The following is a 72,089-nucleotide window of genomic DNA, read 5'->3' on the forward strand; positions in this document are numbered from 1 at the left end:
TTTATTTAGGATTTATTTTGGAATTTTTTAAAATTTAATTAAGATTTGGTTAGGATTTAGAATTTATTTAGGATTTAATTATAATTTGATCTAAGGTTTAATTAGGATTTTATATAAATTTGATCTAAGATTTAGAATTTGGTTAGGATTTTGTTAGCATTATTAAGCATTGTTAAAGTTTCATTTGGATTTGTTTTGAGTTATACTAAGAATTGATTAGGATTTACTTAGGATTTATTTAAATTTTTTTTAAGATTTCTTTTTTCATATTTTTTTTATTATTTTTTATATCTTTAAAATTTTTTATTTTTAATATTTTTAAAAAGATATTATTATTTCTTTAAAGACTTTATTTTTATATTTCTTTTTTATTTTTCTTTGAAATTAATTTATGAATTTTTTATATTTTTTTTGTAATTTCTTTTAATTTCTTTTTAATTGGTTAAAATTAAATTAAATATTGTTAAAAATTACTTAAAATTTATTTAAGATTCTATTAGATTTGATAGAATCTTATTATTGTATTTTCTATTTATTTTCTATAATTAGATATCTAGTATATTTTCAAGTAATAATTTATATTATACAACAATAAATCCATTTACTTGGAATGTAGCTAGTCTTTCATCGACCTAGTAAATTACTATTATAGATTTATTTGTAATTTTGCAACACTATCAGAACTTCTATATCAGCTTATAAAGAAAGGTGTTGCATAAATTTGAGGAGCAACAAAACAAACAACCTTTAATAAACTGAAGGTAAGACTTTGCACAACCTCTCTATTAATCTAATCATATTTTTATCTTTTATTTTTGAAATACATCAACAATAGTAAAGATGCCATTGATGCAATTCTAAGCCTTTGTTAAAGATAAGAACTGAAGAAAGATACGTAAATAAGTGAGATAAGTATAAAAAAGAAAGTATATATATAAAAAAAATTGGAATGGCTATTGCCAAAAGTTAGAAATCTAGAGATTCTTAAAATTAAACTAGAAGTAAGAAAAAAGTTGATAAGTTCATAAGTTGAAGAAGGCTTCAATCTTATCTTTATATATACTAATTAACTAAGAACTACGTGGCAATATTCTATAAGACCTCTGATATGTATTCAATTTACGAGACACATATTTTAGCTTATAGTGCATATTTTTTATGTATGTACCACATAGTTAGCTTGTACCACAAGCTATCAACATGTATGATACATGGCTAATTTGTTGGTTAAGTGTTCAACCTATCAATCACCCATAGACATGTATATATGTGAAACTACATCTATAAAGCTTTTAAGAAGCTTATCTACAAGATATTATTAAATTTATCTATTTTTATTTATTTTTTATTTATTCATACTATCAAGATAATTATAGAAGTAAATATTTGTACCTATAGTATTACCTCCCCCTTGTAGAGACGAATTCTACAAAGAATGATGATCACATATTAGAGAAATCTAAGATGCAACATATTATATTTGCCACATATTTTGATCTTTATTTCTTTTGAAAATACTTGATTGGTCTTTTTAGCCATCAATAATATTTTATTTTAAGATGAAAAGACTATCTTATTATTTAATCACTGTTGAGGACTTTATAACTTTCTTGAAATAAAATATTTATAATACCATGAAAAGTTGTTTCTACCTTCAATAAAATTACCAAACATTAAGATTCTCTTCTAAGTTTTTAATACAAAATACATTGTATCTTGCCATCTATTTGAGAAAGAAAATATTGTTCTTGAAGATCTTCATCTTTATTATATTATCTTGAAGGCTATGATAATTGTAATGTCTTGCTCAATAAGTCAACAAATAATAATTCTTGAATTAAATCTGATGGTTAATGGTTCCAAATCTTATTAGTAATACTAATATAAAAAAAAAGTAAAAAAAAAATAAAAATGGATGCAATCTTTATTGAACATCATTTTTTTTATATCAAAGACTTCTTTGACTCTTTTTTTTGGTTTTGATAGATATTGTTGATAAAAAAATTTAATTTTTTCTAGTATATTTATAAGATTCTTTGCTGACTTCTATATGCATTCATTAATATCATATCCATGCCAATGAATAAGATACTTTAATCTAAATCAATGCCACCTTAAATTCAAGATCACTTCTAATTCAAACTCTTAATAATTAGCTATTTTTATTGGAGGCGATAATATTTGTCTTCTTCTTGAGATATTTATTATCTTATATGGCTCAAAAAGAAAAAAATAAAATATGGGATGGATCTTCATAGACTCCAATAGATGTAATTGATAAGCAATTGAATTGACTTCTTCACAAATAAGAAAAATTCCAAGTCTATGATAATTTAACTTATTACAAGAATAAAAAGTATTGATATTATGACAAAATAACCATATCTTATTACCAATATGGAATTGAGGTTATTCCTTGCAATAAGCATCTACATTGATTTTTTTTATTCTTTAGCTTCTTTTAGCTGTGATAGAAGATTTTACAAGTATCTTCTTACAAATTAGATTCTTCTATCAAATATAATACCTCTTAATAATCCATGATAGCAATAAATGTTTAAAAAAAGTTTAGCTATTTCTTCACTTATGATAAATTTTGTACATGGTACAAAATGTATCATCTGAATAAAATAATCTATCATAAAAATAGACTCATTTAAACTTAATATTGAAATATTGGTAATAAAATCCATAGAAATAGAAGATCATGGTTGTTTGAATAAAAGTAGTAGTTGTAGAAGTCCATAAGATTAATGATGAAGAGTTTTTGATCTTAGATAAATATAATATGATTGTATAAAGCTTTTAACTATTTTTTACATTTGAAGCCACCAAAAATCTCTTGAGATTAATTCCAATGTCTTGTTATATCTAAAATATCTTCTTGTTACAAAGTTTTGACAAGCTTGAAGAAATTATAATTATGCTTTTATTTTTAGAATATATAAATACTTATTATCATACTGTAATTACTTATAGTATGTAAAAATTAATTAGAACATATCATATGCTTATAATTCTTGGTATATGTTAGAATGGTTAATAGATTAATTTAAAGAAGGTGGATTTTTAAAAAATATATTTTGAATTTTATATTTTTTATTATAGTATTTAAAAAAATTATATGACCTAAATATTTAGTATGAAGCCTTGAAAGGAGTTTAGAGCCTAAAGATGAAAATCTTAAATAATAAGAGGCTTATTGGGAGGGATGAAAGTAAGACATAGATAGATGAAGGCAAAGAATGGAGATCTTCATTCCTATTGATCAAAGGCCATACTCAATGGGCTTCAAGGAGGCTGCCCAAGGCCTTATTAGAGACTAAGATTTCTTTCTAAAGATTATTCAAGCTTTGGAGGCTAGGATCATCAAGTTTAGGTTTTTGGATATGGATTAGATGCAAATTTTGTGTGATATGAGGATTTTAATGAAGGAGTTATTGGTGCTCAAAATTAAGGTGTCGATTTCATACCTACTATGACTCTTTGGAGCATAAAATGTATTTATAAAGAGCAAAAAAAGATCGGTGTCGTATGGCATGATTTGCTATCTAGGAATACACTGGGTATCTAGCTATAGAGAGTGTACCTTAAACCTTTATATGATTCTTTTCTTAGCTTCCAATACTCCTTTATTTTTGTTTAAAACTCCAAATATAACGAAATCCCTTCAAAACATATTTTTCCCACAAAGGGTTTTCTCGCCTTGAACTTTAGAAAATCATAACTATTGATCTAACTGTTTATTTTGTTTCAAATTTACAAGATAGGTTTAATTTACCCTTAAATTTTACCACAAAAAAAATCAACTACAAATTCACTTCCGATCTTTTGGCATCTAAGAAACCCTAACAGACACTCCAAATCCTAATTTACAAGCACCCGAAAAAATATTTTCCTTATATCTCAAAAATCCGAACTCCAAATGTCATAAAACATATGCACAAAGTTAACTAACGTGAAATTACACATCCCTTGAAATTTTGAGCCAAAACCTTGTCAAATTGCTCAAGATATAGCTCAAAAGACAAACACTAGTAAATCGGTTTACTTACTACCCTTAGATTGCATGTGCTGACTTCAAAATCCAATAACTTCTTTATCCCGACTTAGAATCCAGTAAGCAGTATGTGAAAAGTATAGCCGCAAAAGTGCTCTCTCCAGTCGCGGTCGCCGAACCTCAATTGCCATCCGTACGCGTGCATTATGCCCAAAAGAGTGACAGTAGGTCCAAAACTAACACCTTAACTTTGAGCGCCTATAACTTCTTCATAAAAACCTCAAATGACACAAAATTTGCACCAAAACCTTAACCAAAAACCTAAACCTTCTGACCCTAGCCTTCAAAGTTCGAATGCCTCGAAAAACTAATCCTAATCCCTAATATGGCCTCAGGCAGCCTCCTCAAAGCTCATTGGTCATGATTTTTGACCAATAGGAATGGAGATTTTTATTTTTCATCTCGATTCATCTATATTGGTGCCCTAATTACTCCCTTTGCTACCAAAATCCTTCTTCAATCCTTTTTCTTATAAGATCTACATAATTTATGCTCTAAACACCAAATAAAAGAATCAAAATAGGTTTTCAAATGTCACCAATGTCTAACAAAGGTGACTCTAAATACTTAGAAGTTACTATCAACCAAAACCAATTTTAAAAGCCACTATCAAAAAGAAATTAAAGTTGTACAAATTCTATAGTAATCTTTTTAAACAACCTCTTCTCAAAGTAATAATCAAATTATATTCTACAACCAACTAAAATCTACTAATATATTAAGTATATAATTACATTCTTTTCATATAGTAGTCGAACCACAACATGACATCGGCGATTACAATTGAAGAGAACACTTCTTCAATTATACTTTTTATATAATATTTGATGAATTTGGAATTTAAATGAAGAAGTTATATAGGATTAAAATCAAAGCATCCAAATCAAAGGCAGTAGCTAAGTGATTTTGTTCATAGTAATAGTTGGAGCCATATCTTGAATTTTTGGATGAATTTTTAGCTAAAACCTTTTGAAGAAGATAGATTATTGTGTTAAAAAGCTATACATATAAGTTTTGTGGCATTTGAGTGTTTAGTTTGTGAGATATGAAGAAATTTGTACGTGGATGTATAAAACCTAGGATTTAAAGCTACTATTAGAATTTTATTGATATCTTGAGATCCGCAATAAATTTATAGTTGAAATTTGTTGTGGTAGTTGTTAGAAGTACATCACTACTTTATATAAAATTTGAGTATGTTTGAATGGTCCAATTAGAAGATATGAGTTTTTGAAATTCATGAATAATATCCTACAATGATATATAAGAATTTAGAGGTTTTATCATATTTTGGATATTTTTGCAAACTTAAGACTTATATATTTGGTATAATAGCACCTAAAAGTATTATATATATATACAAACTTGGTCTTTCTTATCTCAAGTCTTGATTGAACAATTAGTGGCAGCTATGAGGCTAATGCTTTCTTGAGGCAGATTCTTTCTACCTTGACAACGATAAGCTATATATTGGTTTGAATGATAGTTGAGCTCTTTTTTGGAGATCAATTGAACAATCATAAGATTGATGCTCTTAAAAAATATCTACATTCTTCTTTTAATAATCATCTTAAAATTCTTGATATTGGCTAGGAATACTACTTGATATTTTTTTACCATTAAAAATGGACGTAGCATATATAGCAAAAGATGATCTTTCTTTTGCAGCATGCATCAAACCTCTCACACCTACCAATAAAGATTTGGATTGACTAGACTTTTGTACTTCCACTTCATTAACTCAATCTTAGATTATACAACCAAAAAATTAAGGTTTCTTATAACCTTAATATTAATAATATTAGATTTCTTATAACCTTAATTTTTTTGGTTATAAGAAATCTAATCTATTTGAGGGTTATATTTTTTTAGCAATCATAATCCTAAAATATCTAGATTGGAAGAAGATCTTATTGTATTAAATATCACTACGTTGTTATGATCTTTAATTGCTAAATCTAAAAGAATAGTCTTATATGTAATCTTTCCAAAAGACAACGAACAACCATCTATGAGTTCTACATGTATAGGTTTAGTTTTCTTGATTAAAGATATTTTTTGAATTTTGACAAAATCTTTATATGTAAAACAAGCCAAGGCTCTTGAATCTAATAAGACAAAGACTTTGTGATTTTTAGGTCCTAAAAAAAAATCTATTTTAAATTAAGATGAGGGATCTGAAAAGAGAATAGGACCTTTAGTAGGTGTTGCACATGATTCCAACTGCACGATTCCTAGTGTAGCTAGAGAAACTTATTTTTCAACACATTATCTTCTTTGATAATTGTACTCTTCACTTTATAATTGTGTCGCTTCTTTGAGTAATATTGAGCAATGTGCTTAGCTTTTGTACAATATAAACACAAATCCTCTTTACCAAATTGAGCATTTTTCTACTCCATGAGAGGTTTCTGTTGAAGATCAATAATTACTTGCTTAGTTACAACCACATAGAGATTAAGCATAGTATGTTGTTAATAGTAAAAAGGTAGCAAAGAATTAAAGTAAGTTATTGTGGTAGCATCAAGGATTTAGTTGGATGAGGTAGAAATGGCTGTAATATCAAAAAGATGGAAGTTGCCTTGTTGGTGAGTAAACCACTACCTATAAGTAAAGAGTGTTGGAAGTAAGAGTCATCTTTCTCTACACTTTTCTTAGACTACAATCCTTGCTGATGCTAAATGTTTGTAGCTTTTAGACTTCTTTTTTTTAATAGGTTATGGGCCCACTCACATTTGCTTAAGTGTTTTTTTTGAAATTCTTTGAAGGGGTTTTGTAAGTGTAGAGTAGATCAAGTTGTTGTTGCTAATGTTAGGTTTTGGAAGAACCTAACTTTCAGATTCAGATCTAGATCTAGATCATAGTTTACTCTTACTTGTGATTAAGAGCATTTTGGTGTTAGTGTCTTGTTTTTCACCTATACAAAAAGTTTGCATTGTGCTTTTGCTGAGATAGATCCTTGATAATCTTACTTTATGATTTCATGTCTTAAAATTACTGATTGTGCTTAAAAGGCCTCTTATGGTGTATAGAAGTGATTTGTAATCATAAGAAAGATATTAGAGTGGCAAATCAGATTTGAGACACTTAGATAAGTCATCAGACTTGCGACAAGTTTTAGAAATGAAGTTGAGAGAATTTTTGAGAGTTATAATAGTAGTTTGTTCACAAAGAAGGATTCTGTGATTTTAAGGCAACAAAACCTTCTTGCTGATTTTTGAGAGTATTAGGACTTCTTCTTACAATCTTTTTTTGATACAATTCTTCCTTAGACATGGCTTCAAGTAAGAGTGAAGGATTGAGAGTTATTGAGATGTTTAGAGGTGATAATTTCTACCATTGGAAGGTAAAAATGGAGCTTTTGTTGACGTCTTTGGATCTTTGGGATGTTGTAGATGAAAGTGAAGAAGCTCCAAGCAAAGATACTGATATGAAGGAGAAGAAGGAGTTTAAACGTCGTGAAAAGAAGGCTTTTGGATTGATTGCAACCAATGTCAATGAAGCCATTTTTTCCCACATTATCTCTTGCAAAGGACCATCGGAAGCAAGGAAGACTCTTTGCAACATCTATGAGAGCAAGAACTTATCCAACATCATCTATACAAGGAGGAGGTTCTTCACTCTGTAAGATGGAAGAAAGTGAAGACCTCATGGCTCATGTCAATAAGATAAAGGCTCTTGCAAACCAACTAGTAATTGTTGACAAGCATTTAGAAGAAAGTGATATTGTCATGACCTTGCTAATGAGCCTTCCTGAATCCTACAACTACCTTATTATGGCATTGAAGTCTATCAAGCTAAAAGAGCTTATAATGGATTATGTGATGACAAGACTTACTCATGAAGTAACCAAGAAGAAAAAAAAAAGAGCCTCAAAGTGAAGATTCAGTACTCTACTCACGTCAAGGCAAGGGCAACTATTCAAATCAATGAGGTAATATCAAATCTTGCTTCATTTGTGGCAAAGTAGGCCATTTTGCTAGAAATTGCTACAAAGGTAAAAAGATAAAGAAGGAGAATACAAATAATATCCAAGATGAGTTTGGAGGATAAGATTATGCATTCACGGCAACAAATGGGACCTCTATGGCTGCCATGTCAAGATGGATTGTGAATTCAGGTTGTTCCAAGCATATGATACCTTATAAGTGTTTATTTGACACTTATGAGGCTATTCCAGCATCAAATGTGGTGTTGGCAGATAATGGTATATGTGAAGCCATTGGAATTGGCTCTATTATGGTGGAGGTGGTTGTGAATGGACAAACCAATAGAATCAAACTCAAAAATATTCTTCATGTGCCTAAGATGAAGCAAAACCTACTTTCGGTGAATAAACTTGTAATGGAAGGTTTTAAAGTTCAATTTGACATGAATGAATGTTTTGTAAGAACATTGAGTGGAGATAAGGTCTTCAAAGGCTTGAAAGAGGCAAATTTGTACTACCTCATTTGTAAGAAGGTGAATGGAGTGGAGGTAGCTGCATTTGCTGAGTTTACATCAAACCAAGATAAGTTGAATATATGACATCGTTGCCTTGGCCATTTGAATGTGAAGAACATGAGAGAGCTCAAGACCATGGTAACTAGCTTAGATCTTGGCAATACAAGCCATAATACAAAACAACTTATATGTGAAGGATGCATACAAGGCAAACAACAAAGGGCCTCATTTCCAAAGAGTGTAATAACACGTGCTACCAAGTTGCTGGAGATTGTCCATTCGGATGTATGTGGATCTATGAAGAACACAAGTATTGGAGGATCAAGATATTTTCTTACTTTCATTGATGATTATTCAAGAAATATTTAGATCTACATTCTTAAAGTGAAGAGTGAATGCTTTTGGAGGTTTAAGCAGTTTAAAGTACTTGTTGAGAAACAAAGTGAATGCAAGATCAAGATGCTGCATTGTCGTATTACGTGTTGTCTTGTTCGGGAATACATTGCGTATCTGGCTGTGGAAGGTATAGTTGTTTTTGCAAATAACAAAGAAATCCTAATAGATTTTATCCATTTATGAAGAATATAATTGAAATATCAATTTCCAAGTATTTAAAAACACTCCTCATAGTCATTTTAACCATACAATATTCCAATTGCTTTATTTCTTTTATAATTAAGTTGTTTTTGTTTTTCTTAACAAGCCCTAATCCTAGCCAGTGAGCTTTGACAAGCTGTAACTTTTGATCCAACCGTCCACTTAGTGTGAAATTTTGCACCCAAATATCAGTATAAGCCTTCTATATGCTCAAAAAATTTCAGCCCAACCCAACTTACAGATTGCAAGAAAATGCCCAAAAAACTGCACTGATGACACTCGACCGCAACCTTGAAATTTGATGTAGAAACTCCAGAAGTGATTTCTCCTTTGTCAACTGTTAACTCTAGCTCAAAATTGAATAGCTGCTTGATCTCCAAATCTTCTATTATCAAGCCAAAAATTACGTCGATCCAACCAATAGATCTTCAGATATCACAGAAACCCTATCCAACCCTAGACTGCCAACTTCTGACAACCCTTTGTACTAAAACCCAGATATTTCTTGATTGCATCATTAGATTAATACAAATTTTTGTATACACTTAGCACACCCAACTATCCAGACAATACCAAATTTTGATCCATAGATGCTACACGACTTGCATAAACCAATTGAAAATGCAAACCATCAATGTTTTATATAAAATCCGAAACACCAAAATAAACACTGACTTTGAGCAGCGATTGCTCTCCCCTCACAAACCCTAATGAAACCAAACTAGTGACCTTGAAAAGAACTTGAAGCTAGCTCTTCGATCCAAAAAACTCGATCTAAAAAAACCCCCCTCATTTCTTAACCTTCCTCCCCTTTAACCCTAATTCTCCCCTCTTTCAAACCCTAGCCTCTGAATTTCTTCAATCTTCCGTCTTGGATCCGGAATTGACTCCTTCCATCTTGGATTTGGAATTGGCTCCTTCCGTCTTAGATCCAGAATTGGCTCCTTCCATCTTGGATCCAGAATTGGCTCCTTCCGTCTTGAATTTGGAATTGGCTCCGTCATTAGAGCTTTCTCCTCCGTTTTTACCTTTAAAAGATCCTTTTGCCAAAAGGACGTCCTCGGAACAGCACAAAGGATGGAACAACCTGAAACGGAATCGGAGCCCCGTAATCGGGACAACATTGAGTCGCCCGACCAATTCAGGTCTCATATTGGATAAGAGGCCCGTAGTAAGACTTGGATGTTCCCGCAATTGGACCGCATTGGACTGCCCGACCAATTCAGGTCTCATATTGGGTAAGAGGACCTGGATTGCATGTCTTGAAATTGGATCCAATTGGCTCTTTGAACAAGGCTCACCCGTCGTTGAATTGGTCCTTTCTCTTTCTGTTGACTCCCGTTATTGGAATCGAACGGAGCATTTCAGTAAGCCCCGGTTGACTGTAATGGGGTGACTGAACCTAGCCTCTCAGTATTTGCACTGAAATTGGTCGTTGCTCCCAATATTCGAGGTAACTGAACATTAATAAAAGTCCTCTTTCTTTATATTTTCACAGTATACTCGTGTTATAATACGACAGCGTACGGACAATGGAGGTGAATACATGTCTAAGAAATTTTATGTTTATTTGAAGAATGAAAGAATTACTAGACAAACCACAACTTCATACACTCCAAAACAAAATGGTGTTACTGAAAGGGTAAGTCGAACCATTGTAGAGATGGGAAGGAGCATGCTTCATGCTCAAAACCTTGGCTTTGAGTTTTGGACAAAAGCTGTGGTGAATGTAGTGTATACAAAAAATAGGTGTCCAATAAGTGTTCTTGCATCAATGACACCACAAAAAGCTTGAAGTGGGCGACAACCTTGTATTTCCCATATGAGGACCTTTGGTTGCATTGTATATGCAAAATCACGAGATTGTATGAGGTCCAAATTTGATGCAAAAGGTACAAAGTGTGTGTTTCTTGATTATTGTGAAGGTACTAAGGCATATAGGCTAATGTGCTTGGAAACCAAGATAATCATCAAAAGTCATAATGTTGAGATTTTGGAGTACAAGAGTGCTTGTGAGCACTTGGAGATGTATCCAAGTGGGAGTAATGGTGTGTTTGTAGACACATCTTTGAATTTAGCAAAGAAACAAGAAGATGAAGACAATGAAGATGATAAAGATGAAAAGCCAAAGAAAGTTGAAAAGATGAAGGCTACTACAATTGCTAGGACCAACAATGAAAGAAATAAAGATGTTGAAGATTGGGATGATGATAATGATGAAGAATATCAACCATTGAGTGAAAAACGATAAGATTTAAGAGTTGGAAAAGAACAAGGAGTGTAAGAAGGTGAATGTTCTTCTACAAGTGAAAGGAGATATCGTTTGAGAGAAAAAAGACAATGTGGCGAATGATGGAAGGATCACATCTTTCCTCAAGTAAGTAAAGAACATGCAAATGTTGCTCTTCTTGCTGATCCATTATCTTTGTGTTATGCTATGAAGTGTGAAGATACAATCAAGTGGGAGAAGGCTATGGAAGAAGAGTACCAATCTCTTATGGACAATGGTATATGGGAATTGGCACCTCTTCTAACAAATCAATCTAGTATTATTTGTAAGTGGATGTTTAGGACTAAAAAAGATGCAATCGGTGTGGTGGTCAGGCACAAGGTAAGATTAGTTGCAAAAAGATACTCACAAGTTGCTGGAATTGATTTCAATGAGACTTATGCACCTGTTGCCAAATTCACCACCATTAGGACCATCTTAGCAATTGGGACAGTAATGGATTTGAAAATACACCAAATCGATGTGAAGACGGCCTTTTTTGAATATAGAATTACAAGAAGACATCTACATAGACCAACCTCAAGGATTTGTACAACATGGCAAAGAACATCCTGTGTGCAAATTGAAGAAATCTTTGCATGGATTAAAACAATCAGCAAGGATATGGTACCAATGAATTGACACCTTCTTTGTCAATGAAGGATTTGTGAGGAGTGAAGCTAATCATTCATTGTACGTGATGCAATCTAGAGAATTTTTGTTGATTATAATCCTTTATGTTGATGATTTGATCATCTTGGTTAATAATATAGAAAAGATGGATTAAATGAAGGCCAAATTAGAGAAGGAATATGTGATGAGTGATTTGGGAGAGTTGCACTATTGCTTGGGAGTGGAATTTAAAAGAGATCATGGTAACAAGACCATTACAATGAGCCAAACCAAGTACATTGAAGACGTGTTGAAATGATTCATCATGGAGGAATGCAAGCCTATTGGAACACCTTTGGAGGCAAATTTGAAGTTGATGAAGCTCATGGATGAGGAATTTTCACAAGTTGAAGGTGAGATGCAAAGTGTTTCATACAAAGCAGCAGTAAGCTCACTCATGTATGCGATGGTGGCCACAAGAGTGGATCTTGCATATGTGGTGAGTGTTGTAAGCCAACACATGTCTAAGGCTGGACCAATGCATTGGAAAATAGTAAAGAAGATATTGAAGTATTTAAAAGATACAAAAGACTTCAAATTGTGCCTTGGTGGTAAGAACATTGACTTGCAAGGTTATTGTGATGTGGATTGGACTAGAGATGCAAATGATAGAAGATCCACAACAGGATATGTGTTTTTTATTGGAATGGGAGCCATTTCATGGAATTGCAAGAGACAACCTACCATTGCAAGATCAACAATACAAGCAGAGTACATGGTAGCAAATCATTGTACAATGGAGGCGTGTTGGATAAGACAACTCTTAGAAGATATTGATCTAGTGTAATTACAAACAACTCTAATTATGTGTGATAATCAAGGATGACTTGGATTTGCCAAAAATCCAAAACACCACTCAAAGACCAAACACATTGATGTTCAACATCATTTCATATGAGAGAAGATTGAAGATAGAATAATAGATATGAAGTATTGTGCTACAAATGACATGCTTGTTGATGTGCTTATAAAGGTATTAGTGAAGGATAGACATTATAATTTGATTCAAAGATTAGGATTAAAAACCTTTTGAATATTAGCAAAGTGAGAGTATTGAAGATCAGCAAGTACTTTCTTAGTTACAACCACATAGAATTTAAGCATAGTATGTTTCTAATAATAAAAAAGTAGCAAAGAGTTAAAGTAAGTTATTATGGTGGCATCAAGGATTTAGTTGGATGAGGTAGAAATGGATGTAATATCAAAGGATGGAAGTTGCCTCATTCGTCAACAAACCACCACCTATAAGTAAAGATTGTTGGAAGTAAGAATCATCTTTTTCCATACTTCTCTTAGACTACAATCCTTGCTGATGCTAAGTGTTTCTAGCTTTTAGACTTCTTTTTTTTAATAGTTTCAAATGTATCATATCAATTTATATTGGTTTTGATCTTGATGAATACATTTCAAAAAACTTGGAAGCTCTTGTCATTACTTGACTTCTTCCTCTCCAACCAAGTCTTTGTTCTTGATGCCTTTCAAATAATCAATTATCACATGCAATGGCTTGAGCAATAAATTATTCCAAAGATTTTGCTTTCAACATTGTTAATAAAAAATCTTTCATACTATCTTTCAATCCATATCAAAATTGTTTGATAAGTGTTTTGTTATTCCAATCCACATCCCAAGCAAGGTTTTGAAATTCAATAGCATATATGGTCGCTGATTGTGATTTTTGTTGTAAAGATAAGAATTTGGTCTTTGCTACTTGTTCTTGATCACTTTCTCCAAATGTGGCCATAAATATTTTTAGGAATAAATTCAAATCATAAAAGAGTCATGAATTTTTTTCCATTAAAGATGCAAATAATAATAAAAAAAAAAACACTTCCTAATAGAAGTGCACTTATGAATCCAACTTAAGTAAATCCATCATGGTATTAAAAAGGGTGCAACTTTAGATAGAGCTTGATTTGTTGCAAAAATCCTCAAAATTTTGATCTTGTTCCATCAAACTTCTCAGGCATACTAATCCTTGTCCCTGTCATACTTGTAGAAGCAAAACTCCTTAGATTTGGTTGCGAGGTCAATTTGCTTACTTCCTTCAATTGCACAACTTTTTGCCACAAATTCTACACTTCTTCCATAGGTGTAGGCATAGTACCTCCATGATTTACATTAAAAAAATGTGAGATTTCTACTCTAAGAGTATTAACAAACTCATGAAGATCTACAATAGTTACAAATCTATTTTCACTTCTGCTAGGAGTAGCATCCATAATCTTTTTTTTTTTTTTTTATAGAAAACTCAAATAAATCTAAAAAGTTAAATTAGAGGAAGGTAATCCACAACTTCTAATAAAAATTTCTACAAAGAAGGATAATCCACTCTCTTTAAAAAAAGATTAGTGTTAAAAAATAAGATTTTTTTTGTTTAAAAGGTGGGTAGTTTGTAACCTTCAAAACACAACAATAGAAGTGGAGTAATCTACTCACTTCTAAAACAAGACAAAAATAGTATGTTAGTGCTCTTGTCAAATTGTCAGAGACATAAATCTCAAAAAAAAAAAATCCTTGAAATACTCTTATATCACTAAAGAAAACTAAAAAGTCACGCAAAAGCTAATATAATATTAATTAGAATAGCTATTGCCAAAAGTGCTAATAAAGACTTGAAACAAGACTAAAGACTAGAATGGCATTGATAAGAGTGAAGAAGGCTTCATTCTTACCTCCAAATATACTCTCTAACTAAAAGCTATGTTGTCGTAATACGTGAAGTCTTCCTTGAGAATGCTCTGAGCACCTGGCTGTGGAAGGAAGAATGGAAACTGCAACAACAAAATCCTAATTCTAATAGAATACTAACTAAATTCTAATTAGACCATAATAATTCTAAGCAAGCTTTTATCAAATTCAAAGAAACCTCAAAGAAATTTCAAAGAAACAATAAGAAATCTTAAAGAAATATTAGAATGATCACAAATATATCTCAAATATATCTCAATTCAATCTTAATTTAATCCTAATTAAAATCCTATTGCACTTCATTCAAACTTTAGGCCAAAACTAATTAAATTTTAAATCTTCAATAAATCTTAATAAAATCCTAAACCCTAAATCAAATCCTAAATCCTAAATCAAATCCTAATCAAATCCTAAATCCTAAACCAAATCCTAAATAAACCTTAAATCAAATCCCAACCAAATCCTAAATCAAACCCTAAACCCTAAACCAAATCCTAACCAAATCCTAAATCCTAAACCAAATCCTAATCAAATCCTAAACCAAACTCTAAATCCTAAATCAAATCCTAACCAAACTTTAAATCCTAAATCAAATCCTAAACCTAAACCAAATCCTAATCAAACCCTAAATCCTAAATCAAATCCAAACCAAATCCTAAATCCTAAACAAACCTTAAACCAAATCCTAATAAAATCCTAAACCAAATCCTAAATCCTAAATCAAACCCTAACCAAACTTTAATCCTAAATCAAATCCTAATCAAACTCTAAGTCCTAAACCAATCCTTAATCAAACCCTAGTAATTCTTACAACAGATTTAAACCTCAATAACTAATGAATAAACCGTCGATCTTAACTCAAATTTTATACACTTGATTCTTAAAGATTCTTAAAATGAAGATTATAATGGCACAAATACAAGAGAAATTGAAAGAATTAATGTTTGTAATACATCAATTCAATTTACTACCATAAGAAGTAAAAAGATTGATAGGAATTTAAGATATTGAAATGATTGGAGCTACTTCAATATTTGTACCAAATCATACTACTTCTTTTATGGTGGAATATTATTCTAATATTAAAAAACTAAGAGTTGCCCTATTAGAGAAGTTTGATGGTATAAGATCAAAGTTTCAAAACTTTATCTATCAAGTACAAGTAGTGATTGAACTTTAACCTCAAAGCTATCCAACTTCAAGATCAAAAGTCAAGTTCTTTAGAATACCACTTTTAAATCTTGTATTATCATGATTTTATCTTTTTTTAAATAATGAGATTTAATATTAGGTAATTTAGAAGTATTTTAGGTAGAATTTCAATCTATGTATGAAAAACATGATGTAAGTTGTATTGTAATTAATAAGATTTGTATTTTATAACAAAGCAAATGATCAATAATGTTATATAATCTATAATTTTTACAAATTATAATTGATATCAAGAAGAATGATGTTTCACATATTAGCCAATATTTCTATAGATTATAATGTCAAGTAAAAAAATTAATGCTTATCTTACTTCATCCTTATATGTTGAACCAAACAATTGACTTTATTAAAAAGTATAATAATGAGCTTTTTAAATTTTAATTTGAGAGTCGCACAAATAAATCTTAATATTTTTATAATGTAATGGCAATACCAATGTCTTTTTAATACATACATTTGAAAGTGGAAGATATGCAAATTGATATAATATATTTCAAATCACTAATTAAGCAAGATAAGACTTATTGTTGATAAAAAAAGATTATTCTTATATTATAGAGAATCTAAGCATATTTCTTAACATTATTCAAAGAAGCAATATAATTATAAAATAAAAAAGTATGATTATTAAAGAAGATAGTATGTTAGAAAATAAATTTGTCTAGCTACAATAGCAAAAGTAAGGCTAGAAACTTATACAATATTTAGTAAAGGTCATATTCTCTCCTCAAAATCCTTACCTTGTTTTACAATAGATGTTGATTTACAACCTAAATATCACAAAGCCTTTGCCTAATTAGATTCAAGAGCCTTAATACACTCTTATATTACTCAAAAAGATTAAAAATTCACTCAAAGATGGTAATATATTAAATTAGAATAGCTATTACTAAATACAAGAAGACTAGAAAGTCTTGAAATAAGACCAAGAACTAAATAGGCATTGACAACAATAAATAAAACTTCTCTTTTACCTCTATATATACTATCTAACTACGAACTATATAATAACGTTCTATAAGTTCTTTAATATATATTGACTTTGTAAGACATATTTTTAACTTGCAAGATAAATATTTTATATGTATGCCTTATAATTAATTTGTTCCATAAGCTATCAATACCTAAGACATGTGATTAATTTGTTGACAAAGTTTCTAATGTATCAATCTACAAATACATATAAAATCAAAACTACATCTATGAAGCTTTTAAAAAACTTTTCTAGAAGATGTTATGAAATTAATTTATTTTCACTTATTTCTATCTAATCATATAGATAATCATTGAAATAAATACATATGTTAATGGTATAATCTCTTCTTTAGAGACAAGTTCTACAAAGAGCAATCATCATATATTGAGAAAATTAAAGATGTAATAAATTATATTTTCTACATATTCTAATCTTTATTGTCTTTGGAGATGGTTTATAGGTCTTGTTAGCCATTGATAGTGTCTTATATTAAAGCAAAAAGACTACTCTATTATTCAATTATTTTTGAGGCTTTTATAACTTCTTTCAAATAAAACATTTAGGATATTATCAAGAATTGTTTCTACCTCTAATAAAATCATCAAACATCAAGAATCTCTTCTAAAGTCGGGATATCATATATATTGTATCTTATCATCTATTTAAAAAAAAAAATGTCATTTTTATGGATCTTCATCTTGATTATGTCATCTTAAAGATTCTAACAATTGCAATGTCTAGTCTAATAAGTTAGCAAACAATAATTTTTGAATTAAATCTATTGGTTTTTGATTCTCTATTTTTTTTAGAACTACAAATATATAGAAATTATAAAAAAAGATAGAAGGTAGAATGCAATCTTCTTAATATTTTTTTTCTTTTATAGCAAAGATTTATTATTCTTCATTTTGGTTTTGAAAGATGTTATTAATGAAAAGCCTCAACTTTCTTTATTGCATTTATAAGATTATTTGTTGGCTTCTATATGTATTTGTTAATATCATATCCATGCCAATAAATAAGATATTTCAACCTATTTTGGTACTACCTTGAATTTAAGACTTCTTCTACTTGAAATTCTTGATTATTATCTACTTCTATAGGAAGAAGTGATAACTATCTTCTTTTTGAGATATTCACTACCTTATATGGCACAAAAAAATATACATAAAATATGGAATAGATCTTTATAGATTTCAATAGATGTAATGAATAAAAAATAAGATTGATTTATATACAAACAAGAAAAGATTCAAGCCTACAATAATCAAACTTGTTACAAAGACAAGAAGTCTTGATATTGTGATGAAGTAACTATATCTTCTCATCCAAATTGAATTGTGGTTATTTGTTGCAATAGACATTGATATTATTCTTTTGTCATTCTTGAGCTCCTTTTAACTTGACCTTCATTATTGTATATAGTTTTGACAAATGATTTGAAAAATCTTCTATCTTAAGATTATCAATTTTTAAAAGTAAAATTTTTTAAGTCATAGATGATAATCACAATTGGCAAAGAAATGTGTTTGTTGAATAGAAAATTATATTAAATTATTATATGCAAACTCTACCAATGCCAAAATACTTGTTCAATCATTTTGATGATAGTTGATGGTACACCTCAAATACTACTCCAAGACTTCATTCACCTCTTTTTTTTGTCTATTAGTTTGACAATGAAAAGTTGAAGAGAGCTATATGTCCATCTTTAAAATATTAAAAAGGATTTTCCAAAATGTTGATACAAATTGAGTCTCCCTATCCAATATAATATCCTTGAGCAATTTATGATAACCATAGATGTTGTCAAAAAAAAGCTTAATTATTTCTTCACCTCTAATAGATTTTGTATGTTGTATAAAATATGTCATCTTGATAAAATGATCTACTCTCACAAATATAAAATTGTATGAAGTTGAAATTAAAAGATTTTTAATAAAATCCATAGAAAAAAAAAGCCCATAATTATTTTGAAATAAATAATGTTTGAAGAAGTTAAAAAATTCAATGATGAGGAATTTTGGATCTTGAACAAATACCACATGATTGTAAAAACTCTTTAACTACCTTTCACATATGAGATCACCAAAAATCTTTTAGATATTAATTCTAAAGTCTTATTGTATCTAAATTGTTTAATATTTGGAGAATCATGACAAACTTAAAAATACGTAATCATGCTTTGCTTTTCGGAAGAATAGATATATATTTTTAAAAAATATATTAGGAAGAATAGATTTTTTTTTGAATTTGAATCTAAAACAATTATGAGATTTGAAAGAATTATTTTTAATATCATAAATAAGAAGATTAGAAGATATATTCAATTTAACTTGCTTGAGAAATATTAAATTAACAATCAATGTTGATTTTATTGTTCAAAAATAAAAATAATTTTGCTTTAAGATAATTTTTTTTTATTGATTAAAAGATGCATTTTCTTCTTTTGATGTAAGATAAAAATTTCTATAAATAGCATTTGATAAACTTTGTTGTTTTTCAAATTGATAAGTGATCATGAAATCAAATCTTGATATAGACATGTTCTAACAAGCTTGGCAATAATTCAAAATACATATCAATATGAAGTACTTGAGGTTCTTCTAATTTGTATATACAATAACTAAACTCAAGGTACCTTCTAAATACTAATACAATTCTTGAAATAAATCCATGATTTTAAAATTCTCTTTATCATAGATTTCATACTTAATTTTGGTTGCTCAAAATTTCATAGAATGAAAAGATGTTGGATGGAACTTATCATCTGCTTCTATTTATAATAAAATGGCATCTATAGCAAGGTCTAATATATCTATTTCTACAAAGAATACCTTGAAAAAATTAACAAAATATAAAATTGATGTAGAAATAAAAATTATCTTCAAAGCTTTAAAAGATGCTTCAACTTCATTGCTCTACTCAAGTTTGCTTTACATGTCAGATGTATAAGAGGAGCTACAACTTGAAAGAAGTTTTTGATGAATATTTTGTAATAATTAAAAAATCTCTAAAAATAATATACATATCTAATTATTTTTGTAATCTTCCAATCCATGATAGTTTGAACTTTCTTTGGATCTATTATTAGACCATCATTTGAAATGATATGTCTTATGAAGTCAACTTGAATAATATAAAGTACACACTTTTTCATCTTAGCATAAAATCTTGTATCTCTTAGTTTTTGTAATACACTACAAATATGAACTTCATATTTTTTTGAATTCTTTAAATAGATTAAAATATTAAAATAATAAATAATAAATAATAAAATCATCAAAAAAACTCATAAATAATATTAGAAATTAGATGTTAAAAAGCAATAAATACAGTTGTGACTCTAAAAGATATAATATTATATTCAAAATATCCATATCAAATTCAAAATATAGTGTTTCATTCATCTCTTTTTTTAATATGTACAAGATTATATGCTCTTTGAATATCTATTTTTATATAATTCTTAATTTGATTCAATTGATGAAGAAGTTTTAAAATCAAAAGTAGAAGATACTTATCCTTGATGGTGATCTTGTTGAATCCTCAATAGTCTACACACATTTGCAAAGATCCATTTATTTTCTTCATAAATAAGATATAAGCCTCGGTTATAAATTTAGAATAGTATATGAAGTTTTTAGCCAAATTTTTATCAATGTACTTTTTGAGTGTAGTCAATTCATTATGTAATAGACTATAGATTGATTCAAATAGTAGTTGATCACTTTCTTGAAGATCAATAGAATAATCATAAGAATAGTAATCTAAAAGAATATCTATATTTTTTTTCAAAAATGTCTTCATAATCTTAGTACTGGTTTGGAATGCTATTTGAGATCTTTTTTCTATCAATAGTAGATGTGGTATATATAATAAAAATTAATCCTTCTTTTGTAGCATCTATGAAAGCTCTTGCATCTACCAATAATAATTTGGATGTATTGATTTTATGGATTTCTACTTACCTAATAGAATCTTTGGCTAAACTATAGAAAAAATCAAAATTATAAGAAATCTAGTCTATTTGAGGATTATATTTTTTTTTAATCATAATAATCCTACAATAATTGGATTAAAAAAAGATTTAATGATATTAAATATTATTAAATTATTATGATCACTAGTTGCTAAATTTAAAGAGATAATTTTATATATAACATCTCCAAAAGATAATAAAAAATCATCTATTATTTCTACATGAATATGTTTGGTTTTTTTAACTAAGGATATATCTTATTTTTTGACAAAGTCTTTATCTATAAAACAAGTTGAGACTCTTGAATCTAAAAAGACTAAGACTTTGTGATTTTTTGGTTCTAAAAAAAATTCTATTATGAAACAAGGTGAAGGATCTAAAGAGAGAATAAGATATTTATTAAGTATTACATTAGATTTTAGTCACATAGTTCCTATTATAGCTAGAGAAACTTGTTTTTTGACACTTCATTCTTTTTGGCATCCATGCTCGTTATTTTATAATTACATTTTTTCTTTGTGCAATATTGAACAATGTGCTTAGCTCTTCTATAATATATGCATAAATCTTTTTGATAATGATGAATCTTTTCTTATTTAATAAAATGTTTAAAATGTACTATATCAATTTGCATAGACTTTGGCCTAAACAAATAAGCTTCAGACTATGGCATGACTTATACTTCTCCAATAAAAACTTTATTCTTAGCATCTTTCAAAAAGTCAATTATAGCATGCAATGGCTTAAGCAATAAATTACTTCAATGAATTTGCTCTTTGCCTTGTCTAAAATAGATCTTTAATATTATCTTTCAATCCATATTAAAATTGGTTTATAAAGGCTTTGTTAATCTAATCCACATTGTAAGCAAGATTTTGAAATTCAATAGTATATATAATAGGTGAATATAATCTTTGTTGTAAAAATACAAGTTCAATCTTTATTATCATTTTGTAATCATTTTTTCCAAATATTATCATAAATACTTTTAAAAATGAATTCAAATTATAAAATAATTGTGAATCTTTTTTCATCAAAGATATATAAAAAAAATATAGATTTCTAGATAGAAGTGCACCTTTAAACTTAACTTGAATAAATCCATTGTTATATTGGAAAGGATGCAATCTTAACTTCTTGTAAAAATCCTTGATGTTTTGATCTTATACCATCAAACTTCTCAAGCATACTAATTCTTGTCTCTCTTGTGCTTATAAAAGCTAAACTTCTTAAATTTGATTATAAGGCAAATCTACTTACTTTCTTCAACTGCATAATTTTTTAGTATAGATTCTAAACATCTTCTATAGGTGTTGGAATAGTGCTTCTTGAATTGGAATTGATGATGTTTGAAATTTCTATCTTAAGAATGTTACCAAATTCATAAAGATCTATGATAGTTATAAATTTATTCTCATTTTTGTCAAAAGTAGCATCTATAACTTTTTCTTCTATAGACAGTTCAAATAAATTCAAAAGTTAAATTAGAGGAAGGTAATCCGCACCTTCTAATGTCAAATAAAAAAAATTACAAAAAAAAATGATCCATTTTTTTTAAGAAAAAAATAAGTATTAAAAAAATTAAATTATTTATTTGAAGGTGGATAGTTTGTAACCTTCAAAATATAATAATAAAAGTGAAATAATCCACTCATTTCTTTAAAAAGAATAAGAAAAATCGTTTTGCATTCTTTTAAAATACCAAGGATGTGAATTTCAAGGAAAGAAAATTCAATACACTCTTAAATCAATCAAAAAGATTAAAAAATCACTCAAAAATGATAATATATTAAATTTTAGTGGCTATAACTAATGATAAAAAATTTAAAAAATCTTGAAATAAGACTAAAGACTAAGTAGACATTGACAAGAGTGAAAAAAGCTTCTCTCTTGCCTCTCTATATACTATATAACTAAGAGCTATATAATAATATTTAATAGGACCTCTAAGATGTGTTTACTTTGTAGAACATATATCTTAACTTACAAGGTAACTTTTTTATATGTGCACCACATAGTTAACTTGTCGTACAAGCTATCAATACATGTAATACAAGGTTAATTTATTTGTCCAAGTTTTTAACTTATCAATCAACTATAAATACATGTAAAGTCAAAACTACATCTATGAAGCTTCTAAGAAGCTATTCTATAAGATATTATGAAATTAATCTTTTTTTTACTTAATTCTATTTAATCACATAGATAATTATTTGAATAAATATGTATATTCATGATAATTTTTGAGATTTATGAATTATTATTGGATCTTTATTAAGAATATCTCTGAAGTTCCTTCTCTCAAATAGAAATAAATGATGAACTTCAACTGATAGTCTTTTATTTAAGAAAATTTTCAACAACTAAGATCATATATAAAATCCATAATAAAAAATATTTTTGTAATTATAGATTCATTTTAAGAATAGCATCATTATTTAAAAAGAGCTTCTAATCCAGTTACTATATAAATAGATCACAAGAACCTCAAATATTTCATATCAACACATATTTTAAATCATTATCAAGTCTATTAGACCATGTCATTGTTAAGTTTTGAATTAGTTCACTTATTAATTAAAAAAATAATAAGTTTTTTTAAATGTCCTTTTGAAACAATCTTAATTTGTACCAAAAGAATAAGATGTAATTTTTGATCAATAATTAATAATTCTCTTGAAGTCAAAGCAATTTTATCTTCAAGTAATGAAATCAATAATAACTATTAATTCAACTTTTTTTAAACAAGTTCAGTCAACTATGTCTTCTAATTTTCTTGTTTGTAATATAAAAGAAAATTCTTCAAAATTTCATGATACTTTCAAGTTTGAATTCAAAAACAATTTACTTTATTTTGACAATGTCAGGATAGAGAGAGTTTGCTTCAAGAAAGCACTAGGCTCTTGGTTGCTACTAATTGCTCAATCAAGTCTTGAGATAAGAAAGACCAAATTTTTATATACATATAATACTTTTAGGTGCTATTACACCAAATATATAAGTCTTAAGTTTCCAAAAACACCCAAAATATGATAAAACCTCTAAATTCTTATATATCCTTGTGGGGTATTATTCACGAATTTCAAAAACTCATATCTTCTAATTGGACCATCCAAAAATATTCAAATTTTATATAAAGTAGTGATGTACTTCTAACAACTACCACAACAAATTTCAACTATAAATTTATTGCGGATCTCAAGATATCACCAAAATTCTAATAGTAGCTTTAAATCCTAGGTTTTATACATCCATGTGTAAATTTCTTCATATCTCACAAACTAAACACTCAAATGCCACAAAACTTATGTATATAGCTTTTTAACACAATAATCTACCTTTTCTAAAAGGTTTTAGCCAAAAATTCATCCAAAAACTTAAGATATGGCTCCAATCATTACTATGAATAAAATCACTTAGTTACTGCCTTTGATTTGAATGCTTTGACTTTAATCCTATATAACTTCTTCATTTGAATTCCAAATTCATCAAATATTATATAAAAAGTATAGTTGAAGAATTTTTCTCTTCAACCGTAGTTGCCAATCTTTTTTTTCTCTTTATAAATATATTTTATGCTCCAAAGAGTCATAGTAGGTATGAAATTGACACTTTAATTTTGAACACCAATAACTCCTTCATTAAAATCCTCATATCACACAAAATTTACATCCAATCCATATCCAAAAATCTAAACTTGATGATCCTAGCCTCCAAAGCTTGAATAATTTCTAGAAAGAAATCTTAGTCTCTAATAAGGCCTTAGGCTCCCTCCTTGAAGCCCATTGGGCATGGCCTTTGATCAATAGGAATGAAGATTCCCATTCCTTGCCTTCATCTATCTATGTCTTACTTTCATCCCTCCCAATAAGCCTCTTACTATTTAAGATTTTCATCTTTAGGCTCTAAACTCCTTTCAAGGCTTCATACTAAATATTTAGGTCATATAATTTTTTTAAATACTATAATAAAAAAAGATGAAATTCAAAATATTTTTTTAAATCTACCCTCTTTAAATTAATCTATTAACCATTCTAACATATACCAAGAATTATAAACATATGATATGTTCTAAGTAATTTTTACATACTATAAACAATTAAAGTACGACATTGCATAATGAGTTGGCTACATTAAAAGAGTATATTGATGAAAACTTTGCAAAGAACTTCATATGCCATTCTAAATCTCCAGCCAAGGCTCCTACCTTATTTTTAAAGAAGAAAGATGGATCTTTGTAGATGTATGTGAATTATCAAGGACTCAATAAGATCACCATAAAAAATAGGTATCCTTTGCCTTTAATTTTAAGACTTCTTAACAAACTCAATCAAACAAAGATCTATACCAAAATAGATCTATGACAAGCATACAACTTAATTCATATCAAAGAAGGGGATGAATAGAAGATTACTTTTCGAACTAAGTTTGGACATTTTGAATATAATGTCATGCCTTTTGGACTCATGAATGCACCAAGTGCTTTTCAACATCTTATAAATGATATTTTTTGTGAATTTTTGGATAATTTTATTATTTGTTATTTAGATTACATTCTAATATATTCTAAAAATATAGAAAAACATGAACTTTATATTTGTTGCATGTTACAAAAACTTAGAGATACAAGATTATATACTAAGTTGGAAAAGTGTATATTTCACATTATTCAAGTTGATTTTTTAAGATACATCATTTCCAATGAAGATCTTATAATGGATCTCAAGAATATCCAAATTATTATAGATTGGAAGATTACAAAAATAATATGAGATGTGCAATGCTTTTTGAGCTTTGTTAATTATTATTGAATCTTCATTAAGAATTTTTTTGAAGTTGTAGCTCCATTTACATGTTTGACTTGTAAAGACAAACTTGAGTGGAATAAAGAAGTACAAGTATCATTTGATGCTTTAAACAAAGAGTTTATTTTTCCACCAATCTTGTATTACTTCTACTTTTTGAAGATATTTTTTATAAAAAAAAATGCATCAAAATTTGCTATGGATGCTGTATTGTCACAAATAAGAACAGTTGACAAATTCCACCTAATAGCTTTTCATTTCTAGAAATTTTCAACAACCAAGATTAATTATGAGTTCTATAATAAAGAGCTCTTTATAATTATGGATTCATTTCAAGAATAGTGTCATTATCTAGAAGATGCTTGAAGTCTAGTCACTATGTATACAGATCATAAGTACCTCGAGTACTTTATATTAGCCTATGTTTTGAATCATTGTCAAGCCCATTGGAACATGTCTTTATCTAGATTTAATTTCAAGATCACTTATCAATCCAAAAAATAAGAAGGGCTATTAGAGGCCCTTTCTACACATTCTTACCTTGCACCTAAAGAAACAAATGCATCTTTTGATCAATAACGAATGATCTTCTTGAAGCTCGAGTATTTTCATTTTCAAGCAATAAAATCAACATTGACTATTAATTCAACCTTTGTCAAGCAAATTCAATCAAGTATGTCCTCTAATCCTCTTGTTCATAATATCAAGAATACCTCTTTTAAGTCCTATGACACTTCAAAGTTTGAATTTAAGAACAACCTATTATATTTCAAAGATCACCTATATATTCTACAAAGTGAGGCACGATTACGTATCCTTCAAGCTTGTCATGATTTTTTGGCAGTTAAATATTTTGGATACAATAAGACTTTGGAGCTAATATCAAGAGATTTTTTATGGCCTCAAATGTGAAAGGCAATCAAAGACTTTGTACAATGATACGATACTTATACAAGATCTAAAACTCCTCGCCATCAACCTTATGGACTTCTTCAACCGTTACCAATTCCAAAACAACTATGGTCTTCCGTTTCTATAGATTTTATCATGGATCTTCTAGTCTTAAGTTCATATGATTTTATATTTGTAATTGTAGATTGCTTCACCAAAATGGCTCATTTTTTATTATGTAAAAAATCTATTTCAAGTGAAGAAATAACTAAGCTTTTCATTGACAATATCTATCGCTATCATGGATTACCAAAGGATAGTATATCGGATAGGGAGACTTAATTTATATCAAGATTTTAGAAAATCCTATTTAAGATTCAAAAGATGGATATAAAGCTTTCTTTGGCTTTCCATCCTGAAATTGATGAGCAAATAGAATAGATGAAACAAATCTTGGAGCAATATTTGAAGTATACCATCAACTATCATTAAGATGATTGGAAAATTCTTTTGCCATTGGTAGAGTTTGTATATAATAATTTGGTACATTTTTCTATTCAACAAATACCTTTCTTTGCCAATTATGGTTCTCATCTATGACTTGATACTTTTGACTTTTCAAAAGTTAATAATCTTGAGGTAAAAGATTTAGCAAATCGTTTATTAGAGCTACATACAACAATGAAGATATAATTAAAGGAAGCTCAAGAATGACAATAGACCAACGTAGATGCCTATTGCAAGGTACAACCACAATTCAACATAGGTGATAAGGTATGGTTACTTCGTCACAATATCAAGACTACTCGTCTTTGTGATAAGTTGGACTATCATAAGCTGGGACCTTTTTCTATTTATGAATAAATTAATCTTATTGCTTATTAATTATATCTATTAGAATCTATGAAGATCCACCTTGTATTTCACATATCTTTTCTTGAGCCGTATAAGACAATGAATATTTTGAAAAGAAGACAAATGCCACTTCATCCTATAGAAGTCGATAATAATTAAGAATGCAAGATAGAAGTAGTCTTAGACTCAAAGCGACACCAAAATAGGTTGAAATATCTTGTTCATTGGTGCAGATATAATATTAATGAATGCAGATAGGAGCCATCATAGAATCTTGTAAATAAAATAAAGAGAGTTGAAGCTTTTTATCAATGAAATCTATCAAAACTAAAATAAAGAATAAAAAATCTTTGCTATAAAAGAAATAAGATCAAAGAAAGATAATATTCTATCTTTTATCTTATTTTGTAGCTTCTATATATTTATGACACTAAAGAGATGAAAAACCAATAATCAACAGATTCAATTGAAGAGCTTTCATTTGCAGAGTTACTAAATGAGACATTGCAATTATTACAACCTTTAAATTGATGAAATCGAGATGAAGATCTTCAAGAATAACATGTCCTTCTTCAAATAGATGGCAAGATACAACATATTTGATATCACAACCTTAGAAGAGACTCTTGATGTTTGGTGACTTTATTAGAGGTAAGAACAACTCTTGACGGTGTTTCAAATGTTTTATTTGCAAGAAGTTACAAAAGCCTCAACAATGATTAAATAACAAAGTAGTCTTCTTACCTTAGTATAGGACACTATCAATGGTTGACAGGGCCTATCAACCATCTTCAAAGAAAAAAAAGATCAAAGTATGTGGCAAATACAATTTGCCGCATCTTAGACTTCTTCAACATTTGAAGACCGCTTCTCGTAGAACTCATCCCTAGAAAAGACAACAATATCACCGTTATATACATTTACCTCAATAATTACTTATATGATTAGATAGAAGTAGATAAATATAGATTAATTTTATAAAGTCTTCTAGAAAAGCTTCCTAGAAGCTTCATAGATGCGATTTTGACTTTAGATGTATTTGTAGGTTGGAAATTTAGTCAACGATTTAACCATGTATTGGTAGCTTCTAGAACAAGTTAACTTTATATAGTAGCTTGTGGAACAAGCAAACCATGTGGTGTATATATAGATAACTTATCTTACAAGTTAAGACATGTTGTCAACTCTCAATTATACTCTAAAATTTAAATTTTTGTTATTTTCCTATTTTATAATAATTAAACATGTTAGATTAGGATTTATATAAGTAGAATTCAATTTTATAGAATTTTTAGGACTACAACCCCTCATGGTATAAATCATAGCCTAATTCCTTGAATTAGGTTAATTAGGACTAAAGTGACAAGAGTTAGAAAATTAGAATAGGAACTTAGTTAGTTTAATAATTTAGAGGTTGTTAGTCATTACTATAAGGATTGACTAAAAGCCAATGAGTACGTCTATAATCATTCAGATGATTTAGGGGTTGGAATTATAATTGTCTAAAAGATTTAGGGAAGTTAGCAATAGTAATTTTGGATTTTTCTTCCAAATTCGGCAAATTTAAGCGGCATAGTGGTTCTTCTACTTAATGGGAGTCTCTTTAATGCAATGGTGGCACCGGATTTACCTCGTGGAGTGAAGAAAATAAGATCAGCAACCTCTCCTTCAAAATACAAGAGAAGCAATGAAATTCTCATTTTGAAGAATTTCACAAAAAAATTGCCAAGATCCTTGTAAGTAAAAACTTCCATGGAAATTATAATTGAGTATGGATTGGGGCATGTGAGTAGTCGATCTTTGCTTAAAAGGGTATTTTGAACACAATAGTGAAGTTAGATTTACAAAAACATGCCTTCTTGACTACTTACAAGGGCCATCAGCCTTGATAACGAGATTGGCTCTTGGATGAATGAAGGCCATAGATCTAGATTAGGGATCTCAAAAATCAAGAGTGGAGATGTAGCCACCCTTCTACGAGCCTCCACTCAATTGTATGAGAGAGTCTTGGTTTTCCAAGCCCTCTCTCCTCTTTTTGTGAAGGGCGAAGCTATGTTAAAATTTGGCCAAAAATCCTAATTTTAATTTCATTTAGATTTTAAATCTCATTTTGAATTTTGTGGGTGGGTGTGCATGGATTTCGAGTTGTGAATGATAGTCATTGGGCCTTAAAACACGTTTCATTGTGGTGAATAGCTCCCTTGGCCTCTCAATTACTCCAAGGGTTTTAAGAGCCTCAGATTTTCCTCCATCAGTCACTCAATTTTTTTAGTTCCAATGTTATTTTTTTTGTTGTAGATTTTGTTTTTAGCTTTCCAACAAGGTAAGGTTTGCTCCATTTGGAGTTGAACTGAATTTTTGGTGAAATTTTGAGTGTGAGGGGGTCGACTGCCTTTGCAGTTTGGATTAATCGAGTTTGGGAAGGCATTTCTCAGTGCCTGATAACTCGATTCATTTGAAATTTTGGAAGCATCAAGATTTGTAAGCTAAGCTTTGAAGGGAATACGTTTCACTGGATTTGAAGACAATTTGAATTTTTAGCGAATTTCTAAGTGAAGGGGGTTGGTCGCCGCGGCAGTTTGAATCACTCAACTTCAAAGGAGCAATTCTCACGACTGGATCACTAGATTGCAATGAGATTTGTTGGGGCAGGAGCGTCTTTAAGTTAACCTTGCAACAACTTGCGAATCATTAAATTTGGAGCTAATTAAATGTTTTGGCAAATTTTGGAGTAGAAGGGGGTCGCTGCCTTCAATCCTTGGTGTTGTCAAGGTACCTTCGCTTTTATCCCTCTTATTTTATTTTTACTTTTATCTTCACAGTAACTCGTAATCTCCACATTTCAACTTTTGACTAATAAATTTTAACTTTTAACTTTTAATATTCTCACTTAAATTTTTAAACTTTGAACTTTAACTTTTGAATTTAATATTTAACTTTAATTTTTAACTTTTAATTTTAACTTTTAACTTTAACTTTTAAATTTAACTTTTAACTTTAAATTTTAATTTAAAATTAAGTTTTTATTCTTATTGTGAATTAATAAGAAAAACTTAATTAATTACTTTTATATATATATATATATATATTTTTATTTTTTTTTGTATGGTGAATTTCATCTGATGTTTTAATTTAATATCCGTAACCATTGCTTGGAAGGCGTTAATTTTAATTGAATTACAAACACCCACATTTTAATTAATCTAACAATTTCATAATTGGGAGTTCTTCCATTCTACCTCTTGAGCTCGTTGTGGAGTACTAAATCCATAGAGTGGTGGATTTTAGGCTCACACATGTAGCTAGCAAAGTCAACATGTTTTGGAGGTTCTATAAGACATTGTCATGTAGCTCTTAGTTAGAGAGTATATGTAGAGGTAAGAATGAAGCCTTCTTCACTCTTGTCAATACCGTTCTAGTCCTTAGTCTTATTTCAAGTCTTTCTAGTCTTGTTGTTTTTGACAATAGCCATTCTAGTTAATATTACATTACCTTTTGAGTGACTTTCTAGTTTTCTTTAGTGACACAAGAGTGTATCAAGGATTCTCTTTCTTCGAGATTCATATATCCAATAAATTGTTTAATTGATATAAAATAAATTTACACACATTTACAAGAAGCATAATGACAAATTAAAAAAAAAAATATTTGTAAATATAATATAACAATCATAAAATTATCAAATTAGTAAATTTCTTTTAATTTCTTAAAATCCAAATGTACTAAATACACTCCTTTCTTTGAAAAGCCTTCAAAACCTCAATATACCTTCAAATCACATAAAATCAACTCTCAAAAATCTTTTCATAAGTTTTTTCTTAAATCCTACTTTCTAATCAACCAAAGAACTCCAGAGTTGCCATAGGTGCACAATTTTGATTTCAACTTGGTTTACAATTGATCTTCATTGAATATTAATTCTTAGTATTTTAAGGTAATTTTTGCTAAAATATATTTTTTATTTTTTTCCTAAAGATGCATATATCAATTATTTATATCATTTATTTTTATTTGATTCATTCATGCCCCCTACAAAGTAAGTAGAAGTCTCTTTTAAAAGAAGGAAATATTATCACTTATTAATTTTTATTACCTTTTTGTCTATTATCTATATTTCTAAGATAATTTACTAAAATAATTTCATTTAAGCTCTTCTATAATAAAATGGTTTTATTTCTTCTTTTACCTAATGGTTGTATTACTACACAACAATATAATAAAATATTTTTATTTCTTCTTTTACCTAATGGTTGTATTACTACACAACAATATTCAACTTAGTACATTGTAATCTACACTCCGATCTCACTCATATTAACTTGATAGGCCAATATGTTGATTACATACTAAAGAAAACAAGTCATAGTGTGTCAATGGCCTAGATTTCCATATATGAGAGTAGCTCTACACATATAGGGATAAGAAATGGTCATAGTGCTAATCAAGTGTCATCTAATAGCCACATAAGAGAGCCTACAACTTAGGGATTTCCATGTAAGCAGCTCAGCTATTATTTTAGTGTATGTATATATATATATATATATATATCATATAGACTGTTGGAATGGCAGGTATTTGAGGCATATACTTGATTTTGTATACATTATTGGAACCTCATTCTGAAAGATTTTTGTCTTCATATCATTGCACATTCATTGCCTTGTCAAAAGTTCTATTCACACACTGAGCTTCTAGTGACTGCCACTAGTGCAGGCCTTGGTCTATCAGACATCAACTCTTCATGTGGTTGCTCAAAACACATAAGATTAGTGCCATCCCATTTCTTAGCCCCACAAATGCCTGTGTACAATTATTTTTATTCATGCACTTTAATGTCATTTTTCTTTAATGTTGTGTTGTCTTGTGTCTGTTGCATTAGTTTGCTGATTTTTTGTTTGACAGTTGCCCATGTGTGCTATCTAATTTGGACTTTGTTCTAGTAATTGAATTCTAATTTTGTCCAAATGAAGTGAAACCACCCCCAAGCTTGTACTGTTTGTACCACATCTGTTGGACTTGCTCACCTTGTGGTCAATCCATCAAACCTTAGAGTCAGTCTCTTGGAACAGAATGATGTGACATTTGAGGTCATTAATTTGGCAGCATGAAATGCATGCATCCAATAGCATCCTTCACTTAAAATTGTGAAGTCATATATAGTATTATTGATTTTTCAGTTAACTCTTGGACTACTTTTGATATTTAAATTCATTGCTTTGTTTGCTGTGTCACTGCATCAGAAATTGGAGTACAACTTGTGGGTTGTAATGAATTAGTTGATACAGGCCTTGATTTAGCAAACTAATTGCAACTGGTTTGTACACAAAAACTGCAACCTTTGGATTTTCTATGTTGGTGTACTGAGCAATGGACAACCAGAATTCAGTCATGATCTGCAGAAATTAGTTTTGTCTACTCTGCCATCCAAGGCACCCATTGAGTTGGTAGTCTATATTACCAAAAACTCTTCACAATCTCCATGTTAATATGAATGAATTATAAGGTGTGAAACAAATCAACCCAAGGGGATCTTTACATCTAGAAGCCCACTTTACATGGTAATGGTAAAAAAAGACTACAAAAATTTCTTGTTTAATGAAGAAAAAAGTTATTTTTAGAAGTCTTGATATTTGGAGACAATGTAAAGTGAGAAGAAACCAAGATATATATCATATTAGTATTTATTATAAATTTTTACATATATATAATATTTTTCATAACAACTACGACAGAAAATAAAATAAAATAAAATAAAAAAATAATTTTGGAGGTTTCTCAGATTCTTGAAAAAGTCTCTCCTTGAGGTGGGCCGACTACAAATTCCAAAGGACAACAAATTTTATGTGATGTTGGAAAAAAAATACATTCCATATCATCTTATTGTTTCAAAAAAATTAGACTGATTTTTCTAAACATGAAGTCAATTAAGTAACTTGTTTTAAAAAAATCAACCAATCAAGGGAATTAAAAGTTCTCTTCTTCTTATAAACAAAAAGACCCCTTAAAAAAATTAAAAACTTCGATTTTAAAGTTGAGAGCAACATTTTCTTTAATACTCAACCAGTTTATTATTGAAAAAACATCAAACCAACACACACATAAAGACAAAAGTAAAGCTTGTCATCGACCTTCCAGCACAAGCTCAAGCTCATAAAGCTCCTCTTGTGTGTTGGCTTTCCATTTGTTGGAGGTGTGTAACGAAGCAAGGAGGAAGAAAACAAAATGAATGTAAAACATGGATGACAGATTTATGGATGAAAAATATTACACACTTGGACAAAGCGTACGTCGGTTGCTTGTGGTCCATGTGGAGTGGGATCGACAGGTGGCCACGATTGACATCTGACCGTTGGTCGGAATCGAGGTGGTACGTTGGGACTAGAGCTTCAGTGTACGCCGTCCAATAGATGCGAGGGTCTCAGTCCAAGCGACCTTCGGACGGTGAGGGCGTCTTCTTCGTCGAGAGGCCTGCGATATACACTCTTCCCCGGCGGTGCTTCTGCTGATTTCGCAGCGTTCTACTGATTTCCGTGGAGAATTGTGGCCATTGAGGCGGCGATCACTAGACTTTTTTTCTCTTTTTTACCTTTTTGCATTGTGTGTGAGCCTCTGGCAGTGGGTATCGACCAATATTCGATGTTTTGAACGGGATGTTCTGTGGCAGTTCTGGCTGGCGGGCATTTAAATCCTTCTGCACGGCCCTGGTAGGGGAGAATTTCGGAGGGTGAACGATCTTTGAGGCTGGTTCCCACCTTTGTTTTGAATCTTACATAGATTTTCTAAAATCGTTGGGGTATTCTGCACAAATTTTCGCTGGAGTTCCTAAATGTTGTGCTCATGCCTTTGATGTCCTGTTGTTGCGGCTGACAGCCGAAGCTGTGATTGTGATTTTTGTTGCTCTCGTTACATTAGCCCGCTCTTTACCAGCGATGTTTATTTGACGAGCTTGTGGTTTGAGAATTGAATTTATTTTCTCCACGTGATCAGCTCCCAGGTTTTAGAAGCTGGTGAGCCTTGCTTCGATTTGTGGTTGTGTACGCGAGATTTAAGATGAAGAATCAATTTACAATGCGATGTTTCTCTAGATTTATCGACCTTTGTTCTACAAAAAATTAGCCACAGCTTCAGACTGCTTTGTAAGATTAATGATAAGAATTCCAGAGCTTCTCCCTCTATACTTTCATTGAAAAGAATATCTGAAGCAGGGGTCTCTTGAACTTTGGGTGGATTTTCTCTTGTTATGGCCCTCCTTACGTCATTAGAGTATTCCGATCGGAATCAGCGCGGAATTATTAGTCCTTAACTACCGATGTTGCAGGAAGATCAGTGATGGGGCTTTGCGACATAATTCCACGCTAATTACCACGTTATCTCTACAAATCTGCTCTAGTGTAGGAAAACAGATGAGTAAATCTGACCTTGGAGACAATGTGTATAGTTCACACGGACAGTTTGCTGACGCCACTCCTAAGACAATGACATACGGGCATAGTAGGGAGCGGTGCAGACGGCACCCATCCAGTTCAAAGCACTATACCCTGTGGAAATTAATCCTCCTTGGTGGTCTTCTGGTGACGTTGTCATGTGGTACAAGAGCGAATGTCAAAGGTGTGTTCTCGGTTACCAAAACCATTCTCGCATGGAGATGTATTCAATTTTGATGAGAATGCAATTGTACTTCCTGTACCTGCTGCATCGGTGTTATGTTAATGGTTCTTTTTTATAGGTTTTCAGCGAAATTTGGAGACTTTCTTCGGCATGGTTGACCAAGATGGAAACAGAGAAATCGAACAAGCCGAAGCAACTAAGGTGTCGATCCCTTCCTTCTCTGAATACTGTGAATTGGACTGCTTTGGCAAGCGTTCAATTGTCTAGCGTGGGAAATGTAGAGACTCGAAGCATCACAAAAAATGTATCTCAAGCATTGCTGCTTCAAGATTCTGAGTTGATTCCGTATTCTTGTGTTAGTTACGAGCTATGGTCAAAGATTAATGGCCTTTATCCATGTGTGGAACCTTGGGTACAGTTCTTGCGGGAATTGAAGGTGCAAATTACAGACGAAAGTGAAATGGAAACAAAGGAGGATATGAGTGAGTTAATGGCATCGTCCCAGTTTGACTTCAATTTCAGCTATGGCGGGAATAGTATATCTGCTGAAGAGATGCTGGTGAGAAGTTGTCTGAATTGTGTTTCTTTGGTGTCGTTTACATGGGATTGAGCATTCCAGAGAAATGTGGATTTGTTCTTTTGGTTGGAGTTCAACTCTTGTGAAGCGTTGGAATGCAAGAAAGCTTGGTAGAGGGAAGGAATGTAAATCCTGAAAACTCAGTAATTAAGGTGGCTTTAAGAGAAAGTCCTCGAGATTTACGACAAGGTCACAGCTCATTGAGGTTTTCAACCTTCTTTTTTAAGAGGAATTGAGTTTACGAAATCAACTAGAAGGTTGTAAACGCTGCTTCTATGCACGTGGTTAGCGAATGTCCTTTAACTTGGTAGAGGTGTATTTGTGTTCAGAATCACCTGTCAAACATGATGACTGCAAATCATGTAGTAGATTGGGTTACTCATGGACTAGAACTGCCACAATACGCAGAAGCGTTCCGCCAGAATGCTATCAATGGTATGGACTTCCCAGCACTTATAGAGAACGATAGTGAAGCGTTGATCGAGGATCTTGGCATCAAGAGCTCTTTACACCGAAAAAAAGTTACTCATGCTTTGGTGAGACAAATTTTCGGTATTGGAACGGCTCCAGGTTCAGTCCGATCCTTGCAGTGCAATCCTGCCAGTTGCGGCGGCATACAGCTGTCGTGGGAAGCCCCTGGCAACAGTGGTGTACCTCCTTTGCATAAATATCTGATTGAGCGGTGGTCGCAGACTTTCTCAACCTGGACGAATGTGGCTGACACAAGAGAGGTTAACTTCATGGACATAAATGCATTAAAACTGGACAAGGATTACACATACAGAGTGCAAACTTGGGGTAGCCATGGTCCTTCGGATTGGGTTACCGTATACGGATGCAGAGCAGATTTTATTCTCTCACCTTTTGAACTGGACCTTGGTGATATACTTCCTAGTCAGACTGCACGCGGTGCTCGTTCAATAATGGACCAAGCGTTTTCGACTTCCGGAGAATTGAAACCTTCTCAGGAAGAGGAAAGTGAAAGATGGACTTGGATAACTTCGGCTATTATACTGGTTTTGGCATTGATTTCAAGGCACACATTCTTCTTTGATGTGACTTTGGCTGCATGGGTCCTCCTGAAAAATAATATGTCGCAGTCGTTGAGGCAAGGGTTGGATAGCCCTTATTATTTTGTGAGGGCTGCAGCACGTTCTATGGCATTAGCTTGTCGAATTTGGAATTACACGCAATACAAAGCTAAGAGACTTGCCAGATTCGAAGTGGATTCGTCAATTGCTTCAAGGAGAGCTACTGTTTATGAAAAGAGTTTAAGTGAACCGTGCATGAGAACCCCTTTTGAAATTGAAGATTTTAGCGAAGAATATTTCGAGACTCATGATTTTCGAAGTTTAAGTGCCAACAATTTTGTGGAAGCAAGTGGTCTAGGACTACAAATGAATGGAGTGGATTCAAGTGGCTCTTCGCTCAACACCAGTGCAAGAGAAACAGAGTTTGAGTATGAGGCAGATACGGCAGTAGTGTTTCCACCATTGATTCCTCAGGAACAAGAGCTGCATTCTTTTCCTATCAAGCGGAGTAAAAACAGGTGAGTTGGTACTCCATGATTACCAAACTTACATTATTTTGGCAGTTTGTGTCGGTATATATATACATATATATATATATATATATTTATTTTGTGAACTCCACTGTCAACTGAAGGCTTGATTTGCTTCTATAAGTTGAATGAGAATTTCTGACCACTGGGTGTGCTGAGAATGTAGGTGCAACCATGAAGGTTGTAAAATACGGTTTGATCGTTGGCATGCATTGCAAGACTGGTGGATGAAGCTCAATAAACATTACTGTCGAGAATGTCAGAGTGTTTACTGTGTGAAGCACACTCGAATTTCGCCTCATGGACCTCGTGGTCAATGTGGGTTAGATAGTAGTTGCTATTGTTATTCCTGCTTTGCTAGATTACCTTTAAAAAGTAAACGCAGGTTAGAGGAGCTGAACAAATTACGTGTGGGTCCTTCTGTATCCAGTGATTCATCATCCTCTCTTAAGTCGTATACTTTTAGCAGTTCGAAGCAGAGAGGCGTCAGTCCGTCAAGTGGCTCTCTAGCCAGCTCAGCACTTTCCAACTCATTTACCGATACTGTTGAACTCAACGCAGATGGTAATCGTCTGATCGATCTCAGGGACACAGTTGAGGCCAATTACGTAGACACTAGTGAGTAGGGGATTTGATTGAATGCACTTAGGAAAAAGAGCATTTTTGATTTAGCAAATTTGCGGGCCATGCATACTTTCATGTATTTATCTGTTTGTGGAGCATTTGGATTAGTACTAACAGTAACTCCAAATTCTTCATCAATTCAATGCATGAAGTCGGTGATGGTTGTAATTCGCCATCAACGGATCATAAAAATCACCATGGTTAGTTTAGTTGCTGTACGTATACATGAATGAAAAAACAAAAATGGTCAGCAGCCGTCGCAACCCATCACACAGAAAAATTCTTTACATAGATAACATCGCCCCGTTTTGGTTGCTTAGATGCTTAAATCACTGTATAGGCTTTAAAAACGAGCAGCATGATCCAAAATTCGGAGCTCATCGTCTAATCCACCTTCATATGGTACGAGCTCAAGGGATTCATGCCAAATGTGGTTGCAATGAACGAAACCTCGGAAGGAATGTACCTAAACACGGGGTCTGACTGCACAGGTGAGGGACACAACCAACGGCAAGCTGTGAAGAGTCTTAAGCAGTTCCATCCCGTGGAAACGTCGCGGAGTCCTGCGACACAGGTCGTTACACAAATAACCGTCTGCTTCTGTTCCGCTTTTCTAACCACCTCACCCAACTCCATTTTCCTGCCCAAGGTCGAAGGCTCTACGTAATTGCACAGGAGTGGCGAATGGCCCACCTCAAACCGAAGCTTGCAAACAACACCACCTTCACAAGACAGATAGGGCTAATTTCTTCGGGGCCAACGCAGTCATGGCAAGGGGCGTCGTGTCAAGGAAGAAGTCGGTGTCCAAGTCGGTCAGGGCGGGGCTTCAGTTTCCTGTCAGCAGGTTGGCCCGCTACTTGAAGCAAAGCAAGTATGCTGCACGGGTGGGTTCTGGTGCACCCGTGTACTTGGCAGCAGTCCTGGAGTACCTCGCTGCCGAGGTATGGCAAGCCCATCTATCAAACCTCGGGAATCTCTCTAGTGGTTGAATGCGACAATTTTCAGCCCCATATTACTCCATCTCCACAAGCCGTTTCTCTACGACATTGGTAGCAAGCTGTCTATGACATTTCATGTCATTGGAAGTCTAATTGGAGGATGTTACTGTCTATCAGCTTGAAACATCGGCACAAATGTGAACAGCTAGTAAACTTTCTGCAATTGGCATATCTATAAGATCCTATTAGCAGGAAATGTGTGCGAGAGAGAGAGAGAGAGAGAGATAATGAGGGATGGTCAAGTTTCCATTTTTACTCTGGAGTTGTGTGTGCAGGTGTTGGAGCTTGCAGGAAACGCGTCTCGAGACAACAGAAAGACACGGATCACTCCTCGCCACATCCAACTGGCAGTGAGGAACGACGAGGAGCTGAGCAAGTTGCTAGCAGGGGTGACAATCGCACACGGAGGGGTCCTTCCCAACATCCACGGCGTCCTGTTGCCCAAGAAATCACCCGAAGAGGCTCCTTCTCCGCAACCTGACCATGCAGCCAGAACTCGCCACAACGAAGCCAAAAAGCACTTGAAAAAGGGCCACGCCCATCGACACTCAACCTAAACAACAACAACAAGAAAAACATTTCTCATCTGGTCCGCACCGATCATAACTCTTTGTAACGAACTCTGCTTTGACTGCAACATCGAGACGAACGTTTGTGGGTCACGTATGCAGGCCTCCGTCTGTCTAGACCTTAAATTGAAACCTCGGAAATTCCGTTTGTGGAGATCCAGTGTCAAGCCTTCGACGTTTTAGAGTTTCGTTTTACTGCATTTCTTATTTATTTACTGCTAAAAACTTCCAATAAATAAAAAAATCATTTTTGTGTTTATTGGATGGCATTGTATATTTGATTATGATGTCTTTCAATTTATTTATTTATATTCATTAATTGGTTGATTGATTGCTTTTTTTATTTTTTTATATATTCATAATCATAATCAAATATATAAAAATCATATATCAAAAATTCAAACTTTTAAATATAAGGTATCCAAGCTTTTGTCAACCACCTCCCCTCCCAATTTCCAATCTACAGGATGGAATAGTCCAGTGACCTATTGTGGACTTTGGGTCTAATATTAGTTGGTTGGAAATAGATCATGGGTTGGTTAAAAAGATGTTAAGATGTGATAAGAAATAGGTCAAGGTCTAATTAAGTTTGTAGCATTTTTGATCATAGCAAAGTGTCGCATGATAGAGTGGGTGTATTTTAATATAGGTAGCAACTCTTGATTGATGGGGGTGGAATAGTAGCACAATTAGCTGCCACACTTCATGGTTTTGTAAAAGTTGGATTCTTAGTTTTGTAAAAGTTAGATTCTTGGGTTTGTAACCCACTTGTGGTTAGAAACAGGTTGGCTTATATATCAAAAATAGGTTGAAGATTCTCTTCAACCTATTTTTGACATATAAGCCAACCTAATTCTAAAATCTAAAGCCTAAAACATTTATATAAATTTTGTTTTGGGCCAAATTGTGTAAAAATATTTAAAATCCTTTTAATTTCTATTTTCCTATATAGAGATATTATTTTATTTTTACACTTACTAGATATATACTAAAATTCTTAAATTATCAAAAATAGGTCGGCTACTTTAATAAGCTAGGATTCTAAAATACAACTTTAAAATTTCAAATCATAAGTTTTTATTTCCAATTTTTAATTCCACCAACAAATTTGAGTATAAATTCAACTATCTAATTTTTTAGATATTTTAATTATTATTTTAGATTAAAAATGATGGTAATAAATTTTTTAAAGATGCTGTGAATTGTAAGATGTTTTTGAGAAATTAGTAATATTATTTTTAAAACCTATATAAGATGATGATATTTGATTTTGTTGTTGAGTAGTAAAGTTCTCAAAAATAATAACTTAACTAATTAATGTGGATAATTACATTTGATAAGTATAAAAAAATACCTTTATACCACCTTTATTTAATTAATTAATTAATTAAGAAAATGATTCTAAAAAAATTGATTGAAAAAATTATATGTCCTTATGCAACTAAAAATAAAATAAAATCAACTAATAGAAAAAGATATTTATAAGATATGAAGATACTAATATATATATATATATATATATAAAACTTCAGCTAAGACTAAAAATTGTTAAATAGACTAAAAAAGATCTGAATTCTATTTCTGTAACAGTCACTATAGAAGTATCTTATAAATTATAGACCACAAGACTTCTAAGCTTAGTATTAATATTATATAATGCTTCTATAATGACTTTTTAATATAAAAATATAAATTCTCAGAGATGATTTTCTTTTTCTTAGCCACATAGTACATTTAATAAATCTTGTATTATCACTTTGCTCTAAAAAGCTTGTTTTATCTTTTTTCAAAAAGTACTATCTATTCAACCTATTTTAACCTATTTCTTCTTATTTATATATATTAATAGATAATTTATTATTAAATAAATGAATATATATATATATATATATATATATATGAAAATATCTATTCTTACTTTGCTTAGAGATAAGTTCTATAAATAAGTGTAAAATTTTGTTTTCATTAACAAGCTACTAAAGTTTAAAATTCGTCATATGATATTTGTAACAAATTCTAATTTATGCTTTCCATGAAGGTGGTTGAAAGCTTATTTTATCATTAATAATGCTTTATAGAAAGACAAAATAGTTATAAGTTATCTTATCATTAGAATGAAACATATTTTATTAACTACCTCTAATAATATTATCAAATATCAAGTCTCTTCTTTAAAGTTGTGGTATTAAATCTTGTATATCAATGCTGTATCTTAACATTGATTTGGATAAAACTTGTTTTTAACTTTTTAAGATTTTCATCTTACTTTTCATGCTTCTTCAAGACTAAATATCAATTGACAAAAACATATTGACATGTAGTTTTTTTAGTTATTAAAACTAAAACATACTCAAAAGATATATAAAACTTCGACTAAAATAAATAAAATAAGATTTTTTTTGAATAATCAATGAAAATTTATAATATATATATATATATATATATATATATTATTAGTACAAAAAAACTTAAATGTTAATATTTAATAAAAAAATTAGCTTTGGATAGATCAATTTTTCATGATTCAATAGCAACTGAGTCCACCACTCCCCCCCCCCAGAAAAAAGAAAAAGAAAAAGAAAGAATGAATGAATTAAAGAAAAGAAAAGACCAAAATATCTAAAACATTGATATCCCAGTTGTCAACCCAGAAGACTTTAAATTTTGGGAAATGTCTGTGAAACACTCTCATGTCACAGGTAATTGAACTTCTGAAGATCAGTTTCTTTGAATACAGTAAATTTGGACTTTATGGACCATATGGAACAAAATCAAGAAATGCCACATATGGACCAACTTGATTCCAACCAATGGTGGGTTTCAGAATTGAGAATCCAACTTTAGCAAAACCAAGAAGTTTGGCACCTAATTAAACTATTATTCCACCCCAATCAATCAACAACTAATAGCTATATCATAAAACACCCACTTTATCATACAACATTTTTCTGTGATCAAAAAAGTTGTAAAATTAACCAACCATCGACCTATTTTTGACCAAAAAATATCAGAACAAATAGACAATAGGTCATTGCACTCATGCCAATACTCCACCCAGTAGGTTGGAAATGGGAGGAGGTGGTTGACAATGGGTTGGCTACCTTAATAGTCTTGTAATTTGTAGCTTTTAGGGAGATGATATGAACTAGGGCCACTGAAACTTGAAAAAGTGAATTGCCAAACAGGTTCTGCTTTGCCAAGTACATTGTATACTTAAATTTGTGCCACAGCAAGGATCATTTATGTCAAAGAGTCTGAATGATTAAGGAAAGAGTTGCAGTGTCAAGGGACCAGAAAGGACTTAGCACATGGGTCATTACTTGGACCATAGCCTTGAAGGGGTGGCTCCAAGGTTTATTAGTAGGAGAACAACATGTCATAATAGAGAACACTTTTCTGAATTTGAAATCAAGCCCTCAAATCTCCTTCACTTAAGAGGTATTTTCTGTGGTATATATTAATTGTCCCAACTGCTGATAAATGCTCTCCATTGTAGTGCAATTTTACACTACAAGTATAACAAATAGCTTCAGTGGACAAGCTCAAAAAATGTTGCTGTTTCATATTTTATGGCAAGAACTAATACAGACATCTGTCATTCTGCTCTATACAAGCTTTCGAAAGAGTAAGAAGATATAAACATAATGTAATATCAAATTCACTTGGTCAAAAAGTGACTGCTCCAATTCATTTTGTGAGCCTGCAACAGTCCCTCAAACACCCTGCTCTCCAATGGTCTTTGAAGACATTTGTCTTGCTCTTCAATTTTCTGTGTGACCAGACCAAGTCTTCAACAAGTACAATGAAGCATTCTGCGAGATCATCAAGAGGTCTTAACACAGAGCAACTAAGCATGTCAAACTAAAACTTGGTCATAAACATGTGGATCCATTACAACATCTTGCACAACTTTGTTTCACCAACAAAAATTCAAGTATAAGATTATACAGACATCACCAACCAGATTAGGTAAATAAACTGCATCATACATGTTTGTAAACAAAACATTGAGCCTGTTGGCATCAGCATAAGCTATACAGTGAGAGGCTTCAATGCCAAGTTCAAGTCTATAACCACCTCATTGTCACATGCAATATAAAACTATTCATCATGTTTTATTCATTCTTAATAGGCATATAATACAGAACTTTGATTTTTATTTTGTATTACTTCCAGATGTTACCATACATGTAAGGCATTTAAGACAACTCAGTTAATACATGTCATGAACATTTATGACTTTAGTGGCGACGAAATTATGTTCAAATTAGTCCATTTTTACTTGAGAATTGGTTTTTTTTACTTAATGTCATAACATCAAATTATTTTTGTAATATCACGTTTTTTCTTATGTATTATATCAAAATCAATTATTTTCCAACAAAAAACTAGTTCTATCATTGTTACTTTTTTCCATTCACTAAAATAGAGCTTATTAGAACATTGAGGTTGTTGAGTAAAATATACATGTATATTTTTCTTTGGATACTTAATTGTACAAGATTTATTTTGTAGAATAGGGATAAAAATTGAGTTGTAAATTTCATGATATAAATGTTTTTTTAATATTTTTCTTAGTAGTTATGGTTTAATTATATGACCAAATTGTAGTCTACTATATAGTGGATTAAGTAGAAATGCCTTAGGAATAGCAAGAAACTTAGGCAAATCATCTTTTAATTTTTGGTGTTTAGGCTATATGACTAAAGATTTATATTTTTTATTAGAAAAGTTGTATTATCGTGCAAAAATATTATTAGAATTTCTTAAGTAGTTTCTAATGTAATTCAAGAGATTTTCTTAATGTTAGAATGTAATATCAACTTGTTCTAATTTAATTTAGGTGTTCTTTCGTTATCAGTCTCAACTTATTTTACTAATTTTATATCATTTTTACCAACTAGAATTAAAAATAAAGTATAATAATTTTAAAAATAAAAAATAAAATTATTTTTTAAGCATGTAAAGAAATTTCATTTATTTCTTTATTTTGAAAGTAATTTAGGTTCCTATTATTAAGATAAGAATTAAATTTATTATTTTAAAGTAATTTTAGAGATAAATTATTATTTATCTCAAAACTTAAAAATAATGTAAAATGAAAATTACAAAATGTTTTTTTGATAAATAAAAGTACATTAAAGAAAGTATTAAATCAATTATTTTTTAAATTAAAATTTCTTAGTAATTTTATATTATATTGGTTAGATAAAAAATTATATTTAATGAATAAAACTAATTTATTCTAAGATTTTATTTTCAAAGTAATCTTATTAGTGATTTTATCTCTTTACTTTATCTTTTAAATTTTATGTGTAATATTATATTAATATATATCTTCTTTAACAGATTTTATTTTTAAAATTAATGATATATAAAAGCTTGAAAACTTATAATAACTAAAAAACATCATGAACTATAAAATTAAAATTAGTTTTTAGTTAAAAAAGAGTAAAGTATTTTTTGTAATATATAGAAGAAATAATAAAATATCAAGCAATTTAGATTAAGAAGCAATTAATAATATTGTAATTTTAGAAGGTTAGTTTTTTATTTAAATTTAAACTATTAAGATGTATTTTTTGAATAAAATACTATTAAAAATAATAAATTTAGATTTTTATAAAATATATGTTAAGACTAATTTTATATCATAATTATTTAAAATTATAAATAAAGCACTAATTTCATCTTATTCTATGATTTCAAAAGTTTGTCATATATTAATATGTTGTATGCATATCACATTGGGTGGTTTTGAATCTATATTAACTGTGCCTACACTTACATACTCATAGTTATGAATCTGCATCTCTAAGGTCCAAGTAGTAATGTTGATGAACATGCCGCATAACACAAATTCAAACATGGATTGAGTTGTAGCTTAATAACTATCACGATTAGAAAGTAGATAGAATAATCACATATACATACCACCAAAACAAAAAAATTAAAAGTAGCTTCTAATACATAAGGATATCCAACAAAGCCAAGACCAAATAGGCCTCTTTTATTAATAATTTGTCCCATAGCATTTAAGTACTCCAAACCCCTAAGAATGCTTAACTTTTTCAAATTGAACCTTTTGAGGAGTTAGAAGGAGGTCTCAGAAATCTTTGGCTTAAAAAAATAGTTATAGAGATTTATATGTATATACAAATAAAGATACTTAATTATATTTATATTGCATGAAGTTGTTTTAATCGATGAATAAGAAATAAAAGTTATTATCAAAATACAAGAATATAATAAAAATAATTTAAATCCAAGATGAGTTTTCATATTTTTATTTTCAAAAGTTTTTTTTAATATTTAGGCTAAAGAATATTACAATTTAAACATAAGACACTCTGCTTGTACCAAATTTTTAAATCTATTTAATTGAACAACCTATCCTAATCAAAGTTTGATTCAATTTTAAAAGGAATTTATTTGATTTTGAAAATTTTTATTTCAATTGTTACATCTTATTTTATGACTTGTTTTTTTCTCAGTAAATATTATTAATTTTAGAAGGAATAATAAATTTAGCAATGAAGTTTATAATTTAAATTGGAAATTCTATAGTTGATAGAAAAATGTATTTCAATTTATCTAATATAGTGTTTTGATGAATAAACTAAATGAAAATTAATTTGAAGGAGTTAAGGTGAAAATAGAAGTTGCTGCCTGTTTTTAAAGGAAACTTAACTAGAATATATTTAAAAGAAAAAGCACTTCTATTAAATGTTTCATTTCTGGTAAATATAATTTTTTTTCATTACAAATTTATTTTTAAACAATCCAGAACTCACATTGTTCTCATAAAAATAATTTACGCTAAATGACTATATCTCATATAAAATCATTATGCAAAGTAGATTTTATTACAAGTAGTGGTGAATGTTCTTCTCCACATGACTTGTTGACCACAACACTACCTTCGGCACCTAACTTTCAAGTATGACCCTCCCAAAATCACAATCCCTCTGCATTTAAAATATTGATATGTTGCATATCAGAAGTGTGAAAAAGTTTCCTCAATCAAGGATTTTCAACAATATCTGTGGCCAACTGCCATAGGAGAGGACTTGCGAGGGTGTGCGGCAGAGTCCAGCAAGCCTCATGCAAAAGATTGGCCGGAAAAGTTGTGGGATGGTGACAGCAACATGAAGTTCCTCACCACTCTTCGGTAGCCTTCGGTAATTTTGCCACAGAAATCAATCCTCAATAGTAACGTCGTTACTAAATTTACAGTACAGTCTTGGCTCAGGAGCTATCCCCCAGTTAGCCGCATTCTATATGTCCTTGAAAATGGACTTCTTAAATGCTTTAGCATCGCTTTGCGTATTCGATATAACCAATTATATCTAACCTTTCAGTACAGTAAATGGTTCGGAGACCCGGTACAGGCATGAACCGAAGGCTTTAACACGGAATCGACGTCAAGTCGACCATACTCTTTAAGATGCATGGACTGAATATATGCCAGCGAGCACAGTGCGAACCCCACTTTGAGAAAGACCAAATTTGCTGGTGAGAAAAGCTAGATAAGTGTTTCCCCCTTCCATGTATCTGTCAGAAATCTCTACCTCCCTTATAGTCAAGATGGTGGTGAAGCACACGGGATTCCACAGCTCGACTCGGAATATAATATTCTTCACGAGTGTTTGGTTATAATCGACCCAAGTTTCCAGAGAATGCAGTAGATGTGTATCACGCAAAATCCACACAGAATCCGAAGGATCGATTACAGAGGGTTGATAGGAACCACGTTCATGTTTCAACAGGCGGTACTACGAATGATGTAAGTCATAAGCACACCGTCCAGCTTTCAAAGAATCGCATCCATAGCCACTATTCTTGTTGTGAAGGGTCGTTTTCTCCATTACTAGGGACGGTGAACTGATCTAATTGTTTTTTGAAAATTCCAACTACATGGTGACGATATAGTCGCATATAAAGCTGATTTTGGACTACTTCGTCGTCCCCATCCCAGCAGGAAGACGTTTCTTCGCATAGAACTTGAACAGATATCTGATCATTCTAGATATCTATCTCCAGCAATACGCAGTGCTGGGACGAACATTTATTAAAGTTGTGAACCACGCACACCAACCCTATCAACCAGCAGCCTTTTACATTGGAAAAAGATTCGCCGTTAAACTGTGGTGCAAACAGCATTCTTGGATGACCTGCCGTTTCCTATACATGTCAGGAATGCGCTTCGTTGTCAGATATGGACAACTTCACCAGAATATAAAGCTGCACGAATATCCATGTGACAGGGGTTGCTGATCGATGCTAGAAGTTTCGACAAAAACTTGAGATGCTAGATTCAACCATTACCGGCTGATCCAAGTGCAAAAGGCTTCACTTCGGGTCTAGATCATGCGCGAAGTCCTCACCGTCGAAGCATGTGCATGTAGTTCACTTAACGCTCCACGTGATGCGCATTTACACTCCCTAATGGTCACGTGTTAGTGCGGCTAAAAGCCTGCAAATTCTCAAGTTGAAGTCATGGGTCTGTCGGCGGTAACCGCAAGCCTCATTTTGGCAGTACTAGGAGCACATTACATGCAAATGAGCAAAGTCTACGCAGATGCAGGTCCAAACTTCTTCATTTCTTAGCCGGTGGTCTTCCGTCGTGAGCTGCATTATATTGTCTTATGATCTTTGTTGTGACTCTGCAGCAATGATTTTAGAGGAAAAGTAGCTTCTAATTGCACTATTCAACGTTGCATCTCAAGCAGACAATAAATATACTGTCGAATCATATAAGGAAGAATTTGCAAACTTAAGTGCGTGCAGGTATCAGACTTTGCTAGATAAAAATATGTAACCGTGACGGTCTTGTTATCAGTCTTGTAGTCTCAGGAGTGCAATTCGTCTGTTAGATCATATCGTATCCACACTCCTAAGTTGTGCTTGAATGTGTTCAGCAGAGTTTTTTGATGTTCGTGACGCCACTACTGAGCCTCTACATGCTCAATATCAATACATAGCAGTGGGAGGAGGAACTGCGAGATGTGCCTTAGCAACAACCTTATCTGAGCAGTACAAAGTGTTGCTCTTGGAGAGGGGTGGTACTCCGTATGGAAACCCAAGAATCGAGCGCGTGGAGGGTTGGTCGGATCTCTTAGTTGACGATCCCCGAAACCCGTCGGAGACAAGCCCTGTCCAGGCATTTAGGTCTGCTGATGGGGTTTACAACCGATGAACTCGGGTCCTGGGAGGAGGAAGTGCGGTCAATGCAGGGTTCTACAGCCGAGCTAGTGCAGCACAAGTGAGAGCGGCAGGATGGAAGCCATCTAGGGTTGCAGAGGCCTACCGCTGGGTGGAGAAGAAGATTGTCCATCCAGGATCTCACGGAGTCTGGCAAACGGCCCTGCAAGATAGTCTGCTGCAGACGGGCGTCACGCCCAACAATGGCCTCAACAACGACCACATCTACGGAACGAAGGTGGGCGGCTCGCTTTTCGACAAACAGGGCCGTCGGGACTCGGCTGCTGATTTTCTGTCCTATGCTAACGACAAACTCCTCACGGTACTCACCTTCGCAAATGTCCAACGCATCATCTTCGATAATTCCGGTAAGATCTATCACGTTGAAATCATATATTCAAAAACTCAACCTGGAGCATTAGGAAGTCCCCAATTGCTCCTGTTAAGCGGCATCGGCTCATGTGAGCATCTCGCTGAGTTCAACATAACTTGTCATGTAGAACTCAATGCTGTTGGTGCGGATATGGTTGACAACCCCAAGAATGCCATTGTAGTTTTATCGCCTACTCCTGTGGAAACCTCCCTGCTATCCGTTGTCGGCATCGATAAAGAGTTCATTATTGAGGGTGGAAGTGGGTCGAACTTCTCTTGGCAGTTGCCGGGAATGGGGCAGCTCAACTACGTTGCTCCCTCTCAGCGAACCCCAGACTTTGTAGCGTCTGCGCAGACCTCCCTAAATAATTTATCCAGTGATACCAAGGCGCAGCTTCATCTTGACCAAGCTCTACGATCCAATCTCGTATGGAAGCCTCCGCCTCAACAGCACGGATATCAACCGCAACCCCTATGTGAAATTCAACTACTACTCGCATCCCCGTGACATAGAATATTGCATCTCAGGAGTCAAACGTTTCTACAAGTTGCTGCGCGCACCAGCGTTTCAGCCATTCAGGTTCACCACAGTCACGTCCCTGGTAGCGTCCATCTACTACCAATTGAAGGAAGGCGAAAGCACCGAGGGAGCTTACCTTCCTGATGTGTCCAACTACACGGAGACGGCAGAATGGTGCCGAACTACCTTAACCACCATCTGGCACTTCCATGGAGGTTGCACTGTCGGGAAAGTGGTGGACAAGAGCTACCGAGTGTTCGGTACCAGGCCTCTCCGCGTTGTCGACGGGTCCACGTTCACTAAGTCCCCGGGCACAAATCCGCAAGCAACTGTCATGATGCTCGGGAGGTATGTCGGTGTGAAGATTCTGAAAGAACGGCGAATCACGCCGAAAGCAGCGAATACTACAAACTGATCCTTCGTTAGAACGAGCAACTGAACCTCCCTCCATGGAAGCAGACCTTCAATAAACCTGCAGTCCTGCCGTTCCTCGACTTCTTTTCTCTCTCTCTCTCTCTCTCTCATATGCTTCACATGCGTGTCAACTCTTGTGCATGATTTGGAGGATACAGTTTAGAGGAGTTGCATGTGTCCATTTTGTAAAGTATATGTCATTTCACTCCAAATCATTGATAGATAGTGTTGTAAAGTCAAACCACAAACACATCCATATTTAATTATCAACAAATCCTTACCAATGAATGCAATGAATGCCACTGTGCCAACCATAGACTAGTTTTCTTAGTTGAGTATTGCAAGTCTACAATTTAGGTTGTAAAATTATTGCATTATTTATTTAAAATGTATTGTATTTAAGTTGTAGAATACATGTGTTGGACTTTTAGTATTTTGCTAGCTTTACACTAAATTATAAATGAAGAAAATAAATTGAATACATTGTCTTTTTTTGATTTTTTTTATAATTATTTCCAATATTGTTGGAATCTAATAAATTTTAATTAAATTTTAACATTAGAGTCTCACAATTATACTTCTATACAAAAGAATATAATATTAAATACAAACTTAAGTTTAAACTTATATTACAAAAGTAATTGTTAGAATTTGTTTTTTTTTTTTAAAAATGATATTACTAATGCCACCATAGAGTTTTCTATTGCCACCACAATGTGCTACCTATTTGATGCAAAGCCCGTCATAATTTTATGTACTCCTTTTAGGTGCTTTTCTTATACATTCTTCTCATACATCCTTCTAATATGCAACACATCTACTGCTCTATTCACAACTTTTAGTACAACATTTCTTTTTCATAGAGGTATACATTACTAGCACCTTGGCAAGCCATAACACTTTGATTGTCTAGATAGAAAAGACAAGATTGTCTAGAAATTATATAATTGAGATAAAATGTTTTGATGCCTTGAAATAGGTTGTAATTGTAGCAATTGTGGATGTAGGTGGCATGTGGTGGATATAGAGTTGTGGTGGCAATAATAAAAAGTATAATAGCATTAGCAATATCCTAAAAATATAAAACAAAGAAGAGTGAGAAAAATTAAAAATTAATAAAAGAAAAATAAATAGAGAATTTATATAATCTTTGAGGTAATTTAGAAAAAATAGAAACTAATAAGAAAATGTACTTTAAAAAATAAGAAACTTACAAGAAATATATGTTTTTTAATAATAATTTTAAAAATAGAAAAAATAATTAAATAATACCTAAATTTTTTTTTAAAAAAGAGGTAAATTTTAGAAATAATATTTAAAATTTAATTTAAAAATATAAGATACAATGTCAAAGAATAAATGAAGAAATGGTATAAATAAATAATCAATGTAGTTTTGAATAGTAATATAATGATTTTAAATAAATAACTAAGATTAAAAAAATTAAAATTTACTTTATCTAATTATAGTTAAATAATAAATATTTTAAAAAATTAAGATGATTTATAATTGATTTTATTTATGACTGTTATCTAACTATATATTAATTTTATATCTAATATTATAAGTAGTCTTGAGATAATATCTATAATTAATATAAAGTTTATTAATTTGATAAATACTACCTTCAATATGCATTTATTATAACTTCTTTGATAGTTCATAATCCAAATATTACATGTATTTAGAAATTAATATTTTTAATCTATTATCACTTATATCTACTTAATTCTGTTCTTATAAATCCTTATTCTAAACATAAGGAAATTTATATTATAATTTTAACATTTAATGGTATTTTTTAGAAAATATAATTTTTTTTATATCATAAATTTTTAAAATCTAAATAATCTTAATCTTAAAAATTATTAATTAAACCAAATATTCTTTAAAAGTTAATAACTTTAAAAAAAATCTTAAATTTTAATTTTAATCCTGAAATTATAATTTTTTAAAATTCAAAACTTATATCTGATCAAATCCTAATTGAGTTTTAATAGTGATTTTCAAATTGATTAAGAAAACTACTAAATATTAATTATAAAATTAAAAATATTGAATCTTAAATTAATTTATTTAAAATTTAAATATTAATTTATAAATTATAAAAAATAAAATCTAAATCTAAATTAAATTATAGCTTAATATCTAAACTAATTTAAATATTAATTAATTTTTTTAGTTTTAAATCATTCTCAATTTAAATAAATCTATATTTTAAAATTTAAAATTCTATTTACTTTTTAATTATAAGTAAGTTATTCATAAATAATTGATATAGAAAAAAATTACTTGTTATAAAAGTTTAATTAAAAGATCAAATATCAAATTTAATTATATATTCTTTTTTCTTATTCTCTTATTGACATAATTGATCTATATACTCAATATATTACATATACCTTCCTATCAAAGATTGCAAGTCTACTACCTCTAATATTCTAATATTCTAAAATTCTAATAAGATCATTATAAGGGTAAATTTCTCCTTCACCCCAAATTATAAGATGGCTTCAATTAAGAGTTGCATATAATTGGTAGTATGAAGTAGAAGTAGCAATAAACAAGAATAAAAGAAGAACAATACAAAACAAGTGAAACAAGTGGAATCAAGCAATTGTACACTACAAAACTAGTCATAGTCTGTTCATTGAATTTTTACCCAAAAAAAAGTAAAATTAAAAAGTAAAAAAAATACTTTTAGATAGATAATTTTTTTTCCTTTCCAATGACATAAAATTCATGTAATTCCAAGTTACTATGAGTAAGTTATGATAGATTAAAAATAGAATATAAATAATAAAAAAGTTAAGTGAATAATTTTTATCTCAAGGGTAACTTGCTTAAGAAATCAGGAGCTCGAGCCTCACCAAGGCTCACAAGTAGCATATATTGGTCGTCCAAAGAGGCCTTGAGGCCTTAGTTTTATCTTCCTACCTATACCCAAGGTGCTACAACCCATATGTGAATTGTGTACCTCTCTTTCTACAAGGACTACACTTGCTGCTGGTCCTCCTATTTTTTATTAGTAAAACTACTTTTTTTGCATTTTTGACTTCACTATGGTATTAAAAAAACACCCAATTAGCCTAGACACTTTGTATAGTCTTCAAATCTTGTTTCATTTCTTCATAGTAGCTCTCAAGGTGATAAAACTCAATTTTACCAAGGTCTTGAAACTTTCTCTAAAAATTCATAAAATATCCTTAAAAAAATCTAAAAAATCCTATCGTATTTCTATGATATTAATATCTATATAAAGCTATATTTTCTATCTTTTTTTATAGTAATAAAATTAATTTAAATCCACTAAAAATCCTATTTTCTACATACATAACTTAAAAGATATGAGGTTCTTTTTCATGCTTCTTTTAACTATTAACTAATCATTGATAGGATTTTTTTAAGTAATACATATAGTTATGAGGCCAATATAGACATTGGTCTCAATTACTAATCATTAATACTCAATAATGAGTGAAAACACTATACCAACTAAGATAATTGTTAGGGACATAGTCCTTAGAACCTTCTAGACACAAGTTTCTAGAACCTTTTAGAAGCAAGTCTCTGGAACCTTCTAGAAGCTTCTTAGTTGGTAGAAGATGTTAGGGACATAGTCCTTAGAACCTTCTATAGACAAGTTTCTAGAATCTTCTAGAAGTAAGTCTCTAGAACCTTCTAGAAGCTTCCTAGTTGGTAGAAGTTGCTTAAGAAGCTTCCTAAATAGGAGTATATATTAGAATCGAGGCTGAAGAGTTCTTTAGTCTCGACAACACATCTGTTGGAGTTCTAGCTCACCTCTCTGGTGTTGTTTTTGTATTCATCTAATTAATCTAGTTCTTGCCAGTTCTTCTTGAACTTCTTGTTAGATCTCGAGTCTGTATTTCTATGTCCTTGACAATAATTGCCTCCAAGACTTACTAAGACTCCATTTTTGTAATCTTTCTTCTAATAAGATTTTTATACTTATAAATACTTCTAAATTCTAATAAATATGTAAATAGTCAAAAAGACTCTTTAATCTTAGTATTTATCTTATTAAATGATTTAATACTATATTTTTAATCAATCCACTAATTAAGATCTATTGGTGGGACCTGCAATCATATTATAATTTCAATCTTATCTTATTATGAATCCCACCAATACATCTCAATTGATGGATTGGTTAAAAATATAGTTTTAAGATATTTAAATATAAAATATTAAGATTAGAAATTATTTTTTATTATTTAAGTTTTTATAAGAATTTAGAAATATTTACACATTACAAAAGTCTTATTAGAAGAAAAGTTATAAAAATAAAGTCTTAGTAAATCTTAGAGGCAATTATCTTAGTTAATTTAATATTTTTAGTTATTTTTAAGTAATAAAGATTAGTTATTAAGACTAATGTATTTATTGACCTTTTATCTATATGTATTATTCATAAAAATCTTATCAATGATTAATTAGTGGTTAAAAGAAGCATTAAGAAGAACTTCATGTCTTTTTAATTAATCATATAGAAAATAGAAATTTTAGTGGATTTAAATTGATTTTATTACTATAAAAAATCATCAAGGTAGGAAAATATATTCTTAAATAAATATTAATATTATAGAAATATTATAAGATCTTTGAAATTTTATTTAGAATTATTTAGGACTTTTTAGAGAAGATTTCAAGACTCCAGTAAGATTGAGTTTTATCACCTTGGGGCCATTATGAAAAAATGGAACAAGATTTGAAGGTCATACAAGGTTTTTAGGATATCTAGATATTTTTAAATACCATTATGAAGTTAAGAATAAAAAAATATGAGTTCTACTAATAGAAAATAAAAGGACCAACAACTAATTAAATTCTTATAGGAAATGAGGTGCACAAGTTCCATATGGATTGTAGCACCTTGGATGTAGGTAGGAAAATAAGACCAAGGCCTTGAGTCTTCTTTAAGTAATCCATATACACTACATGTGAGCCTTGGTGAGGCTTGAATCCTTGATCTATAAATAAATTATCTTTGAGGTAAAATATTTTCACTTAATATTTTAATTATTTATTTTTTATTTTTAAACTTTCATAAATTACTCAGAATAACTTGAATTTAAATGTTTCTTATGTCATTAAAAAGATAATAAAATTATCTATCTAAAAATATATTTTTTATATTTTTTATATTTTTTATATTTTTTTATTAGACAAAAACTTAGTGAAATAACTATGAACTTTTATAGTGTGTAATTTCTCGATTTTACTTATTTTACTTTTTTTTGTATTTTTATATTTTTATATTATTTATATTATTTTTTTTATTTCTTCTCCTACTTTATACCACTAATTACAAGTCTTAATTGAGGCCATCTTGTAATTTGGATTGAGAAAAAAATTTGTCCTCACACTTATAATGATATTTGTCATCATACCACTTGGCTTTGTATATATACTTGTATTATTTCTAAATTAATTCAATGATAATTTTTTAAATTTTTTTATTAAAGATATATTAAAAACTTTTATTTTTATTATTATTTTCTTTTTAATATTTACACACAATATCAATCTAATCTTCTTGTTTTTAATCATATTTCTTATATTGTATACATGGTTCTTTAATTTTTTTTAGTTTTTTATATTTTTTTATTTTGTTATTTTTTGTTGATGTTGTTGTTGTGATTCTTTTTTTTGTACTATAAGTAATGTGATAATAATTTTAAAAAAGAGATCTTTAAATCTATTGTGAGAGCTATTGTTAATTCTTGTAATAAAGATTTAGCTCATGGACTAATCCTAAGCACAATTTTGGAATTTTTAAATTGTTGTAAGATTCAATATTTATTCTTTTAATTTTTTTGACATAATTTTTTGGTTATTACATTATGAGTTAAAGTATTTTACTTAAACTTTTAACAAAATTTTAGAGTTTTTATAATGTTTTAGTACCATAAATAAAAATTAAAATAAAAATTAATATGTTAAATTTAGTGCATAATATTTTATTCAAGTTTTTTACTCTTTTGATTTATTAAGAAATTTTATACCTATATATTTAAGGATTATAAAAAGAATATAAAAAATATATTGATAGAAAATCTATCTTAAAGTATTTAAAAAATCAATATAAATTATAATCAGTCTTAAAAAACTTCTAGTTCACATTTCAATGTTGATGTTTTCTTACAAATTTAAAAACTATAACTTAATATAAAAATAATTTTTTCTATTATTATTTTATTATTATTTTAAATTATAAATAAAAATATATAATAATTTATTATAACTATAGTTGTTTTAAGTTTTTAAAATGTTAAATTGTTCTTATTCTTTTAGTTTATTGATTATTTTTTAAGAATGACATGTAAGATTACTTTATTAAAATATATTTTAAATTTTAGATATTAATATATTATGTAAAAATTCTCTTTTTTAGAAATTTTTATTAAAATTATTTATTATAATTAACACCATTATCTAAAAGTACCATTAGCTAAAAATATAATTATCTAAAAATAGATAATATTTTTACTTTATTATCTATAAAAAGTTAAATCAAATATAAATGTAATAATTTAGATGATTTTATCTCAAAATTAATTGAAAACTTTAGTGCGATAATTACATAATTTTTTTCTGTTGATAATTTTATTTATTTATTTTATAAGTTAATAAAGATGTAAAAATGATTTAAAAACTAAAAATAATTACAATAGGTTGGTAGAATTTTTTTGAAAACTATTTTTTTATGTTCTATATATATTATATTATTTTTAATCATTAAATAATATTAAAATGTTTCTAAAAAATCAAAATATAATATTAAAATTTAATAAATAAAATATAATTTAGCCTAATATATTATATTTCTAGTAATTTAATTAAAAAACTATTTAAAAAATTCTTTAAAATATATTATAGTACTTTTATTAATAAAAATATTATCTTAAATTTTATGGATTTATTTATTTTATTTATTTTATCTCAAATATATATATATATATATATATATAGATAATTTTAATTATTTTTAAATAAGTTTTTAACTTTGATGTAGCTATATAAAATAGAAGATAAAATCTAAGTTGGAAATATTTAATTTAAAATAATTCTTTAATGATGTCACTAATTATGTTTTAAGTTAATTGCTATTGTTGTGTAATGTAAAGTTTAGCCAAGTAATAAACTAAGTATTTAATTATTGAAAAAATTCAACTTATCTTGAATTTGGATTTATGATTGATTTAAATAATGTATATTGTATTTAGAAACAAATTTGTAGAAATTTTAAAGTACCTTAGTCAGATCTAAAGTATCCTAAATATATTACATTAATCCTACAAAATTCTTAGATGTATCTTATTAAACTAAAATTAACTCCAAAAAGATATTTAATAATCTTTTTGAAAACTTTAAATCAACATACAAATTCTAAAAAAATTCTAAAAAATCTGAAAAAAAATCTTAAATACATCTTATTATTAATGGCATACATATTTATTCAAATATTTATTTAGATAATATAAGTAGATAGAAATAAGTAAAAGTAGATAAATTTGATAATACCTTGTAGAAGAGCCTTTTAGAAGCTTCATAAACATGGCCTTTTCTTTGTTCATGTCTATAGGTAATTAGTAGATTAAAAACTTAGCTAATAAGTTGATCATATATTAGATATATTAGCAACTTGTGGTACAAATTGGATATACCATGCTCATACTAAAAGCTTATTGTGCAAAGTAGATATGTGTCTTGCAAGTTAGATACATGTTGGAGATCTTACAAAACATTGCCACATAAGCTCTATTTAGATAGAATATATAGAAGCATGAGTGAAGTCTTTGTTACTCTTATCAATTTTTTTTATTTTTTTATTTTTGCTTCTTGTTTAATTTAAAGAATTTTTAATTTTAGTATCTTTTAGCAATTGTTAGGAATCATATATAAGATAAGGATTCAAGACCATGAAATGGAGTTAGCTTGATATTAGTACAACAACTTGATACTAGGCAAGAAGGTTTTAGCTAAACTACAAGAAGTAAGTTGTCAAGACTAAGGATCTCTTCACCCTCGACTCCTATATATATTAGGTCTTAAGAAGCTTCTTGAGAAGTTTCTATGAAACTTGAGAACAAAGCAAGCGTAAGATCCTTCTTCAGTAACTTCCTAAATAATCCAAAGCCTTCTAGAACCTTCTAGAATCTCCTATGACCTTTTAGAACTTTCTTAGAATCTATTGGAACCTTCTAGAACCTTCTTAGAATCCATTGGAACCTTCTAGAATCTTCTAGAATCTTTTGGAGCCTTCTTAGATCCTATTAGAATCTTTTGAAACCTTCTAGAATCTTTTGGAACCTTCTAGAATCTTCTAAAATCTTTTAGAGCCTGCTTAGATCCTATTTGAATCTTTTGAAACCTTCTAGAATCTTTTGGAACCTTCTTTAGTTGTATGTCCATGACAACAATAGCCATTTTAGTTTCTTTTTGAATATATTTTTTATATTTATATTTATATTTTTTCATCTTTCTTTGAAAAACATCTCAATTTTTTATTTAAATTCTTTGAGTTCTTATCAAAAAAATTAGTAAGAATATACTTATAATATTTGAGCTTTGTCTTTTTTTGATTAAAAGTAAATTATAACTTTTTTAATAAGACATAAGCATATTAAAAGTTATAGACTTCTAAATTAATATTTTTATTAAAATTTTATTTGTCTTCAATTCCTATCTTTTACTTTTCTTCAATGATATTATACATCTTCTTTTCTATTGTGTTACTATAACATAAATTATTAAAATAAAAAGTAAAATGGTAAAAATACAAGAATAAATGAAGGAGTTAATGCATACAATGCATCAATTCAATATACCACCAAAAAAAACAACAAGATTAGCAAGAAGTATAGATAAAGAGTTGATTAGAGCTACTGCACCAAATCATATATTTCTTCTATGGTGGAACACTCTTTAAGCATTATTATGTAATAACATGATTATATTATAGAAGATAAAAATACAGATTTTATTATAAAAGAGCTTTTATTAATAAAGATTTTATTATAACAGAGCTTTTATTAATAAAGATTTTATTATAACAGAGCTTTTATTAATAAAGATTTTATTATAACAGATATTTTATTAATAAAGATTTTATTATAAAAGAGCTTTTATTAATAAAGATTTTATTAGTTGAAAGATATAGTAGAATAATATAGATAAAAGATAAAAAATAATAAAAATATATATAATTATTATTAATTTTTTTATAATTTTTTTATAAATAATATAAAATAAAATAGAATAGAAAAGTAAATAATATGAAAATATTTAGAAAAAAATTAAAAATAGTTTATAGCAAAAATTACCTTATAAAACCAAGGATTGATACTCAAAAAAGACCAATTGAGAATTAAGATTAAAATTAGACTATAAAACATACAATTGTATATTTACAATAATTTTGGGATCTTTTATAGATTGATAAGCAAGATTTAATAATAAACTAGAGTAAAGATTTGTAGATGGTTATTTTGAGTGATTTTAATTTGTAATGAATTTATAGAGGCTTTGCAAAGTCAAGGTTGTTTTGGAGTAACTTTGAATTTTCATAAATATAAAGAATCTATACTTTAAAAAAATTTATAATATTGATAGATGATTTATGGATAAAATTAAAAAGTTATGTAATCATATTTATATTCATGTGTGTTGTAATTGAACAATTCATTTGAAGGTTATTAAAATTTTAAAATATTAGGATCTCAAAAATTGGAATTTAGAAGATTAGTAAAAGTTTTTAAGATTTAAAAAAATTCATCAATTGGATTGAAATAAAATATTATATACTAATTTTAGACTTAATTTCTAATAACCATAAATTTTTTGAAAATAATTGGATGATAAAATCAAGATATATTAGCATTAGAAGATTGACATCAAGATTAAAAAAGTAGATCGATTGATGTCCGAGTAGATTATAAGATTTATCTTCTATTTAATAAGTTTGATATTCTTTAAATTATTTTTATTTGAATTTAACTAAATTTTTAATAAGTATAAAATTTTTGAATCAAAATCCATAATTTAATTAGTAATTATTGATTTTTTAATTTAATTTAGAATTTAATTTAGAATTCAAAATTTTATTAGGATTTTTTTAGAATTTTATTAAGATTTATATAATTTTTTATTTTTATTATTTATTTAGGATTTTTTTATAATTTCTTTAAAACTATTTTTTAAGTATTTTTTAAAGATTTATTTATGATTTCTTTACATTTCTTCTATAATTCTTTTAATGCTTCTTTTGGATTCAATTAAATTTTAATTAAGATTGTTAAGATTTAATTAAAATTTATTTAAGATTTTATTAAAGTTGTTAGGATCTTTTTGCAAATTTCAATTTTCTTTTCACAATTAAATACTTGGTGCATTTTCAAGCAAGACTTCATGTAATACAACATAAGTGATGAATGCAATGTGAAAGTTTGAGGTGGGAGGTCTTGAAATTAATTTATTTTGATATTGATTTAATGAAAAAATAAAATAAAATAAAATTGAAGAAAGATCTATAAATGGAGCTCTAATTGGAGCCTCAAGTAGAGTTACAAGTGGGATTATATGTAGAGGTATTAGTAGAAGACAAGATATGTATTTTGATTCTAATTGTAGAAGTATGTTTGAAGCATTTTCTTTATTTATGCAATAATAACAAGTTAAAAATTACAAAGAAGGCACAATCAAATAAAACCTTTTTAAGTGGTTATGGAAAAATTTCAAAGAGAGGATATTACAAAGTATTTAAATAAATTTCAAAGAATTTTAAAAAAAAATATTATAAAGTATTTAAGATGTTATATTAAAATAATATAATTAAAGTGTATTTTCAAAAAGAAAATGATTCTATTATTTGAATTAGGTTTTATTCTAAAAATAAAAAGTCATGTCAAATTTATTATAAAATATTTTAGAGATTTATGGAAGAAATTTTTTTAAACATTGAAAGATAAATATTTTTTAAAAGATAGTCATTGTATTACAAAGAAGAAATGTTTTGATTAGATTAAAAGATCTAAGAAAGATATTTAAGCAAAAAAATTATTGAAAAAATTTAAAAGATAATATTCTCATTTATTGAAGAAGGAGATGTAATTATTAAATCTAAGAAAAGTGAAATTATTTCTTCAAGCTATTGATAGAAAGTTACAAAAAAAATTTGAAGTTCTTCTTGAAGAAAAAAATGAAGATGAATGCTTAACAACAATGTAAAGAAATACTGAAGATGCTACAAAATTGCCTGTAAAATAAAAAAATAAAAAAATAGGATTAGTATTTCAAGAGTAGTATAAGTATCTAAAATTCAAGTACATATTATACGACCAATAATGCCTATTGTATAAATTTTATTGATGCTTCAAGCTATTACATATGAAAATATTGAGCTAAGGAAACTACAAAAGTATTGATGAAAATTAGAAGTATAGAAGAATCAATTATTTCTTTAATTAACCATGGTTCTTTAATAAATCTTATGTCCAAAGCTCTTTATAAGAAACAAAGGTGGCCAATTGATATGGAGCATATATGGACAATATAAGCAAGTAACAATATAAGAAGTGAATTGTATAATAGTTATTTGGATGTTAAAATCTAGATAATTGATGTTGCAATAAAAAAAATATTTAAGATACAATATCTTATACAATGATTTTAGAGCAACCATATATTACTATAATATAGATAGAAAAAAATTCTTTAATAATGGTTTAACTTATGCATGAATGTGCATTAAAGATGGAAGGAAGGTAATACAATTTCTAACTTTTTCTTTTAATCATGAACCAAATCAAGATAGGTTGAGCAAAAATCTATTATTAAGACCTGTTGAAGAATTTAAGGATTTTTAGAAAAGTACTACTAAAAAGTAAAATTACAGAGGTACAAAAAGAAAGTATTCTTATAAGATGTACGTGCTTTTAATAAAAGTTTTGTTAGTACTTTTAAAAAAAGAGGTATTATATATATAAAAGCTAAAAATTTATATATAAAATAAAAAAACATGTAATATTAATAAAGAATTATATAAATTAAGAAAATTAGAAGATTATGAAAAGATTTTTGGTATCTATGAAGAAAGTCAATTATAGGATTTTTTGGAATTAATTGCATCTATTAAATTAGGAGATTATAATAAAGTTGTAAAAATTCATTTAAGAAAATTTTATTCAATACTTGAATCTTTTCAAGGAACAAAGTTTAATATAGAAAAAATATATAAAATAATAGATAAAAAAATTATTTTTTTAGTCAAATCTTTTTCAAAATATCCTATAAAATAAATAAAAGAATTATCATAGAAAGAGAGTTTAAGAGATCTAAAGAGTATTAGAAATTAATTTATCAAAGGATACTTTTGAAGAATTTAGAATTAGATTTGATGGTTTAAGGTACCAAAAGAAATTGAATATTTTAGAAAAATGCTTGCAAAACAAGATAAATAATTTTTTTTTGAATCTCATGAAATAGAATGTGTAGATTCTAATATTATAGCTCTTGTGGTTTTTTTTATAATATTAAATGTGCATTAGAATTTGAAGACAATTCTTATTCCAAAGATATATTTGCCTAAATAGATAGAGTTATTGAAAGAAAAATGCAATGAAAGATTTTAGAGCTTTTTTTTGCTCTATATTTTAGATATTGGTTTATAATATCTAAAAAAATAACCTATTATTTTTTGTTTAAGATATGCAGCTATTAAATGTATTATTTATTAGAAATATAAGTATATAATTTTTAGTAGATGAATTTACTAAAGTTTTTGTATAATGGGAAATATATTCAATAAATGATTTATATTTGGGCTAAAATTAATTTAAACTTGTACAAAGAAGTAGAAATTTGATAAAAATAAGAATAACACTTAAAGTATTTAAAATATGGATTCTTTTATAAGGTGTTACTAATTAAATTGTACATATGATGAATAGAATGAAGAAGGTATTGAGAGGCTTCATTCCTAAAAAAAACTATACATTTTTTAGATGACATTGTCGTATTATATGTATCCTTGCTTAAGAATGCATTGAGCACCTAGTTGTGGAAGGCAAGTAAAAACACAATAACAATCCTACCAAGTCTAATAAAGTCTTAAATAAACTTTAAGTAATTCTTAATAATCTTAATAAATTCAATCAAATTCTAGATAAAATCCTAATTAAATCCTAATTAAAATTCTAATTAAAACCCTAATGAATCTTAATCAAATCTTAGATTAAATCATAATTAAATAATAATTAAAATATTATTTTAATCTTTATTTAAAACCTAATTAAAATCCTAATGAATCTTAATAATATCTCAGGTTAATTCAAATGAAATATTAATTAAAACCTTAATAAATCTTAATAAAAATCCTAATTTAAGCTATCTTAAATCCAAATAAAATCATTATTAAAATTTAATAAAAATCCTAATTATAATCCTAATGAAATTTAATAAAATCCTAAGATAAATCCAGACGAAATCTTAATTGATGTCCTAAATCTTAATCAAATCTTAAATTTTAGATCAATTCTAATATTTTCCTAGTAAAATCCTAAATTCTAACCAAATCCTAAATCAATCCTTAGCAAAACCTAAGCAAATCCTATAACTTCAACAAATCCAAAACAAATCCTACAATAGATTGAAAATTTAATAACTAACAATTGAATCATTGATTTTGATTCAAAATTTGCAAAGTTTGCAAAAACTAAGTTAAAAATAAATAAAAAATATTTGAAGAAGTTTGCATATACTAAATAGATAATAATCTTTAAATTCCGCTTACATATTGACCAATTTCTTTTTTCAACCTTAATGTTCATATTTTAAAGTTACAATCTCTTAATTTCACCATTCAATTGGTTTTAAACTTTAGACAAATTTTGGAAGTTAAGCTAGCTATTATTGAGCAAAATTTTGTATCAATCCAATTGGCAAATTGATAAATATCTTTAAAATTCTCACCAAACTTTTGTATTCCAATTTTTAATACTGGAAACTACAAAAACTCTCATACTCTTCAATCTAATTGCTCAATTGACTTCAACTTTTTTAAACACATTTACAATAAGTACAACAATAAATTGCCAAATTTTCATCGATCAATATGCCATAAAATTCACAAAATTTTCAAACTTATAAACTTATTTTATTTATCAAAACTAAATCCATTAAGTACATTACATAATTTTGAAAATCCCTCAAAATCTTAATATTAATCCAAATGACATAAAATTAACATTTAAAAATCTCTTTTCAAGTTTCTTTTGAAAATTCTTTTTCCAATTTATAAAAGAACCTTGGATTTGCTTTAAGTGCACAATTTTGTTCCTTGGGGTTTGATTTTGATCTAGGTTCTCAACCAATCCTTTCCAAATATCAATTTTTAATAATTTTTGTTTAAATCTATTCTTAATTTTTTTTGATGATGCTTATATTATTTATTTGGCAATTTGGTAATTTATTATTGTGCTTTTTTCCTTATTTATCTCATTTACTTTGATTTGAAGCATTTATTCTCCTTAAAAATAAATAGAAGTTCCTTTTGTAAAAGACAATATTAAGACTAAATTTTTTACAACCTATTTTTTATCCTTATATTTTTATTACAACTTTCTATTAGGTCTTTTTATAATATCTTCTATATTTTATTTTTTACTATATAGTTATGTTATCATATAATAATATTTTTATTAAAGGATATAAAAAAAAGAAAAATAATAAAACTTTAGATGAGAGGAGGTGCCATAAATATATTACTGATCATATATAAGATTGTAAAAAGATTTTATCTTGACTTGAAGAAGCTCATCCTATACTATCTGGATTAAAACCTACATTTGAAATACAAGAAGTTGTAATTTTTGGATATTTTTGTAGATTTTATGGAAGAAAATTAGATTTGACTAAAATTGATGGAATTGAAAGGATGAAGAATATATATAATTCTTTAAAAAAAATACATGGATTTTTGAATATGTGTGTATTTTATTTTATAGAATTTTTTTTATTATTTACATATAATAGATCTATTATATAAAATATTATGCAAAAAGTTATCAATTTAAATAAAGAAAGAAGTACATTAAAGCAATGTAAAGCCTAAAGATATTATTATTAATACTTCCAATTATAATAAGAATGAATTATGAGTATAATTGAAATGGGACTAGATTATCTCTAAGATCTAAGATCCTTTCAATCTATAGCAATGTAAATTTTGTCACAATATAAGATAACATAAATCAAAACAAAATTAAATAAAATTAAATAAAATAGAACATAAAAAGCAAAATAAAGCTAAAAAAAATAAAAAAATAATTGAATAAAAAAATAAAAAATAAAACTTTACCAAGAGAAAGGAACTAAAGCCATATTTGATTGCATATCCAAATGGCCCTAGCTAGTCCTATTTATGCTTTATCAAACCATTCTAGAATTTTTTAGAATATTCTTAATAATGGACTTCATCTAAATAAGCACTTTATCTAATCCATTTCTAGAATGTTTCATGGTAGATTCTAAATAAGCTAGCAACCTCGTCCCAATTCTAGAAACTTCTAAAACTTTTCAAATATGGCTCCAACTACCTATCTCTATGCATCAACAATACAAATATCTTATCTATATCATGTTACAGTTAATTTCACTCTACTAATACATAATGTTGTCATGATGTAACATAGCTAATAGATAAAAGAGTATAGAAGTTATTATATTATAAAAGATCTTAGTTCAAAAAATTACAGAAAATTATCTTATAAATATAGATAATAGTCAAAAGGGTAGTAAAACTAAAAAATACTAATATTTCTTTTTACAAAATGGGCTTCTATTTACTTTGTAGGACCATAAATAAGAAAAAATAAAGTAAAGTAGAAAATTAAATAATATAGGCATGTGTAGGAGGGAATTAAGAGTATATTTTAGCAAAATTTATCTCAAGAAGCCAAGAATTGATATCTGAAAAGCACTAGTTGTCAACCTGGATCAAAATCAGACCTCGAGGTACAAAACTGCATACCTATGGCAATTCTAAGGTTCTTTTGGAGATCAAAGACTAGAATTTGATAGCAAATTTAATAAGGTTTTTATAAGCATTGGATTTATAAGATTTGGATTTGCAATTACTTTGTAAGAGCCTTACAAAGTCAAGATTGTTTTGAATAACTTGGATTTTTGTGAAATAAAATAAGTTTGATATTTTGAACAATTGTAAGAATTTTGTAATAGATCTATAGATAAAATTTTGTAGGTCAAACTTTATATTTGTATTTAATATTTTTTGTAAATTTTAGCTTAATCTAATAATTAAATTGAGATTTATTGAGGTTTAAGTAGGTTGAGATCTTAGAAAGTAGAATTTTAGGTCTAGTGAGAGTAACTAAGATTTCTTATAATCTACTAATTGGATTGGAGTGAAAATTATATATATAGATAGTAGAATTATTTTCTTATACATATAATAATTTTGAGATCAATTGAATAGTGCAAAAGAGAGATGTTAGCATTAGAAGATCAGCATCAAGATTAGAGAAGGAAGCCTACCAACATCCAAGGAGATTTTAGGATTTTTCTTCCATTTGATATGTGCAATTGTCTTCAAATTTGTTTTACTTATTTTTAACTAAGAGATTGAGAGGTATGTAAAATTTTAAATAAGATCAATAATTTAATGAAAAGATATTGAGATTCTAAACTACTTTAGGATTTAGTTTAGGGTTTAGGATTTGGTTAGGGTTTGGCTTAGGATTTAAGGTTTGTCTAGGATTTGATTTACGATTTAGGATTTGGTTAGGATTTGGTTTAAGATTTAGGATTTGATTAGGATTTGGTTTAGGTTTTAGAATTTGATTAGCGTTGGTTTAGGGTTTAAAATTTGATTAGGATTTGGTTTAAGATTTAGAATTTGATTAGAATTTAGTTTAGGATTTAGAATCTAGTTAGGATTTAATCAGGATTTGATTTAGGATTTAGATTTTGATTAAGGTTAATTTAGGATTTAGAATTTTATTAGGATTTGATTTAGAGTTTAGAATTTGATTAGGATTTAATTTAAGATTTAGAATTTGATTAAGATTTGATTTAGGATTTAAGATTTGATTAGAATTTAATTTAGAATTTAAGATTTGATTAAAATTTGATTTAAAATTTAGGATTTAATTTAAGATTTAGAATTTAATTAGGATTTGATTTAGGATTTAGAATTTGATTAGGATTTGATTTAAGATTTAGGATTTGTCTGAGATTTGATTTAGAGTTTAGGATTTATCTAGAATTTGATTTAGGATTTAGAATATGTCTAAAATTTGATTAAAATATATTAAGGTTTTAATTAGGATTAAATTGGAACTTGGTTGAGATTTATTTAAGATATATTTTGATTATTTTAATATTTTTTAGGACTTCTTAAGGATTCATTTAAGATTTATTATGGATTATCTTTCAAATCTTTTAAGATTTCTTATTGTTTCTTCTGTAATTTCTTTAAGATTTTTTTAAAATTTGATTAAAGCTTGTTTAGCATTATTAAGGTTTAATTACAGTTTATTTAGTATTCTATTAGAATTAAGATTTTATTATTGTAATTTCCATTGTACCTTCTATAGTCAGGTGCCTAATACACTTTCAAGCAATATTTCACATAATACGACATATTTGGTGGACCCGACATGAAAAGCTTGAGGTAGAAGGTATTTGGAAATTTCTCTTGAGTTATTTGAATTATAGAGAAGAAAGGCAAGAGAGTTGAAGGAGGGGCTATGGATAGTACTTTGATTAAAGCTACAAGTGGAAGTACTAGTGGAGGACAAGGTATGTATTTTGATCTCAATTCTGTAACCATGTTTGAGGCTTTTGCATTATTCATACAATAGCAATAAGTTAAAGAGTACAAAGAGAATATGGCAAACAAAGCATTATAAGCATTTGTGGATAAGATTAATCAATATAAAGAGAAAGACATTATAAAATATTTAAGGTGCTATGTAAAAGAAATAGAATTGAAGAGTGTTCTAGAGAGGAAGATGATTCAATTATTTGAACTAGCTATTACACTAGAGATAAGAAATCATGTAAGGTCTATTATAGGATATTTTAGAGGTTCATGGAAAAAATTATGTCAAACATTGAAGGATGAATTTTTCTTAGAAGATAGTAATCAACCTATAAAGAAATTATTTTTTGAATGGATTGAAAGGCCAAAGAAGGATCTTTTAGTAATAGAATTATTAAGAGAATTTGAAAAATAATATTTTTCTTTATCAAAGAAAGAAAGGCAATTATTGGATTGAAGTAAAGTAGAGCTCTTTCTTCAAGCGATTAATAGAGAGTTGCAAGAGAATTTAGAAATCTTGCTTGAAGATAAAGAAGAAGATGAAGGATTGATGACAAATTAGAAGAAATTAGAAGAAATATTAGGATTGTTGGCAAAAAAAGAAAGAAAAAAAGATAAGGTAGGTATTCAAAGATCCTTACAAGTGTTTAAGGTAAAAATGTATATTATCCATCCATCATCTTTGATTCAACATTCAATGACTACATCAAAGAAAGAAGAAATAGGCATTGATAAAATCATATGTAAGATGATAGATTTACAAATAAAATTTACAAATCTTGAAAAGAAGGACCAATTATCAAGAGTATCAACAAGGCAAAGATTAGGACCAATGAAAGGTATAGTGCATATATGCATGTGGTGTGATATCACAAATCATTTAAGAAGGAAATGTGAAGATTTTACAAAAGCGCTACATAAAGGAGTTTTTTTTTTTTTTTTTTTTTTTTTTTTTTTTTTTTAAAGATGGTATGATACACTTAAAAAAAAGTGGAGAAAAATTAGAAATTTTTTTTAGTAAAGGACGAATAAAGGTGTTTGTGGAAGATGCTTTTAAAGTACATACAATCTCAAGCAATAAAGCATCAATATGTTAGATGGAAGCAAATCTTAATAAATTTTTAAATATAAATCTTGAGTTTTTAAGAAAATTTAGTTCTTTGTGGAAAAGTTGTCTCTATATATACTATCTAACTAGGGACTACGTGGAAATGTTCTATAGGACCTCCAATATGTGTTGACTTTGTAGGATACATGCCTTGACTTACAAGACAAGTTTTTCTACGTATGGGCCACATAGCTTAGTCTTCAAGCTAACAACATGTGTGGTACATGGCCAACTTGTTGACCACGTTTCTACTCCAAAAAGTCAATTAAAGATACTTATAAAATCAAAGAAACATCTATGAAGCTTCTAAAAAGCTTCTATATCAAATATTATAGAATTAATTTATTTTTATATACTTTTATTTACTTCTATCTATTTATACATGTAATTATTGGCTTACTTCATATTTTTGTGACAGGTACATTCTCTATTCATTTTTTTTATTATTATTATTAATTATGATTATTTTCCTAGGTATAATATTTTTGATTATTCAAAATTTGATAATTAAGGAGTGGAGGATTTAACAAATTATTTATTAAAGCTACATACAATAATAAAGACACAATTGAATGAAGCTCAAAAAAAAAAAAAAAAAAAACAAAACAAAACAAAAACAAAAGATCAACAAAGATACCTATTGTAAGAAACAACGTCAATTCTACGTTGGCAATAAGGTATGATTACTTTTTTGTAATAATAAAACTAATAATTTTTATGATAAGTTAGATTATTATAGATTTTGACCATTTTTTATTTATAAATAAATCAATTTAATTGCATATCAAATACATTTATTGGAGTTTATATAGATCCATCTCGTATTCCATATATTTTTTCTTCAGCCATATAAGACAATAAATATATTAGAAAGAAGATAAATGCTACTTTTTAATACATAAGTGGATAATGTCAAAGACACAAAATTAAAAGAACTAAAATATCAATACATTCTTGTGTCACTTGAAAAGACTAGCAAATCACTCAAAGATTATATAATATTAAACTGAAATGACTATTGCCAAAGACATGAAGACTAGAAAGTCTTGAAATAAGATTAAAGACTAAAAAGGCATTGACAAGAGTGAAGAAGACTTTACTCTTGCCTCTATATATACTTTTAACTAGGAGCTATGTAGCAACATCCTATAGGACCTCCAAAACATGTTGATTTTACAAGATACATAACTTAATTTGTAAAGCAAGTTTTTTATATGTGTGCTACATAGTTAATTTGTTCTATAAGCTCTTAAGATACAATAAATTTTTTGACCTAATTTTTAACCTACCAATCGACTAAAAAGACATATAAAATCAAAGTAGTATCTATGAAGCTTCTAAGAAGCTTTTCTAAAAAATATTATGAAATAAATCTACTTTTACCTACTACTTAATCTTATATAAAAATATTAAAATAAGTATGTATGTCCGTTACATTATTTTTCTTCTAGGAATAAGTTCTATAAAGAGCAATAATCATCTTTCATGGATCTTGTAATTCTCCATCTTGGTTTTGATGGATGTTGTTAATAAAAAGCCTCAACTTTCTTTGATACATTTACAAGATTCTTTGCTAGCTTCTGTCACGGCCATAATCATGTAAGCTAATAATTACATATAGAAATAGGTAGAAGTAAGTAAAAATAGATAAAAGTAAGTTAATTCTATAATATTTAATATAGAAGCTTCCTAGAAACTTCCTAGACGCTGCTTTGACTTCATAGGTGTCTTTAATTGACTTTTTGGATTAGAAACGTGGTCAACAAGTTGGCCATGTGCCACACATGTTGTTAGCTTGAAGATCAAGCTAACTATGTAGCCCACACGTAGAAAAACTTGCCTTGTAAGTCAAGGCATGTATCCTACAAAGTCAACATATATTGGAGGTCCTATAGAACGTCGCCACGTAGCCCCTAGTTAGATAGTATATATAGAGACAAGAGTGAAGGCTTCTTCAGTCTTGTCAACTCCTTTCTTGCTTCTAGTCTAGGTTCAAGAGTCTTTAGTTTCTTGTCTTGTGGCAATAGCCATTCCAGTTTCCTTTTAATATATCTACTTGTTTATATTTGACTTATTATATCGAGATAACCTTTTTGTGTATATTTTCCCTCATCGAGTCTTTATCCTTGACAGATTGACAAGAGTACACTTACAATATCAAAGCTTTGTTTTTCTTGCATAAGAGTGGATTACCCCTTTCTCTTGACAAGACATATGCGTATTAGAAGTTTGCGGATTACCCACTTGTAAACTGATATTGTTCTTAGTATCTTCTTTGTTATCAAGTCTTTCTTTTCTTTTGTCTTGAGCAATATCAAACAAATTTTTCTTCTTAGTGTCATTATGGCAGAGCTTGTTGAAATAAAGAGTGCAATGGCACAAATGCAAGAGCAAATGAGGGAGTTAATGCTTGCAATGCATCAACTCAATTCACCAACACAGGAAAGAACAAGAATAGCAGAAAGTGGGAATATAGTGATGATCGGAGCTGCTTCAACATCTACAACAAATCACGTTCCTTCTCCAATTGTACAACACCCTATAAGCACTAGAGAACCAAGAATTGCCTTACCTGAGAAATTTGATGGTACGAGATCTAAGTTTCGAGGGTTCATCAATCAAGTACAATTAGCAATTGAACTTCAACCGCAAAGCTATCCAACTCCACGATCACAAGTCAGGTTTATTGGCACTCTACTTTCTGGTTCTGCATTATCGTGGTTTTCGTCTTTTCTTGAACAACGAAATCCAATATTGGATAATTTGGAAGCTTTTTTGGCGGAGTTTCGATCTATGTATGGTGAACACGATGCAACTCGTGTTGCAAAAAATAAGATCCGAATTCTGCGACAAGGAAATCGCTCAGTAACAGTGTATGCTTCACAATTTCGACAACTTGCAATTGACATCAAGTGGGATGATGCTGCACTCATCAGTCAATTTCTTTATGGATTACAATATGAAGTAAAGAAATTGATGTTCAACTTACCTAATCCTCAAACTTTGAGTCAAGCAATCGATTTTGTGGTAAAATGTGATAATCGACTTTTCGAATTTCAATCCGAAAATCATTCACGGGAACCTCAACGTTATTACTCAATGGCAACATCAACATCTTTGCCAAACGTACATTCGGAAGTAGAAGACATGCAAATTGACGCGGTACGTTTTAAACCCCTAACTGAGCAAGAAAAGATTCGTCGTCGTCAAGAAGGATT

At 29.2% G+C, this 72,089-nt stretch overlaps 3 protein-coding genes across 4 annotated transcripts; all 3 read left to right on the plus strand.

Annotated features, from left to right (window-relative positions):
- The first annotated feature begins 33,970 nt into the window (after nt 1–33,970).
- LOC112281924 (uncharacterized) lies at nt 33,971–38,015 on the plus strand. Of its 2 annotated transcripts, none has more exons than XM_024518962.3 (5): nt 33,971–35,061; nt 35,180–35,262; nt 35,480–35,620; nt 35,968–37,187; nt 37,366–38,015. In XM_024518962.3, the coding sequence occupies exons 1-5, from the start codon at nt 34,857–34,859 to the stop codon at nt 37,823–37,825; spliced, it is 2,109 nt and encodes a 702-aa protein (XP_024374730.1). In that variant the 5' UTR covers nt 33,971–34,856; the 3' UTR covers nt 37,826–38,015. The 2 variants fall into 2 exon arrangements, with proteins under 2 accessions (XP_024374730.1, XP_024374731.1); XM_024518963.3 differs by having other exon boundaries at nt 33,973–35,061; nt 35,188–35,262.
- Nucleotides 38,016–38,454: 439 nt separating this feature from the next.
- LOC112281926 (putative histone H2A.2) lies at nt 38,455–39,649 on the plus strand. The gene is made up of 2 exons (XM_024518964.3): nt 38,455–38,764; nt 39,097–39,649. The coding sequence occupies exons 1-2, from the start codon at nt 38,591–38,593 to the stop codon at nt 39,376–39,378; spliced, it is 456 nt and encodes a 151-aa protein (XP_024374732.1). The 5' UTR covers nt 38,455–38,590; the 3' UTR covers nt 39,379–39,649.
- Nucleotides 39,650–47,889: 8,240 nt separating this feature from the next.
- LOC112281549 (protein HOTHEAD) lies at nt 47,890–49,901 on the plus strand. Its single transcript, XM_090250171.1, is given in 3 exon segments — nt 47,890–47,977; nt 48,312–49,442; nt 49,531–49,901. Coding segments are annotated over 3 exon segments (1,590 nt in total).
- The last annotated feature ends 22,188 nt before the right edge of the window (nt 49,902–72,089 follow it).

Source organism: Physcomitrium patens, chromosome 4, assembly GCF_059467195.1.
Source record: "Physcomitrium patens ecotype Gransden chromosome 4, ASM5946719v1, whole genome shotgun sequence".
Lineage (NCBI taxonomy): Eukaryota > Viridiplantae > Streptophyta > Bryopsida > Funariales > Funariaceae > Physcomitrium > Physcomitrium patens.

Coding starts and splice junctions, on each gene's coding strand:
- LOC112281924 (XM_024518962.3), top strand. CDS start 34,857: ATGAGTAAATCTGACCTTGGAGACAATGTGTATAGTTCACACGGACAG. Junction 35,263..35,479: donor AACAAGCCGAAGCAACTAAG/GTGTCGATCCCT, acceptor CCTTGGGTACAG/TTCTTGCGGGAATTGAAGGT. Junction 35,621..35,967: donor TATCTGCTGAAGAGATGCTG/GTGAGAAGTTGT, acceptor ATTTGTGTTCAG/AATCACCTGTCAAACATGAT.
- LOC112281926 (XM_024518964.3), top strand. CDS start 38,591: ATGGCAAGGGGCGTCGTGTCAAGGAAGAAGTCGGTGTCCAAGTCGGTC. Junction 38,765..39,096: donor TGGAGTACCTCGCTGCCGAG/GTATGGCAAGCC, acceptor TTGTGTGTGCAG/GTGTTGGAGCTTGCAGGAAA.